This window comes from Helianthus annuus, chromosome 5 (assembly GCF_002127325.2).
Source record: "Helianthus annuus cultivar XRQ/B chromosome 5, HanXRQr2.0-SUNRISE, whole genome shotgun sequence".
Classification (NCBI taxonomy): Eukaryota; Viridiplantae; Streptophyta; class Magnoliopsida; order Asterales; family Asteraceae; genus Helianthus; species Helianthus annuus.
The window spans coordinates 121,948,543-122,020,631 of record NC_035437.2 but is presented as its reverse complement, the minus strand read 5'-3'; the positions used below and the strand labels follow the sequence as shown (position 1 = coordinate 122,020,631).

Below are 72,089 nucleotides of genomic sequence, written 5' to 3'. Positions count from 1 at the left end.
ACAGCTTGAATATCACTTTAAACACTCTTCTGATTGATATTATAACAATTACAATCAGGAAACACACTGGCAGCACCTCGGTATGATTTTTAGCCAAGTACATAACTGATTTCGCCTGAACCACACATCTCCTATATATACTATCTCTGATTCCGCTTGAATATGCCCAAGCGGAATCACCATTCAAGCGAAACCTCAACAATTTCATCTCGAGCGGAATAACAATTTCTGATTTCGCTTGAAAGTGCACAATCTACTTTCAAGCGGAATCACTCACTAAAACACCAAACTCTCCTAATTTCTCGTAAAACGTGCCCTGATCTATCTTATCTAGTCTAAGACTCGATACAAGACGAAGTCGACAGATGCATGCACTAACAGTACAGGAAGAGGATATTCCTAAGACCGCATTCAGAACAAGGTATGGCCATTATGAATTTACAGTCATGCTATTTGGTTTAACTAATGCCCCAGCTGCATTTATGGACATGATGAACTGAATATGTAAGCCATATTTGGATAAATTCATAATTGTCTTTATAGATGATATTCTCATTTACTCTAAAAGTAAAGAGGATCATGCAAAGCATTTGCACGCACTTCTAAGTTTATTAAGAAAGGAAAAGCTTTATGCTAGATTTTCAAAGTGCGAGTTTTGGTTAGAACAGGTACAATTTCTTGGACACTTAGTCAATCATGAAGGAATTCATGTGGATCCAACAAAAATCGAGGCGATTACCAAATGGAAAACCCCTGAGTCACCAACCGAAGTTAGAAGTTTCTTAGGATTGGCCGGTTATTATAGAAGATTTATGCGAGATTTCTCTAGAATAGCCATTCCTTTAACTAAGTTACCTGTAAATCCATTAAGTTTGAATGGGGACCAAAACAAGAAGAAGCATTAAAATCCTTAAACAAAGATTAACTAATACACCCATACTAGCATTACTAGAAGGAACTGAAGACTTTGTAGTCTATTCTGACGCTTCCAAATTAGGTTATGGATGTGTATTAATGCAACGCCAAAAGGTTATAGCTTATGCGTCTAGGCAACTTAAGAATCATGAAGAGAATTATTCAACCCACGACCTAGAACTAGGAGCTATAGTTTTTGCCCTCAAGATTTGGAGACATTACCTTTATGGTAGTAAGTTTACCATATACACAGATCATAAAAGTTTAAGGTGTGTTTTCAGACAAAAGGAGTTGAATATGAGACAAAGGCGTTGGATGGAGATGCTTAGTGATTATGATTGTGATATCCAGTATCATGAAGGAAAGGCAAATGTAGTGGCCGATGCTTTAAGTAGAAAGTATCATGAAAAGCCAAAAAGGGTACGTTCTCTTAAATTAAATCTACAAGTAGATTTAAATGATCAAATTAGAAAAGCACAAGAATCAGTAATCAAGGATGATACTGAAAAATTAAAAGGTATGATTAAGGAATTAGAACAAGGAACAGATGGAATTTGGAGATTCCATAAAAAGAGAATGTGGATACCTAAATTAGGGAACCTGCGTCAACGTATATTAGAAGAAGCCCATAAGTCTAAATACACGATGCGCCCAGGAAGTGATAAGATGTACCAGGATTTAAGGAAAAATTTCTGGTGGATAGGAATGAAAAAGGATATAGCAACCTATGTTTCTAAATGTTTAACCTGTTCACAAGTTAAAGCTGAACACCAAAAACCCTCAGGTCTGTTGCAACAACTAGAAATGCCAGTATGGAAATGGGAATTGATAACAATGGATTTTGTTGCCAAATTACCCAAAACAAGGAAAGGTAATGATACAATCTAGGTGATTGTAGATAGGCTAACTAAGTCAGCTCATTTCCTACCAATGAAAGAAACTTTCAGTATGGAACAGTTAGCTAAATTGTACGTAAATGAAATCATTTCTTTACATGGAATACCTTTATCAATTGTTTCTGACAGGGATAGCCGTTTTACCTCTCATTTTTGGTCAAGTTTCCAAAAGGCAATGGGAACCAAGTTAAATCTGAGCACAACTTATCATCCTCAAACGGACAGACAAAGCGAAAGAACAATTCAGACAATGGAGGACATGCTTAGAGCTTGTGTAATTGATTTCGGAGGTAATTAGGATGATTACGTACCTTTAATAGAATTTTCTTATAATAATAGTTACCACACAAGTATAAATGCTGCACCATTCGAAGCACTTTATGGACGAAAGTGCCGAACCCCAGTCTGTTGGGCAGAAATTGGGGAGAAGCAACTATCTGGACCTGAGATAGTACAAGAAACAACTGACAAGATCATTCAAGTCAAGGAACGACTGAAAGCAGCACGTGATCGACAGAAGAGCTATGCTGATAACCGACGCAAACCATTGGAATTTCAAGTAGTAGATAAAGTATTATTAAAAGTCTCTCCTTGGAAAGGAGTAGTAAGATTCATCAAAAGAGGAAAGCTAAGTCCCAGGTATGTTGGACCCTTTGAGATTATTAGAAGAATAAGACCTGTAGCCTATCAGCTACAACTGCCAGAGGAAATGGCAGGAATACATGATGTATTTCATGTATCAAATCTCAAGAAGTATTTAGCTGATGAATCACTAGTAGTGACTCTTAAAGATATAGAGGTAAATGAACAACTCAAATTTGTAGAAAGGCCTCTACAAATTGAAGACAGGAAGGTTAAGAACCTCAAGCACAAAAGATTAGTTCTGGTCAAAGTGAAGTGGGACTCCAAAAGAGGACCTGAGTACACATGGGAGCTTGAATCAGAAATGCAAAAGAAATATCCACACCTATTCCAGTAGATCTCGAGGACGAGCTCTAAAAACAAGGTGGGAGGATATAACAATCCTCAATTAAACCGACACCCTCATAAATGTTCTGGCACCCTAATATATTTTAAAATATCCCAATATGTCCCAAAATACACCCCATACGCGAAAACGGACCCCGAATACCCTAAATATTATTAAAAATAATTAAAAATAATGTTTTTCAGTTTGTCGCGAGCCGCGTAGACCTCTTAAAGGTATTACGCGGGCCGCTAGAGATCAGAAAGGTGGCGCAGCCCGGTGATGACACGTGTCATCATCGTGGCGAGTCTAGTTGGTGATCCGGACAAACTAGCCCGTTGACCAGAGTTGACGCGGGCCGCGTAGGCCCTTGTCTTCTCTTACGCGGGCCGCGTAGAACCCAAACTCAGAAGCTATATATAGAAGGCCTCAGATCTTCAGTCGACTCGCTCAAATCTTTCTTTCTAAACGTGAATCTCTGATAATAGGCATTATACTCGGGTCTAATGCCCCCTAAATAGCGAAGTTCTGCTCCGTTGTAAGTATCATAACCCCTGGATACTTATTAGATACTCTGCCCGATTGATCTAGGGTTCCGTAACCGCTGTCGTGATTCTGCCCGACGTAGTCGTTGGAATGTCGTCTCGGGGAGGGTGTTACTAATGTTAAAATGGGTTATTATACTAACACGTGTGCTTTTGTGCAAATTATAGATTGTCACCAGGAAACCCTAAAGAATAATCTAAGACAGCAATGTGAGTTGATCTGCTTTTTGTTAACTGTTTTTACAAAACCTCACTTAATTAATTATATATTAAACAGTTATTGAGTATTTGTAAGGATACAATTATCATGAGTATGTTTGGGTTTTGTGTACAAAATTTGTTACCACCTGGTCAAGGAGTAACATTTTCACAAGTGGGGTCTGACAGTACCATGGATGTTAATTGATATAACTTGGAAACAAATGTAATTGCAAGATCGCTCTCAATACTGTACAATGGTTTTTATTTAAACTTGATTAAACTAGGATTCACTCACCAGTATTTCCCACTGACAAATGTTTTTAAAACATCGTTTCAGGTAACAAACTGTGAAAGCCAAATAGAAGCCAGCTGGACAGCACTGAAGGCTTGGAAAAGTGGCAATAAAGTTACCTAAAATAAAATAGATGTTTTTATTAAATAAAATAGGATTTATTCCTATGACAATGCGTGTACTTAAAAACTTGGGTTTTGTCCCATGTGTTTAATATTATGAAAACGTGGTATTTTACTCTGATGCAATATTTCCTAACTACGGTCCTGATGAAAATTTCCGCTGCCAAATTAGACAATACGCGATACCACCGAAACTGGCTCGCGGACACCCGTTCCCGGGGATTAGGGATCGGGGGTTGTGACAGAAGTTGGTAACAGAGCTAAGCCACTGATTCAGCCACAGAAGTGTTCTGCTGACATCAAAATTCAATCTGTTAGGAAATAAATTACAGAACTACGTGCATAATTGTATTTTGTTGTTGTGTGTTATTTGACTTTTTGTTAGTTTATAGTATGAGCGACCAAGGACCATCTGACGTGTATCGTCAATTGTCTGGTTCGCCTAGAAGCGAAGGCACCTCCTCTTCTCAGCCTGCCCTCTCAGGGTACTCTGCTGATACGGAAGAAGGAATCTTTGTGTTTAAGGCTCGGTTCGAGGAGCCATTTCCTCAGAAAAAGAGGGGATGGTTCAGTCGAGGGGCACACGAACGTAGAAAGCATATGAAAAAGTTACAAGAACAGAAAGTACTAGCAGCAGCTAAAAGAGAAACTGATGCCTATGTCCAGGATATGATTAATAGGGGTATAGCCAACATCCACATTTTAGCAACCACTGCAGCTGACCCTATTGGAGCAAATAATAGCACCCCAACCACAACTACCAATCCCTGACCAACCCATGGAGATAGAAAACCCTGAAAATCAAGTAGAAATGCATCACTTCAATCCGGAAGAAATCCCTAGGGTACCAGCACCAAACCCCCTAGACCCAAATTACGACCCCTGGTGGGATGACAATAGGGACTATGTGCAACGTTACCTGATACATGAAGACATGCCCATGCCAAACATAGGAGCCTACCCAGGTTTGGATCCTTTAGATCCCTATTACCACGATGAATACATTAGGGAGATTTTAGAAGATCCTTACCGATTCCAGGCCCCTACACCCCCATACCAGGAACCCGCACCCCAGATTCCGAACCCAGTCCTAGAACCTGCACCCCCAATGAGTGCAGACAATGTACAAGAACTTAGGACATTTGGTGAGGAAATTCTAGAAAGTAGTGAAAGAATGCGACAGGTGGGAGAGCGACTCGTCTGGAAGTACGACGAGCGCAATATGGATTTCTGGATGAATCCATATCCGTGAATGTGATGGTGGAAATTGTAGTAGTAATAATAATAATAAAATAAAAATAAAATAAAATATGTGTGTACAGATGCCTACTACTATTAGTGTAATTTTATTTCAATTGGTATTGTAATTTTAATTTCAGTACTTGTGTGTAATAGATATGAATAGAGTAAGTCGCAATGATCGACGCTTTTGGCTAAATTGCGTGTCATGTGATTGACTATATTAAGTATTATTTTGTGATATTAATACGGGGTAACTGTTTAAAATTCAGATGGCCGATGAAGGAAATCAAGAAAATCTGAATAACGATAACCAGAGTAACATTAACTTGGTTAATGAGAATCCAAGCATCAATAACATTGGACACCAAGTGAATAATAGTGCTATCCAAGACATAGTGGCACAAGTAATTATAGATGTAATGCCATTTATTATCCAAACGGTTCAAGAAGCGAATAATAAAAGTAAACATAGCAGTAAGCGACCAATTGAACCAGAACACAGCGTGAACAATGGACCCGTACTTCAAGTTCCCATTCCCAAAAGAAGAAGAACCATGCCTTATGGTTGTTCTTACAAGTAATTCTGGTCCTGCAAACCAATAGAATTCTCGGGCAATGAAGGACCCATTGTAGTTCTACGCTAGATAGAAAAGACTGAGGCAGTTTTAAAAATAAGCAAGTGTGCTTTAGAAGACAAGATAATATTTGCTTCTAATTTGTTTAAGAACTCAGCTTTAGAATGGTGGAACATTGTCCTCCAATCAAAAGGAAGTGATAGGATATACAATATGGAATGGGAGGAATTTAAAAATATGGTAGAAAGAAAATTCTGCCCTCCCAATGAAAAGGAACAGATAGCAAATAAATTTATGAACCTTAGGATACCGGGGTAGATAGTAAGGGTTATACTACTACATTCTTTGAATATGCTAGAATAGTACCAACCCAAGCGACTTAAACATTACCATGTGGTGGGTTGTTCCTTGAGGTACCCCCGCTAGTTTCGGCGCGTGAGGCCTCGTAATCTGCTATTGCTCGGGAGATCCTTTCTTGTAACTCGGCCTTAGTAGTGGTCAAACGATTTTCCCTTCGTGGAGGCATCTTCTATAAGAAGGTTGTATAGGTCAGGTTTATGCATATAATTATGTAGTACGCGTATGTAATAACATTCATCAACACAAGTAAATACATAACATCCCATGTCATAACACAAACAAGTAATTCAACAACGTACGTAATGAGAATGTTGCGATTGAGCTATCATATATCAAGACCACGAGTACAGTTTTACATGTTTCATAATACATCATACATCAAGAGGAACTTAGGGTTACATCACCCTTGTCCGAATCGTCTATCAAACTACAGTAATCAAAAGTCAAAAGTCAAAGTTAACATGTGGTCTTCAAAAAGCTGTGCAATCTGGCTCAATAGCTGCACTCTCATCAAAACCTGCTATCTGCATCAAACCAAAAATCTCTAAGCTGATGGGGGAGGAGGAGGAGGAGGAGGTGGTGGAGGAATGAAAAGCAAACGGCGCATACGCGCTAACTCCTCCTCGAGAGCATGAACAAGATGTAACAAACAACTAATCTGCTGCTTCATAGTAAGAAATCGGATGTCGAAATCCGGGTAAGGCCATTGTTAGTGCATGCGTCTGTCGACTTCGTCTTGTATCGAGTCTTGCTTGCTCAAGGCACGAAGTTTGAGAAAATATCAAGTAAGCTAATTCCGCATGAAGTCTGTAATTCTGCTTGAAGAGTTCTTGTAATTCCGCACGGAATTACAAGGTAATTCCGTTTGAATGGAATATCGCTTGTAAGTGATTCCGTTTGAGTGATGTTCACACGGAATTAGGTCAGTCTATAAATAGGGTTAGTTTCGTATCAGTTCGTATGAAATTAGGTTGAGATTTTTCGATGGCGAAGCTCTGTCGAAGTGTCTACAAATTTGTAATTGTTACCAGATCAATAGAAAGACAGTTTAAAGTAATATTCTAGCTGAATCACACACAATATGACTGTTTCTGCCTTTCATATTGTGTAGAACACCTCTGATCAACTCGTTCGGGTCCGAAAACGATCCTACATGTGGTATCAGAGCACATGAGGAGGAGTTCTGCAGAGTTCAGCTTGATTTTATCGTGTTTTCTTACTTCTACACCTTCTTTTCTAAATTGAACAAGTTTTAACAGTCAAAATGATCTGAATTTCACATATCACAAGCGAAACAGTGTTTTAACAAAGCCTTGAGAGAATTGGACCGTAATTCGAATTAAAATTGAAAAAATTTGTAATTCCGTTTGTAAATCAGTTCGAACAATATGACATCATCATTAATTCCGCATGTAAGTGCACCTTAATTCCACACGGAATTACAGGTTACTCATAATTTCGCTTGAAGATACTTCTAATTCCGTACGGAATTGGAATTTCGATTGAGGAATTTCGTTTCAAACTTAATTTCGTGTGAAAACTGAGTAATTCCGCACGGAATTACTTGATTTCGTTTGAAAGTTACTAATTTCGTTTGAACTTGTGTGCAGGTAATCTCGCTTGAAGAGATTCCGTTTGGAAATTAATTCTGTGTGAACTGAACAGTTTTGTGAACTTTGAAAATCTGAAGCATGGAAGAGGAATTTTATAACGCTTTTGCTACCCCGATCACAGTTACTCAGCAGACAATGTTGGAAAACGAAACGGGCACTATGCAAAAACCGTCCAAACTCATGAACATCGAGGAGTATAAGGGTTGGGAAGAACGTTTTGAGAATTGGGTGTAAGCTAATTATTTGGATGCTTGGGAATGTATTGAAACGAAATACGTTAGACCAACGAATGATGACAAAGAGGTGATTGCTATCAAAGATCTTAGTGCCGAGAAAAAAAGAAATACAAAAACAAAAAGATGATGATCAGTTTACTGCAACAGGCAGTTAAAGAGGATATCTTGGTCTTACTGCAACACACTAAGAGTGCATATTCGATTTGGAAAGCATCACGATCTAAGTTTGTTGGAAGCCAAGAGATGATTAAAAACAAGAAATCACTTCTGAAAAAAGAGTTTGATTTATTCCGTGGTTTAAAAAATGAAAGCACAAAGCAGATAATTGAAAGATATTGCAATCTGTTGGTAAACATGAAGAGGGTTAGCATCAACAAAGATAATGAAGAGTTGATTGAGAAACTGGCTGATGCATTGCCACATGAGACTTGGGGCACATACTTGATGATGCTAAGAAACAAGAAAGGATTCAACAATCTAACACTGAGGAAGTTTATTGAGAAGCTTGAAGCACAGGAAATGGAACAAATAAAGATTTCAAGAATGAAAGTGTTTGATGGTGAACAAGATATTGGCTTGTATTACAAAGTAGGATTGAATGAAAAGACAAACATGTCACCGAAGGTTGAGACAGCATTCAATGTAAAAAGCTCATCGGGAGGTTCGTCTAAAGGATCAAGCAGCAAAACGAGTTTTTCATCATATCCATCATTTGATCCGAATTTGGTAACAACAAAGAATGGCAGGAAGTTACAGTGCAACATTGTTTTAAATCTTGAGGATGATCAAGATTATACAGAAGAAGTTGCAAAAAGCCACATGTCTTTGTTGGGGACTGTTTTAGAGTCATATGGGAGTTTTGTAGCCGGAAGGATCGGGAATCCAATGCTTACAAAAGAGGATTACGATCAAATAGATGCTGAAGAAATGGAATTGATGGATATAAAATGGTGTTTGGCGAGTGTGTTGAGGAGAGCTGAGAAATTCAAACAAATTACAGGAAGAGATGATCTACGTGAGGCAAATATTTCTACGTAAACCTAAAGTCACTTGTTTTCGTTGCAGGGAAAAAGGACACTTCAAGAGGGAGTGCACTAATCGCGAAGCAAGGGGAGCTCAAAATCCATTCAACAACAATGATTACTACCGGAAGGCCATTTACCATCAAGTTACTCAACAACCAAATCAACAACAGCCACAAACGGCACATGGAAGGAATGTGATTGAAGAATCTTCAAATAGAGCTTGTATGGTGAATCAAGATGAGAAGAAGTCATCAACAGGATTCAACTGGGACAAATATATATCAGCTGAGGGTAAAGCATGTGTGATAGACCAAGACGATGAAAAGTTACCTGAAGGGTTTAGTTGGGAAAACTTCAGTTGGGATGATTATGATCCTAATAAAACTCAAGTTCACACAGCCTTTCTTGCTCGAATTGAAGAAGATAGTGATGATGACACTGAGTATTATGCAAAAAGAATGAGAGATCATTTGAAAATGATGGCAGAAAGCGACAGTGAAGATGATAACGCTAAAAAGAAAAAGAAAAAGGTCAAAACACCAGTGAGCAGTGATGATGAGGAAGTTCCAGTGGTCAAAAGAAAAATTAAAGAAGTTCCAAAGTTCAAAATTAATGAAGATGTTGATGCCAGAGAGATTCCTGTGAATTGTGAAACTTGTGAGATCATGAAGAAGAAAAACAGTGAGTTGATCAACAACATGAACAGGTTGAAGGAATCTTATGATGTGTTGAACAAAGCAATGAATATGTACAATGAAACAAGCGATGAACAAGCAACAGCAATGAAGACACTTCAGGGAGCTTTCATGACGAAGCAGAAAGAATTGAAACTGAAAGAGTTAATCGTTTATTGAAAAGTTACTCATGTACTTCTTATGTCATTGACAGAATTTATCCAACTGTTGAAGGCATGAAGGTGTTTGAAGATGATAAAGTAAATAAAGAATAGAAGGCATCTGAGGAAAAGATTCCAGAAAAGAAGAATGACACAAAGAAAAAGACTGACAAAAAGAATTCTGGTAAGAAACAAGGTGTTAGTTATAACAAGTGTCCACCCCCGCTGGAAAATGGATATTTGCCCAGAAATCCAAATTCTGAAAGAGTAAAAAAGGCAACAAACTTACAGTGGGAGTCGGAGTCCTCAGTCAATTTGCAAGAAAATATTGATGTCACGTTTACATCGTCTGACACTGATCAACAATCTCAATTGATGAAGAAAGTGGTGGATCATGTGTTAGATAACGATGAAACCGAGGAGTCAAAGTCGGAGTCTATGTCGAAGTCAAAGTCTGAGTCCAGCACTCCGAGTCAAACAGAAAAACAGGGCAAAAGAGTTTATAATAAAGAATTCTTGTTATCAAAATCTAATTTGGATGACGAAACGTTTAAAGTTGCATATACTTTGAATGATTCTGACAAATTATATTCTGATGAGGAATTTCCAATAAGAGGTGTCAAACCTGAAATGATTAAAAAGGTTTTCAAACTAACAGAAATTAATATTTCTGAAATAAAAGATGTAAATCTTACTGATAAATCTAAAAAATACACCTCAAGAGTTCAACAAAGAGAAAACAAGAAAAAGGGTTACAGTTCTGGTTTTGGTTATCGAAAGAAACCAAACCATAACGGTAATTTCAAAAAGAAAGGATTAGGTTTTATTCCACCAGAAAATCATAAAAATGAAAAATATGTTAGAGATTTTAAATCAAAAATGTTTTTTTGTTTCAGGTACATCTTCAGAAGAAGAGAAAGAAAAGTTGTTTAGAAAGCAGTCAAACAAAGATTTCCTTGCGAAGAAGCAAGAGAGATGCAGACTATAGATCAGAAGAAGAAAACCCGAACCTGTTTCAAGTGTTGAAAATGTGGTCATATTGGCATGAATTGCTCACAGGAAATACAAACCAAATAGGGAGTTTCTAAACTGAAAGAGAAAGTTGTTGAGTTTGAACCACCAATTGAGAGAACTAAACTTTTCAAAAATTCAAAATTTGAAATTGGTGAAAGTTCGAACATGTTTTATAAGAGAAGAGAAAATTCTGACAACCAGAAATGGGTTGTTAAGAAATCTGGTGATAATTCTAGCAATGATTCTGATTCATCAAAATCAGAGGAGCTATTTTCTGGCGATGAATCTGATTCCAGAAAATCAGAGGAGCCACAGGTTGAGGAAAAAGGTGAAAAATCAGTTCCGACTATGGATGATGTGAATTTTCCACCACTTCGGGCTGAAAATTGGTAAAGTAGAAATTGCAAACCAATTTTATTCTGATAAAAAGGAATTTGATGTTGACAAGGCCTTTAACCCCAAAGTGAAACACATTTTTGGTAAAATGATTGACAGAAAAGTCAAAGGTGTTAAAGAGTTCTATGAAAAGAAGATGGGAGGTAAGAAACCGAGTGTTGGTAACTCGGTATCACCCAAGGCTGGTCAGGCTTGGGTGGATATTTTCTTTGATTAAAAACCTGACTTGCCGGAGCTTCCAGGTTGGTAAGAGTGGAGCAGGAATCGGCATCATTCTTTGTAAAAGATTTGATTGTGCATACCTACAAGTGGTAATTGATTTGATCTACAAATGGTAAATCAGGGACATTAATTTGTATCTGATTTTCTACAAGTGGTACAGAGGTTTGTTCTGACAAAGAGATTAATCAAGGTCATTAATTTGAACTTGATGTAATCCTCATACAAATGGTTGAAAACAAGGTGATGAATTGATCCCCTAACCTACAAGTGGTTTATGAAGTCAACAAAACTAATTTTCCGGAAAACCCATTTTGGTTAAAACAAACTTAAGTGTTTTGAAATCTTAATGGGAAAATAGTTTGTTGTAAGGGGGAGTTCTGATTGTTTATGCCGAGTGGATGGCGAATTGAAGCAATTCACAACAGTTGTTACTTTGCTTGTACAGTTTGATTTCAAATTTCTTTAAATGTTTCTGAATTTTAGGGGGAGTAAGAAATTTCGAAAAATCAAAAAACATCAGAAAATTTGAAAAAAGCCAAAAACATGATAAAATTTAAAAACGAGTTTTGTTGAGAAAAGAGGAAATGATAGTACATCAGTGGACTATCACAACATGCTAAAGAATTGGAAAGTCAAATGTGATAAACAATCTCACTGTGGATGTGCCAGTAGGTTTTTGCACATTTAGTACATTGTTTTCGAGATATAAACCTAAATTCAAACTTGCTTATCTCGTGGGGAACATTTCTTGGATATATGGGTAACCCCGAAATCTTGTTTGAAAGGTCCCTCTTTCTGAGATACTAGGTCTTTATACTTAGTGATATCTGGGGTATTATCCCGGGACTTCTGATTTTGCGGAAGCAATGGCCTAGTCCTCGTATAATACTTTGCATTTGCTTGAAATATAGCACAGCCCTCAGTACAAAAAAATGATGAAACATTGAAAAATGCTAATCATGTGCTATTGAAGAAAAGATTCTCTAAAGGGAACACAGCCCTCCGTTTCTTGGACTACAAAATGGTTGATAACAAGAATGTTATGAACCAAGTCCAAGAGTTACAAATTATACTTCACGACATCCATGCTGAGAGAATGGTACTTAGCGCGATATTTCAAGTGGCAGCCATGATCGAAAAATTACCTCCTTCTTGGTTGGACTTTAAGAATTATCTTAAACACAAGCGAAAGGGAATGACGATTGAGGAACCTGTCGTCCGTCTTCGTATAGAAGAGGACAACATGGTGGCCCAAAAAGGCACCATTTTGCAAGCTTCGGCTAAGGCAAACATGGTGGAAGTTGGGGAATCCTCAAAGGGCAAGAAATACAAGGGTAAAAACAACAACAAAAAAAGGAAAGCAAAGGTTAAAAACCTTGGACCGAAAAAGGGGGCTGTGAAAAAGAAGTCAGCGCCTTTCCAAGGTACTTGTTACAACAGTAACGAGACGGGGCACCGTGCTAACCAATGCAAGAAACCTAAGCGTGAGCGTGCGCACATGGTTGATGAGGATGGTATGCCTCTCATTGAAATGATAACCGAGGAAGTGCTATGATTGAAGAAGTCAACGCAATGGGTGAAAGCCCAAAAGGATGGTTCGTTGACACGGGTGCAACCTGCCATGTTTGTGGAGATAAGGCTCTTTTCTCTACATTCAAGGAAGCGTCGGGTGAAGAAAAGTTTTATATGGGGAATAAAGCTACCGCAAGCATCAAGGGGGAAGGCACTGTCATCCTGAAGATGACGTCTGGAAAGGAGCTTACTTTGACCAATGTGCTTTATGTCCCAGTGATACGGAAGAATCTCATGTCGGGATGGATGCTCAACAAGTTCGGATTTCGTCTAGTGTTTGAATCGGACAACTTTGTTCTTTCTAGACGTGGAGTGTTTGCTGGAAAGGGTTATGCCCTTAATGGAATGTTTAAAATGTCTGTAATGGTTGTGAAAAACAACAAAAATATGAATGAAAATGTTTCTTCTACTTACATGATTGAGTCTTCTAACGTTTGGCATGGTAGACTAGGACATGTAAATTTTAATTAATTAAGACGTTTAATTAAATTAAATTTGATTCCAACATTCCATATCGAGTCCGATTACAAATGCGAGACATGTGTCGAATCCAAACTTACGAGATCATCGTTTAAATCGGTTGAACGAATAACCGAACCCCTTGATTTAATTCATACCGATGTGTGTGATTTGAAAGGGGTTCCTTCACGTGGAGGAAATAAGTACTTCATCACGTTTATTGATGATTGTACTAAATATTGCTATGTGTATTTACTTAAAAGTAAAGACGAAGCAATAGAGAAGTTTATCTTGTACAAAAACGAAGTTGAGAATCAACTTAAAAAGAAGATAAAAGTTGTGAGAAGCGATCGAGGAGGTGAATATGTTGCACTTTTTGCGGATTTATGCGCAAAAAGTGGCATTGTACATGAGTGTACACCTCCTTATTCTCCATAATCTAATGGCGTGGCGGAACGAAAGAACCGCACATTGAAAGAGATGATGAACACCATGTTGATCAGCTCGGGAGTGAACCGAGAAATGTGGGGGGACGCCATTCTCTCAGCAAACTATCTTTTGAACAAGATACCTTTGAAAAATAGGGACGAAACTCCATATGAGTTATGGAGAAAAAGGAAGCCTTCATACAAATACTTGAAAGTGTGGGGGTGCCTAGCTAAGGTGATTGTACTACCTCCTAAGGCTCTTAGGATAGGACCCAAAACTGTTGATTGCATTTTCATAGGATATGCGCATCAAAGTAGTGCACATCGTTTTCTTGTATATGAGTCCAAGAATCCCGGTGTACACAAACACACTATCATAGAGGCAAACTCTAACATCGTCTCATATTTTGAGAATGTGTTTCCTATGTTAGGACAAACACATGTGACTTCATCAACAACGGCTGATGAAGCAGGTCCAAGTTCATCTACATGGTTAGATGAAGCAGGCCCTAGTTCATCTACGAGGATAGATGAAAGACATGAACGACCCGAGGTCGAGGAGGGTGAGCTTAGACGAAGTAAACGAAAAAGGGTTGAAAAATCCTTTGGTCCAGACTTCATGAGCTATATGGTTGACGGTGAGCCCAATACCTACCGCGAAGCGGTTACCTCCACAGAAGGACCTCAATGGCAAGAAACAATTAAGAATGAAATTGATTCTATATTGCAAAATCATACTTGGGAGTTAGTAGATCTTCCACCTGGTTGTAAACCACTTGGATATCGTTGGATATTCAAAAGGAAGATGAAAGCTGACGGAAGTATTGATAAATACAAGGCAAGGTTAGTGATCAAAGGATTTAGACAAAAGGAGGGTCTAGACTACTTTGATACTTACTCGCTTGTAACGCGAATAACCTCTATACGATTGGTTCTTGCAATTGCGGCCCTAAGAAATTTGGAAGTTCACCAAATGGCTGTAAAGACCGCATTTCTAAATGGCGATTTAGAAGAAGAAATTTACATGGAACAACCTGAGGGTTTTTCCGCCCCAGGAAACGAGGGCAAAGTTTGTAAATTGGTCAAGTCATTGTATGGCTTGAAGCAAGCTCCAAAACAATGGCACCAAAAGTTTGATCATGTCATGATTGACAATGGTTTCAAAATAAACGAGTGCGACAAGTGTGTTTATTTTAAAGACACACCAAGAGGTTATGTAATCTTGTGTCTTTATGTAGATGATATGCTTATCATTGGGAGTGATGATAACATGATCAACTCAACGAAAGACATGTTGAAAGCGAGGTTTGACATGAAAGACATGGGTCTCGCGGATGTGATTCTTGGAGTGAAAATCACTAGAACCCAAAATGGTCTTGTGTTTGTGTTAAGTCAATCTCACTACATGGATAACATCCTTGGGAAATTCAATTCGGACGATACGAGTATAGCTTGAACTCCAATTGATAATACCCAACGCCTAAGGAAGAATAGAGGCGAGAGTGTTGCTCAGTTAGAGTACTCAAGGATCATTGGTAGTCTCATGTATCTAATGACATGTACTAGACCCGACTTAGCATATGTTGTGAGCAGGCTAAGTAGATACACCAGTAATCCGTGCGCGGAACATTGGAAAGCTAATCACGAGGGTGCTTATATACATAAGATACACAAGAGACTATGGATTGCATTATACCTGTGATCCAGCAGTGATCGAAGGATACACTGACGCGAACTGGATATCGGATATAAAAGATCATAGATCGACAAGTGGATATGTGTTTACACTTGCGGGAGCAGCTATAGCTTGGAAGTCTTCCAAGCATAGCTAGATCCACGATGGAATCCGAATTCGTCGCTTTAGATAAAAGCGGGGAAGAAGCGGAGTGGCTACGTCAATTTGTGGAAGATATTCCAAGATGGCCAAAGCCGTTGACGGCGATTTGCATACATTCAAGTTAATAGTAAAGTTTTTATTTATTTTTACACGAACGGATTACTACACTATCTTATAATAATAATAATAATAATAACGAGATGCATGGTGGTTTGCAAGTTGTTATCAGAATTTAATGAAACGGTCTTTTGTGCAGTCTCGGTAGGAAACTCCTTGGACCACCCTTTTTATTCTTCAATTATCAAACTCATAATTCAACCGTTATGTTTGAGATTTTTAAATTCATGATAATATTTCTGATGGGTTCATCTTTTTTTAATTGTTAAATTTTTTACAACTAAGCATTAAAATTTTTGAATATGGTCGGGTCAAAGTTCTTACGATCAAACATTAAAATTTCATTCCACTAGCCTTAAATTCTAGTTTTAACAAAACTACAATCATAACCATACCCATAATTTACACAGACAACAAAATTGTAAAGACCCACAACTCTAAATAGATAAGGGCAGGCGGGGTGGTGCGTGATATCGTCCCATCACTCGTTATTCTATCACTCTACACCGTCGTCGCCCCTTTCTATCACTCGTTGAGTGTATAACGCGTTGCAAATCAAAAAATGGAACATGTGTCTTGTATATTGTACAATAATATTTGTACATTGGAATCCTTATCACTAGTGATACCACCCCCACTACATTTCTATCACTAGTGATAGAATATTGGGTGCTGACATGGCATGATTTAATTGGGTGCTCCCATCACTAAAATCTATCACTAATGAACCACCCCTCCTTCCCTAACAAAGAAACAAACCAAACTAAATAAATAGTTATAAAAAGCCACCTAACAAAAGGGGTAATAAAAGAGTAACATATTAAAAACATGGACATATATAATAGGAGAAAGTGAATACGGTGCTGTTACACGCCTAACCTTACACGTCTAACCCATCAAAACGACGTAGTTGAGTGTATCACGTATAAAAACATACACAATTCCTAATGTATCACGTATCCATTTTTAGAAAGATATTTTTAATGATCTCTTAATACATTGATATTATTTTAAAAGTTATATTAGAAAGTTCAAATCATATTTAACTTTTCCTTTTTTTTAATTACATATTTAAAATTTTATTCTAAACGATATTTTCTTTTCCAAACATAAACAAAATATGATGAGTTCCTTGTTCAAGATCGAAAATATTAGTATACGTATACATATGATAACAATAAATAAAGTATCACCAGATTACAAATATCTTAAGCAAATTCAAACATGTACTATAGAGTACTGCAACAACTTCGTGATGCATCATATGCTACTCCATTCCAGTATCTCATCTAAGAATCACTCGAATAAGTCTGTGAAGCAAAGAACTCTTGTGCCAATACCAAAGATTCTCTTGGACTGTTTAATGGAACTGAATGACCTTCGCCCTATAACACGAATGTCATTAAAACATGCTTTGTGGACAGTATTACTATAAGAAAAATTACAAGTTTTGTCCTTTATCTTAATACCACCTATCAGGCGGTGTCCTTTTTAACGAATTTTGACAAGTTTTGCCCTTTACAAGGAATTTTGTTGCACCTTTTGTCCTTTAGGCTTAACCCAGTTAGATTTTCTTGTTAAATCTTGTCACCCAAAGGTATTTTAGTCTTTTTACCCATTTATTTCAAGAGTCAACCCTAAAATATTTTGTTTTATTCTTTTAAATAATATTAAATAATTGGGTAAAAAGACTAAAACACTCTTGGGTGACAAGATTTAACAAGAAAATCTAACTGAGTTAAGCCTAAAGGACAAAACGCGTAACAAAATTTTTTGTAAAGGGCAAAATTTGTCAAAATTCGTTAAAAAGGAAACCGCCTGATAAGTGATATTAAGATAAATGACAAAACTTGTAATTGCTAGATAATGACTACGATAATTATGTCTCACCTTAACCGTAGCATATGTCAATGAATATTGGTTTTGTGCATATTTGGTTTCATATCTACACACCAAAAATAACATAATAAATAAATAAAATCCAACTCTAGAATTGTAGGAAGAATAACGGGCTTGAGAAATTTTATGTTAAACAAGTTTTAGTTTAAGATTTGTTAGTGAAAGAAGCCCTATCTCACCCTCCGACTTGATCATCAACGTAGAAAGGTTTCCATGGTACTTCAACTTGGAGATTGAGAGAAGCTATCCATTGCTCAACGCCAACATACGGAAATGTGAAATCATGATCGCCACTATAAATAAATAAATAAAAACACTTCATGTGCACGCACATTCTATTAGGTGGTGTTCGTTTCACATAATGAAATGAATTTTGGATGAAATTGGAATTGGAATGTAGATTCCATTTCTTATGTTGTTCGTTTTAACAGCGATTTGAATCTAAATCCCTTGAAATTATACTAACCAAACATATTATGGGATTTAAATGTAGTTATTTATTTTACATATTTTATATTCGTTATTAATAATTGTACCAACTAAACACATTATGGGGTTTCAAGGAATTCTTTAGAAATCCAATTCAAATTACATTTCCAATTCCATTATATTCCATGAAACCCATGAAACGAACATTATAGTTTAGGAGAGAAAAAAATGTAACATTACCTGAAGATCAAAGCTCTACACTTTTTACTCAAAAGCTTCTTATGATAGGAAAAACTACTAAAAATATCATAAGAATAACCAAATGTGTCATTTTTCCCTTGAGCGTAATGCAAGGTTTTGTTGATCATTTCAAAATTTTCAATTGTTCCCTAAAAATAGATTACGGATTGAGATACATTCAAGAATCTAGTTCAGGTATATCAACAAAAATTTAACTTGGTTACTTACTTCACGAACTTTTAGAGCTTGTTGTACAACTTCGGTTTTCGCCCATTTGTTTATGGCTTTATGAGTATCAGTCTAAATGGATCAAAATGAATGCTTTAGTTTAACAAGATTTACATGCTTATTCAAAACTTATTTTTTAATCCATTAATTAATAGTTAAATAAGAAGTTTGGATTAGCATTTTAAAAACCTTCAAAACTAATAATATTTATATAGCAATCCCAATATATGGGTGTCATGTTCCTAAATCCAAACACAAGCCTTGTGATCATAAAAATAAACTAAGAAAATAAAAGAGAGAGAGAGAGAGAGATTACATTACAATCTAAATTTGGATCATTTGCATCACAAAATGGTTTCAGAATGTTATTGGTATTAATATGGCTTGTGCACTGCAAGTTGAAATTTCTAGCATTAATTATATCATGTTCACCAAGTTCCGATGTTGTGTTCATAAAATCTTACCTCTTCGTAACGTTGAAGACTTTTTGCGCATACTGAATTGGCTGAATCAATGTCTACATAGTTACCATGACAACTGTCTACGGCGGACTGCAAATGGAGAGGAAGGAGTCAGTAATCTAAATTAAGCTTTTTAATATTACCAATTTAATAAAAAAGATCACCTTGTGAATATCATTTGATATGAGTGCCATACGATAGGCATATTCAAGCCTAGAATTGAAATCCATGAACTTATTAGTTAGAGGACTGCAAACAATGTAGCCCTGCATGCATGTTCAAGAACAAAAAGAAAATAATTACATACAGTTTTCCATCTTCTAATGTAAAATCAACGGACCGATACGGTTGAAGGTTTGATCGTGTTGATTGAAGAATTAAAAAGAAATCAAAGGATTGGTTTTTTGACGTGGTTGTTCGTGGAAACTTAAAAAACTTTGGCTTTATTTGCTACTTGAGAAGAAAATAAAAAAAAAGAATGTGAGATTCAAGTAAAAATTAAAGAAGGCAGTTGACAAAATCAGGGACTTTGTTAAATCAGGAAGTTTGAATCACACCGAGAGGATTAGCAATTCCAGATTATACGTTCTAATTCGAATCTGGAATTTGTTTTAATTTTTTCTATACCAACATGCAGATTGGGTTTAAATCAAGTTTTTGATTTTGCATTAGAAAGTTAGTTTGAACTTTGGAATCATAGTCTTTGGTTCTAGAAGAAAACCAAAGATACAAAAGTGAAGATCACTGGGAAAGAGATTATGTCGAGGGGGAAGTAAAAAAGAGATTGCAATACATATGGAAGTTGCTTTGTTTTCCCAATTTCAGTGTCCGATTCCAGAGTCCACAAACTCTATTATGTGGGAAATCCGTATAAATATTATACTTAGGGAAAACAAACTATAGGAAATGATAGAACCTAAGGATGATACGCAACTTGATGAAAAGAAGGATAGAACAACGATTGCACATTTACTTCAAGCACTAAAGACAAGACATATCGATGTAGATCGAGTGTAGAAGGCAAGTCTTCAAACACACATAACAAAGTTTGAGTTGTTGAAATAAAGGAGGAAGACACTATTGATTCATTCACCGCAAGGCAAAATGTCACTGTCACTAGGGCAAGTGGTCTTGGATCAACAATTGATCAACCATCTTTAGTACGAAAACTACTAAGTTTTGTACCTAGAAGGTTTGTTTAAATTGTTGTAACTTTTGAACAATTCGCTGATCTAGAAACAGTAACTCTAGATAGACAATTGGAAGATTTAAATCCTTTGAAGAAAGGACCAATCTAATGTATGAAGGCCTAGTGAACAACCAAGACAAACTCTTGTACACATGACACGACAAGAACTATGACCGTGGGAGACATTTAGAAACCATGGGCAAGGAAGGTTCAGATCATCACAAGGCAAGTGGGTGATGGAAAGTCCATACAAGAGGAAGGAGAAGAAGATCCTTCACATGATGACTTTAGACAATAAAGAAGGGAGGTAAATGCCTCACCTAATACGTACAAGGGTAGAAGCAATCAGAAGATGTTTGGGAAGAATTTAAGGAAGGTAAAATGCTATAACTGCCAAAAGTTTAGACATTATGCCTCAGATTGTCCCAAGCGAAAGTTAAGAGGAGAGGAATCAAATCCCGTGCAAGAAGACGATGAACCAACCCTCCTAGTGGCAATTAAAGAAGACTGCAAGGATCATCAAGAGATTTTCTTAGATGAGAAGGAAAAAAGAATATAGAAAGTTTTCATTGTCAAGATACTACAATCACAAAGAACTAGAATGGACTGGTCCAAATGAAGAAATGTTAGAAACAGAAAATGACACGATCAAAGATTAGAGTCTTGGAAGTTAGATTTGCTTCATGCCTTTGAAGTGAAGAAACAAGAACTCGAGACCGAGTTGAAAAACAAAGAAATAGAATTTGAAAAGCAGATGCATGAAAAGGATAAGTCATTTCCAAATAAGATAATTAGAGATATGGAAAAGTTAAAGTCTGGAAGAACACATTTAGAAAAAGGAAAACAAGAAGTTTTGGCAAAGCAAAAGCACCAAGAGAATAAGAAGTGTGATGTGTATATTCAAGAAGAAAAAAAGATGCAAGGGATGTTATCCAAGAATGTCTACTTAGTAGAAAGAAAGTATGTCAAAGATACTAATTCAAGTTGCAAGAAAACCAGACATGAAGTAGTTCGTGATTTACAATCCAAAGACGGACCGGTCAAAGTGAAAGAAGATGGTTTACAATTAAAGATGGTGATATTCAAGGAAGGTATGAACACATGAAAGAGACTGCTCATATTCAAGACAAAGTCCGTACTACACGTCATGAAGATTTGGATCAAGAAGTCAAGCAAGGGAAGGAAGCCGAAGTTAGAAAAAAACAAAGATCTTCTACAACATGCTTGTGATAAAGATGATGAAGCACATGGTGGCGATCAAGACACAGAAGAGGATCAAAGTGCAAGTGAAGAATTCATTCTCTTAGAGAATGAAGACGTATAAGCATGAAGATGTTCAAGACATGGATTAAGATATTAACGAGGAATACTGATTTATAACTCCTTGATCCATGTGCGCAAATTCAAAGGGTCTTAGCGTAAATAGTAAAAAAAAAAAAAAACAAACTATGTTTTTTATGTATTTAGAATGTATGTAAAGGTCTAGGGTATATTGTGTCAATCTACTGGTAACCTACAAAGTACACGGGTGTGTATATATGACAATCTTTAGAACATCGACTTCAACCATCGCTTCTATTCATGGCGCCAGTGCATGATGTATCGATGGGTATAAATAGGAAAAAAAAAACAATAGAGTCTGTAATCACGAGCGTTCATATCAATAATCAAGTGTTGATTGTTTGTTAGTTTATCATTGTGTTCATCAAGACTCTGGACAACAACTCTATAATATTTTATAAATTGTTTAATGGTTACGGTATAAAAAATTGATTATAGAAATTTTTTCACTATGTATACAATATTGAAGTTTAGAAAATAATGTTTTTAAAGTTTCCAAGGTTTAATGAGTTACTTGAATGTTGAATGGTTGATCTCCATGCTCATCACCTATACATGTGATCATGTACCAAAGATCAGAACTTCATACAATGAAAGAAAATAACTAAATATCAGTTACCAGAATTACCTTCATATTCATATAATTCTAGAGTGACTTTGGGAACAATAATGCCAGCATAAGAAGTTCCTGAAATGTATAATGGATTGCGCAAAAACTTGGGATGTTCGCTCAAAAACTGTTCATTAGAAATTAAAAAACAAATAAGCTCAGTAAAAACCACACTTGATATAAGTGTTTTCTAATGTAAACATAATATATATGTATCTATGTGGGTTACATGATCGAATGGGCGATTGAATATTTGAATCTATCCCTCCTTTTCTATACGTCCGTATACATTTGATAATACATGGTATAACAAGTCTATATTGATTTTACTAAACGCCTATCATACATGTTAATTAGTAAAAATAAGCCGCTATATTTGATCAAAGGACTATCATCTGTTTACCTAAGTTTTGGAACACCTTCAAGAACATCACTGTCTAATCTATTAAGAACCATTGGCTGCCCTCAATTCTACACCTAAATCACGACTATCATATGTTTACCAAGGATTTGGAACACCTTCTTCAAAACATCATTGTCTAATCCGTTAACAACCATTGACTAACATTTTAGACTTTTCTGCCATCAGTTACGTATCTAACATGAATAATTGAATGTTACTTTAACCTTTTTAATAAATTCATTAGCTTGGGTAGCTAGAATAGTATCGCTGCTAATCCACCCTTGTTCAGTTTCTGCGTAGGAAAAGCCCGCACCAACGGGCATATCCACGTATATCATATTAGCCATCTATAAATTTCAACGGAAAGAGTTAATTACATAAACTTGAGAATTGGTTTGATGTAATTAATAAAACAAGTTGAACGTTTGAACCTGTGTCCATGAGCTTGGATTCAATGTTAATGTGAGATTGTCCACATTTATGTTAAGTGGACCTACACCAAAGCAATGTAATATAATTAGCCATATATATTATTCAGGAAAAATCTTTTTTTTTTTTTTTTTTTTGAACAGCAAATTATTCAGGAAAAATCTAATATATTGTTTGGAAATACCTGTTTCACCTAGCAAGGGAAGTAAACCTGAACATCCGGGACCACCACTAATATGTAATATTAGAGGGTCTTCTTCTGGATTTCTCGTTGATTCAACAAAATAGTAAAACAACTGTACGTCCCCTATTCCCACATAACTTCCATAAAATATACATTAGTTAAATGTTTAGTTGGAAGTTGGAACAACATTAATTAACACTTGTTTTTTGTGAATTAATAGGGGAAGTTAATAATCAAAAATTCATATCCATCTACATAACATCTTTCTTTAATTCCAACCATATGGTAGGTAAAGGACAACAAGCTCCCTACGCGTAAGTAAACACAAATACATCTAGCCCATAGTGTAAAAGAAATCCAAATTTGAAATAAGTCGCTTAGGGGCTGTTTGGCAACTTCTGAATGGTTAAGTGCTGAATTAGTAAGATGTCTGAACCATTAAGAGTCAGTATAATGCTTAACCCTTCAGAGGCAAATGTCTAACCAATTCAAATTAGAGGTGTTAACCATTCAGACTCTGTATAATACTTAACCATTCAGAGGCAAATGCCTGAACCATTCAGACATCTCCTCACGAAACAAAACAGTCTGAACCATTAAGTGCTGAACCATGCATTAAGAGTCTCATTAAGAGGTAAACAAACAGCTCCTTGTTTTGACGAATCGGAAAGAGAGATACAAAACTGAAACTCTCATGTTTATGTTCTTAGTTTTTGTTATGTTATTAAAATTATTGTTCGTATTTTGAATTTGGGATTATAGAAAGAATTAAAAAAAAATACAGATATGATGATGTGTACCTGGTTTCTAGGTTGAAAGGAAGATGACCAGAATATCCAGGAAGCGTTGTGATGATTGATTTGGAATGAGATTTAGTTATCATGCATGGTTGAAGGATGAGAATGAAAACAAAGTATAGAATCATGTTTGCTTTTTGGCTTTAGCTATTGCGATAAGAATCCTACTTATAATGAATGCACTTTAAATACTATATTTGAGTGAGGCATGTGGATGGTTGAACGATGGGAATGAAAACATGTTGAAGGTATGGATATTTTAGCCATAAATTAAAGTTAATTGCTTGGGCTTCCAAATATGGTGGTCTGGCCCGACAGAAAGATGAATTGCTTGGGCTTCCAACCTATAATGCTTTACTCAAGAGTATTCATCATCTCCTTTGTTTTGTTAAGAGTTAATTACACAACCCTGTGATTTATAACTGATTTCATCTTTGTGTACTAACTTTTTATTAACATGTTTAGGTTTCATGGTTTTAATTTTTTAACACCTTTAGATATCAATACCAAACTTAGTTAATTTTTATGTTAAATTTTAATTAAATGACTAATATACCCTTCCATTTTAAAAGGACCATCTGTGTCTATTTAAAACAATTAAGAGGGGAAAAGATTTTGCATAAAACTGATCAATTCTGGAAATAAAACAACGTAAGATTTTTCATGTTGAAACGGCTTTTCACTTTTATAGTAATAACTGATTTTTTTACCTCACCGCACTGTCGTGCCTTCGAGCGAGTGTTCACGGGCTTCGGCCCTAGGTGAGGGTTTTCCCCGGTTCGGAAGGCAAGTGTATCCCGATGTGGTGAATTTCGCCAGTAGCCCATTTGGAGGGTTCGTTGGACGTTCAAAAAAAATAACTGATTTTTATATTACAGTATGTCTATTTTCGAAAACAATAAAAGTGAAAAGCATAAGGTAACTAAAAAATTAATGAAGGTATTTCGTAAATGATCTATTATCAATAAAATATAATTTCGTTATTAATTCTTAAGTTTTTTTTTTTTTTTTTTTTTTTGAAATTAGTTTTATTTTCCTTAATAATAAAAATGAAAATGGAAAATAAACAATAAAATTAATGAAAGTAAATCTTGCACTAATATGTTTGTCAATTTTAATTGTAAGAGAAGTTAATGGTTTCGTAAAATATTAGGTCTTCCTTATTTGCCTACAACCTAAAAACAGTGGTTAAAACTTGTCATGTGAATGATTATTTTTATTTGTTAGGTAGGGTGATTATAACTTTTTTCAAACTTATTGTTCAAACGAATTGAAGTTTATTAATTGCATCATCATTACCCTCTTTTTTAAATTGATTACCATGTAAAAAAAACTCAATACATTCTAGGTTTTGTGAAGTTTTGTATTTTTATGCCTGGGATTTTTGAAATTTTGTATTTTAATAACTGTGTGGTTTTGTTCAAAGATTCATATCCGATTTGGGTTTTGTGAAATTTTGTATATTTATACCTGGGTTTTGTTTAAAGATGGTTTAGATTTGCAGGTGACGAAGCTGTGGTGTCGCGGATGGTATTGATTTGAGGATTGCTAGAGAAAGAGATACTAGAGAGTGGTGGGTGGATTAGTCAGTTATCGATGGATTAGTCAGTTGGACGAAAATGGAAGAATGTGAAACCACAAGGATCCAAACGTAAAAAAAAAATATATATTTTGGACGAAACTCGTAAAAATAACCAAACCACAGGGGCGGAAATGTCATTATTCTCTTACTAAAAGTCTAAAACTATGTTTGTAGATGTAAGAGATTGAGAACAAATACATATTATGTAAATATTAAGTTAATAATTAAAATAAAGGGTGGAGATACAATAGGAAGTTTATTTGGCTAGGAATGATAGGAAGTGATCTTGACCATCCATTAAGTTAATCAAGGGCTAAGATTAAATCATGGAAATTGAAAGGAAGAAAAGAGGCGCGTGAGTTTGTTCAAGAGCATTCTAGTCAATCCAAGCCAATAGTTTCCCTCTCCTCCAATTCCCCCCCCCCCCATTTTTTAAACGTTAATAACTCTTTCATACGACATTATTTTTTTATAAAAATTGCACAAAAAAAACGAGCGTTTTTTTATCTTTAAAACGAGTATACTATTGCTATATTTAAAAAAAAATTTAAACCCAGTTGCGTAAAACGCAATAGAAAAACCACGTAAAACGAAATGAAAAAAAACCTAAAAAATGACATTTTTCTAAAACGCAATGCACCAAAAACACAAAGAAATGACTTATTTGTAAAACGCAATGGCCAGAAAACACATAGAAATGTCTTATTTGTAAAACGCAATGGTCAGAAAACACATAAAAAAGTGTTTTACCTAAAACGCAATGCACCAAAAAACACAAAGAAATGACTTATTTGTAAAACGCAATGGCCAGAATACACTTAAAATGTCTGTTTTCTAAAATTGTTTTACCTAAAACGCAATGCAACAAAAACACAAAGAAATGTTTTATATGTAAAACGCAATGGCCAGAAAACACTTAAAAATGACTCATTCTAAAACGCAATGGACTGAAAACATCTAAAAAATGTGTTTTACCTAAAACGCAATGACTAAAAACACTTAAAAATGTGTTTTTTTCTAAAACGCAATAGCCAGAAACACATAAAACTCTCTCATTTCTAAAAAGCAGTGGACACATAAAACTGTCTGTCACTGTAAACTGTCTGAATTGTCTACGAATTACTGCCCCTTGGACCCCGCCAGGGGCTGCCGCCCCTGGGACCCCGCTACCGGGGGCTACCGCCCCCGGACCCCCCCAAAGATCGTAAAACGCAATGACTAAATAAAAAACCCAGATCATGAAAATGAAATTAAAGAATTTCTTACATGGATTGAAGCCGATTTTCTTCATCAATTGACGAAATTTGAATGATAGAAACACTTATCAACGCTCGAATCGAACGAATCGAGTGATTATCTCCAAAATCACCGGAAAAACGAGATTTTTTTTATGAAATTAAACTGGGTTTTCTTCAAAAAAAAGCTGAAGAACACCTTGATCGGGTTCTGAATCATTGATTGGTGATGAAAATCGCACTATAATGTAGTGATTATTGAGATAGAAAGTGAAGAAATAGTTGAAGATGGTGGGTTTTGAAAATGGTGGGTTTTTGAATTTACTGGGTTTTGAAAAAGAAAGAAGAAGGAGTTGGATTGACTAAAATACTCTTTCTCTTTATTTTAAAATTTGCCACATGTCATAATCCTATGGCTTCCTATCATTCCCAGCGAAAATTAACTTCCTATTTGATCTTTTCCCTTAAAATAAAATAACTCAAGCTAACAGCTAGGCCAGCCTCGAGCTCAGCTTGTTTACAAACCAAGACAAGCCGGCTCAGCTCGTTTATAGTCGAGCCAATTTCAACGGGTGAAAAGAAGTAATAAATTTTAAACTTATTGCTTACCCAACTTAGCCAAAAAGAACATCAAACGCATGGTTCAATTTTCATAAGCAGGCATACTTCTCTATTTATAATGGTTTGTTCTATAATTATCAATTATCAATGTGGAACAAAGTAAAAAACTAAAAAAGTCAAAAAAATAACTTGAGGAGAAACTAGAAACTATTGCATAGAACACTTGTATCCTAGTTGTATGTGCTTTGTAGTTAACCTGTTTAAATAATGGAATGGAAATTATGATATGTTTACCAGATCTAAGGAACGAAAAGCCTATTTAAGTATTTAGCATATTTTTTTTCTTTTAACTTATAGCAATGGAGGAGTGGCATTACGTATTCAAATTGTCAATTAGTTGTACCAATGCCCAAATTAAAAACGGCTCGGTCTGATTATAATTTATAAAAATACATTGTCAAAATTCTTTTTATAAAAATATTTATATCGTTTTAAGCATGTTACTTTATTTGAAATTTCATATTATTTTGACTTTCTACTTTCTAATTTTTTGCTATAAAAAGCTTTTGACTTGCAAAATAATAATCTTTCTATACTAATAAACACGTGTCATTCTCTGGTAATTTCTCACCCTTTAATTTTTATTTATCTCTTTTATAAAATAATAATAATAATAATAATAATAATAATAATAATAATAGTACTAATAATAATAATAATAATAATAAACATCAATTTAACTAAATCTGTATTTATCTCTTTTGTTTTCATAATTTGAAATTGATTTCTTTTTTAACTCTAAAGTTTCAATCTTTGCAAATTTAAATCTAAAGTTTCAATCTTTGGTATTTTAACCCCTTTGATTAATTTGGTTTTTCACTTCTAATTTCAAAAGTTTTCATCTTTTGCAATTTAACACCTTTAATTTTTTTTACTTTCAACCCAAAGCTTTTCATCTTTTGCAATTTAATCTCAAAATTTTTTACTTTCAACTTTAGTCTCTTATATACTTTTCATCTTTCATAAGTTCTCCGTTTAACGTGTCGTTCTAAATTTCCGAGTTAACACGCCGCAACGTGCGTGTGAGGTTCAATGGTTTTTCATCTATTTTTTTCCTGTTTGAAATGTCCGTCGCAGCGCGTCTATTTTTCCCCGTTTGATAGGTCTGTCGCAACGTGCGAGCCAGAGATCGACTTAGTTATTTTTTTCTCGGTTTTACACACAGACTCGTGATCATGTGAGAAACATTTGTCTTTCATCTAACATGATATATAACTAATGAATCCCACCGCCGCAAAAGAAACCACTTTGGAGACACATGTCGCTTTATGAGGTGTTCTCAATTAAAATTTATAGAAGAGATTTTGATGATAAAGATAAAGATAACCGATAACTATATATTAATTATTAAAATTAAAAGATTTTGATGATAATAATAAGGATAAATGATAACCATATATTAATTAATAAAATTAAAAACTATATATTAACGTTTTTATTATTTATAAAGATAAAGATAGTTTTAATTGTTTATATAAAAGTTTACAATCTTTATCTTTATTTACTATCTAATAACCGATGGGTAATGAAACTGATGACGAACCGGACTCAGTTAAGAATTATTTCCAAATTTTAATCAATCACAGGTAGTTCAAAAGGAGCAAAAAAATATTTGGTGTTAATTCCTCTGCTACTACTATACTAGCCTAATCAAATATGAAAGTAAAACTATAAAATCATATTAGGGTTATCTTCTAATCAATCACAAGTAGTTCAAAAGGAGCAAAAAAAATATTTGTTGTTAATTCCTCTGCTACTACTATATTAACCTAATCAAATATGAAAGTAAAACTATAACATCATACATAAAAATTAAAAAAATAACTTTTTTTTTCTTTTAACGTTTTCTTTTACTTTTTCCGCTTATTAATAACTATTTAATTGAAAATTTAATCGATTTAACCATGCGTAATACTTAAGTTTCTAACCTTTAATAAATTATCCAAAGTTTTTCATCTTTTGCAATTTAATCCCAACTTTTTTTTGTATTTTCAATTTTGGTCCACCATACTTAGTATTTTTCCCAAGTTTTTCGTTTCGTTTTAAATTTTGTGAGTTAATGCACTGCAACGTGCGTGTGGGGTTCAACATTTTTTTCGTATATTTTTCCCGTTTGATTGGCCTGTCGCAACACATCTATTTTTCTCCATTTAACAAGTTCGACCAACGCGAGCACACCCCGCGTTGCGGCGGGGCGTAAAACGGTGTCAAATAGTACTAATGTCACACAACCGTCATCGGCCACCAACATTGACTCGACCTAGGATCTGCGTGTTGCGACAAACCTGTCAAACATGAAAAAATAGAGGTAAAAACGTTGAACCATTTATTCAACCCGTGTAATACACGGGGTTCTAACCTAGTCTATTTAAAAAATATAAATTAGCAACGTTGGTTTACATTATGGATTAGGTGTTTTCAAAAAAAAAAAAATTGTATTTTTCATTTTTAACCTAAAGGTCCTTATTTTTTGCATTTAACCTCTTTAATTTTTTTACTGTTAACCCACAGCTTTTTATATTTTACAATTTAACCCCCACACTTTTTATTTTTAACTTTCGTCCCCCCATACTTTTCATGTTTTACAAGTTTTTCGTTTTATGTTTCGTTCTAAATTTTGCGAGTCAACACGCCGCAACGTGCGTGTGAGGTTCAACCGTTTTTCGTCTACTTTTTCCTGTTTGACAGACCAGTCACAACACGCCTATTTTTTTCGTTTAACAAGTTCGTCGTAACGTAAAGGTTCTAGATCGACTTAGTTATTATTTTCAACGTTTAACGTTTATGGCTAATTTCTTCGCATTAACACGTCGCAACGGACGTGCGTGGTTGAACGATTTTACGTCTGTTTTTCGTTCGGTGTTATTTTTTTTTTACTTTTTCTATTTTAGTTTTACGAGCTCTTCTAATGTTGGTGGTCGTTGTCAGTGGTGTGACATTAGTGTTACTTGTCACAATTTTAAGAACGTATTTAACCTATTAAGTTATTACTAATAATTTGTTTCGAGTTTGCCACCGTACCCCCCTTTACTTAAGAAAAAACTATTTTTTACGTGTATATTTTTGTGTACGTGTCAGTATAAATTCGATTTGCTCTAAATTTCGACTTAAACTTTTCCTGGAAACGATTCAGGTTAAATATAATACGTTTTCATTTAAAAAAAGCACTTTTTTCGTGCACATTTTTTATGTACGTTTCAGTATAAATTCGAGTTGGGGTGTGTTTCGACGTAAACTTTTTTGGAGAACGAGTCAGGTGAAATATAATATGTTTTCGTGATTATTTTATAAATGTTTTGTAAATTTTGTTTCGATTGAAGTGGAGTCAAATTTTGGTTTCTTTTCCCCATTTTTTAAACGCTCTAATTAATCTCTTTTGATTATACGTGTCAACTTTTCCGTTATACCCATTATATTTTCTATGTATGACTAGGGTCACATGTAATATGTTATGATTGTACGGTATAAATTTGATTTACTTTATGTTTTGATCCAATCACATTGTTTATATAGGTTACATTGAGTTCAATCGATTACGTCGAAACGTGTGTTTTCATACAGTTAACGTATCACATAACGTTTGGACTAATTTATTTGATGTTTGCGATGTAACCGTGCCGCAACGCATGCAGGTATTAATGCTGGTTATAAACAAATGTAATAATAATAATAATACATAAATAAATAATAAAAATAGCAGGGCACATGAAAAAGAAGGTTCAGAAGGTCAAAGGGGATTTGGAGATGGCCCCATATGCAAGTAAATAGAGAGTGGCATGCTATTATTGCTTAGTTTATGGATCTGATTCACATGTATTTGATCCAATTTCGAAAATGAATTATAGTCCATCATATGTCTGCTAACCCAGGTTGTTTTATGGGATGCTGGGGGTAGGGTACCCCCCCCCCCCCCATGCCTAACAGTCCATGAGGGTCAATCAAAAACTGAGACCATCATACACAAGTTCATCTAAATATCTTCGTTTGCTATTCATCACCATTTTAACTATTTATACTGCATTTGTTTTTTCATCCATATGCTTCTCTATTAATCAACTTCACCTCAAGGGCATAGTTGTAATTTTACAGACTTTCTCTCTCTTTCTATATATAGGATTATATAGAGATATAGATATAGACACACACACTTCAAAGTCTGTCCAAAAGAGTCCATACTCTTTTAAGTTATGGCTGTCTAATAATCTGAACTTATGTAAAATGTCATACCAAAACCTTTATCATCTGCAAATGCATATGCACATGCACATGCATGTCTCCGACATCACATACCTCCTTGTAAAAACTCTATTTATAATACCTAAAATACCCTTTGATGAAAATAGCATGACTAGATAACTTTAAAATTGTTAATTTTCTTGAGAAAGGTGAAAGTTGAAGTTTTTATAATACAAATGGAGTGAACTGTTCTTGCATAACAAGGAAAGAAGAAGGGTAGAATGGTCTTTTTAATTAACAATCTCTCTCAAATGTGTGTCTCTCTCTCTCTCTTTCGCAAACACTAGCAAACTCATGTCGATTTTCTGTCTAATACCCAAAAATGACGTTTTATGGATACGACGAATTCAGTAGCATCAACGCGTTTGTAAACATGAAAACATGTCCACAAAGGCAATTGTAGCAGTTTCTATGGGACAAAGGTAATGCATTGTCTGTTGAGAGCGCGGATATTGTGAGAAGGGTAGAATAGTCTTTTTACACAGACCAATCTATCTCTGTTACAAACACTCATATACTCACACATGTTATGATGAATCACTAAGCAAATAAGAAACAAATCTGAATCTTGTAATTGAACTCAACTAATTTACATATAAATCAGATCTTGATCATTGTTGACTACAATACAGCATTACAGCTCATTAAACTTATTATTTAAAGAAAAAAAAAACAAACATATGAGCTCATTAAAATCCAGCTAAATTGCCGATTTCTCATGCGTATATACAAGAAAAAAAATACTAATCTAACAGCACGATTGAATTACGTACTAGAACTATCCTCTATCATTCCGCTACAGTAATTTTCGGCCAGCAGAACCCGAGCCCGTGACCTTTTCAAATAAACTGCAAAATTCCAATATAACGGGCCATTAGATTTTTTTTTAATTAAAAAGATTCTCATTAGAAAGAATATGTTTAAAAATATATTTATTAAATTTTCTTACTTTGAAGATTTAGAATGGGGCAGAATCGAATCACTTGCAGATGGATTGAGTTGCTCCTGTATGAATACTAAACCGTTTTCGTTTGTCTGAGCCGTCTGAGGGGATGTAGCAGCTGGACTCTTATATGATGTTCCTATAAAATATAATGTAATGATTTAGAAAATACCAAAAATAAACTAAAAACAGTAACACGCGTCGTTAAAATTGTTGGTTTTGTACATACTCTTTTTTTCTACTTGTTTTAGTGTAAATTGAAACAAAATGTTCACATAAATGTAGAAAAAGATCTAATTTTAAAATCTATAATAAGAAATTATTAAATCTTAAAATGCAAATCAAACTTTAACAAATTAACAACTTATTACCTTGCATAAATATCATCAGGATAAAGATGACAGTAAAGAGCATAGCGAATAAGCTGCCACTAATTGATGAAGACGACGATGAAGCCTTCAAAGCTTTCTTCTGTTTGAGTGCTTTCATGCGTGTGATTCTTGCCCGTTTGATCATCGCAAGTTCAGCAAGCTCTTTGATAAGCTTCTGATCAGCAGCATCCAGTGAAAAGCCTCTAGGAGGTCGAGGCGGTTTTGGTGGCTTTTTCGCACTTGAAGCCTTCTTCCGTTTCTCTTTCCCCACTTTCTTCACAGTAAAATCTTCGGTTTTCTCTCCCGCAACTTGTGAATCAACCACCACCTTCAAAACATCCTCCGAATAACCATTGTTGACCGTTGGTCGATCAACGATACTCAGTTTGACAAAATTATCATCTATACTCATAAACTGATCACATAACTTTCTGAAATCTTTCTTCTCAAAGCTCCCGTCTTCAGTACCACTCTCGAGATCAATCACAAACTCTTCGTCTTTACGATCCATTTAAACTTCAAATTCCGAGCAATTTTAGCTAAAACTAATGATCCATATGACCATCCTAAGCTCTAATTTTTGAAAAAAAAAAACCTGAACACAACATAGATCAAGCCAGTTAGATCATTGATCCTCATCAATTTCAGTTAAAAATCACAACTTGAGCTTAACTGGCCACCTTAACTACACAATATCCACTAAAATATTCAAAAAGGTGAAGTTGTTCATCTAATTTAAACCTAAAAGTCAAAATTGAGCTCAAATTGCTAGCTGTTAATCACCAAGCAAAGCAACTAATGTCAAACAACCAGTGTACACAAAGTAAACAAGAATCAAACAAAAATTGTAAACATTTAACAACACAATGAGTAAAACTGAATCTAAATCTGATCATAGGATAAATTGTGAATTAAAGGATGAGGTTATTACCTTTAGTGGTGAAAATTGGAGCCCTAGATCCAAAAAGAGTGTGGGATGAAAGGATCTCTCTCATCAATTATACGGAGAAAATCAATGGGAGGGTGACGGTACATAAATTTGAAGTGTGGAGACATTTTATATATATATAGAGACGCAGGGAGGCAGGCTGGCACCACACGGAGGTATGTTAGAGGATTTTGGGGGCCAGCGGGGAAACTGCCGAATTTTTTATTTGTTTTATTTTAATTCGAACTTTTTCAAAGAGATAAAAAGCTGGCTAATTGAAATTTGAAATTAGACTATTGGGTATCGTTCTCTTTCCATCTCACCATCTTCTTTTCCATCCTCTTTCCTCTATCTTCTAAATGGTCTCTTCATCCATCCTTTCCAATAATATTAAGAGAGATTCAAAAGAGAGAGAAGCAGTTTCTGGATGAACGGGGAGAATCACCCGATTGCACCGATGTTGGGGTGGGGGAGAGGGGTTTTCAAGTGACGGACCTAGAGTTTTTTTTTTCAATGGTGTCCTTTTTTTTCGGTGTTCAAATTTTAATAACAAAAAGTTAGAATTTTCGACTTGAACCCATATACCATCAGAAGTGCCTTAATGATTCAAATAAGTTGGAATTTTAAAATTTATTTATCACGACTTTGTTGTTGATTGGGTTTATTTTTGTTAATGAATTCAGAAGATTTGATTTGGAGTAACGTCAACACCCGTTTTCATACACAAGGTAAGTCTTCCTATCGCTTGACCGATTAGATTCGATCGCTGTTGTCACACCCCGATTTCCACACGTTTCACCGGTGGGCCCGGTGGGGGATTACCGTGACGTAGTTGGCAACAATATAGTCAAACCACACAATATTTAATTGCACAGCGGAAGCATAAAAATAGATATATTTCAACCATTCAATGTAATATCCAAGTATCACAAATAGTCGAAATAATCCACAGGGGATCAAAATAAAAATAAAAATATTGTTCAACAGATAGTGGCATCCCAAGCTTGCGAGACTCTAACGATGCTAAGGAGTGGCCAGCCTATTTCGTGTAGGACCTGCATTTAATCTTTTTGAGGAAAATACGTCAGTTTACACTGGTAAATACATTCAACCGACACTTTTGTAAAAGGTTTAATAAAATTGATTTGAATGCACAAGGCACAAACTCTTTATAACTTGGGATAATTTATCAATTAAATCTTGTAAAAGCATTACATGTTCACTATGCGTTCAGTCGCCCGGGTTGTGCCGGGTTGAAGGTTAATAGACACGCCACAAAGCATAAAGCCGCGGCGGAAAACCAACGGTTATGCCTTTATAAATATAGACACATTGTCGGGTGTATGCCTACACCCGCGTGTCGAGGTCGTGGCCATTTCGTAAAATGATGCCAAGGATATCCGGGACATGGTCATTAAGCTCCCAAAGGCGTAAAGCCAACAAAACCAATTTTTAAACGGGTCATATTGAAAACACCCAACTACTAATGAGTTGGGGTCAATTGCCCGACCAAGCGGTATTTTTATATACCGTAACCCAAGCCCGTATAACGGAAAATAAGTTAAAAGTATTTACCTGAGCAAGTAATAACCTCAATAAACAAATGCAAGTATCTTTTACTGGTCTCCTATTCTAAAACAAAGGTTTATAACAACCTATTAGAATCCTAACGGGTCTTTAATTTAGCCTTAGCTTAGACCGGTCAGTTTCAAAGGATAAATACGGTTTAATCGCGTGAAAGGAGAAAACCGGGAATGGAATGTGGTTTGGACCCAACAAGTTTGAAGACTTGTTTTATATGGGTAATATAACCACACTCTGGATTTTGAAGTAAAAACGATAAGGTTTGACCCGTTTCGGCTAGTTTATGTAAACTAGTTACATAAACCGAACCGTGCGCGCAAAAGGCGTAACGGGTAACCGTAAGAGTCCTACACAGGTTTCGTAAGTTAATATGCTTTAAAGAGGTTGTGGTATCAGTAGGATACTGTAACAACTGCCACTAAAATCAATAATTAGGACGATAATTAGTCAATAAGGAAACCCTAATTGAGACACCCAATTAATTCTGCACTAACCCTAAAATTTTCAGAATGATCGGAATTAGGATCAGGGCCCCTAAAACTCAAGGGGGGCAAACCCTAGTTGATAATTATCTAAATTAAAACGTTGCTTGGTTCTAATTGGCTGAATTCTTGAGTCACCAAGGCTAGTCCCGAGCTTGGCAGCCTATGAATTAGACTGCTTAGCTTACGGACCGTAAGGGGTCAGGCATACGGTCCGTAAGGGAGTCCCAAAAATTACTATAAATAGCCGACCTTGGGACTTGCACAGGGGAGTTAAAACGACGTAAATAGCTTCTGTGTACGTCGACTTATTTCGAAAACAGTACAATAAACACACACACACGATCACGAGGTGCTGCCACAATCAGGGTAATAACTCGATCGCTATTACGATTCAACGTCCGATCGATTATAACTATCCAACGATTGTCCGAGTGCTGCTCAAATTGAGCTTGTACTTTATTATTCATTGTGATTTCAACTTGAATGTTTGAGTGCTGTTCGAATTCGGACTATGCTCCGTCATTCGTTGTGAATTCATTGAATTGTTAAGTATCGCACTTGATAATGGTTGTGAGGGTTTAATCTCGTGAATTGACGTAACTGCTGAATTAGTTACTAATCCCATTTGTGTGTGCATTGTTATTTAAATTAGGTTAGAAGGTTAATCAGTAAAGCTTATACTCTGCTCGTAAATCTGCAATGTGAGTCATTCCTCTTTTATAAACTCTTTTCTCACAGTTTGTGAGTCATTCTCTTTTTATCAAACTGTTTTACAAAACTCCAAGTTATTTTTAAAGTTATAGTTACAGTGATTAAGTCTATGTAATCACCAAGTTACAGCCGGTATGTGGGGTTTTGTATACATTACTTGTTTCCCGTCACACTTGGACAAACGGGTGGCCAAGGGGTGATCTGACCACAGTCACAGACACCATTGGACAAATGGGCTAGCCAATGGATGGTCGAGTGACAAATACTGTGGATAGTTGGTTTGATATCAGAAACATTGTAATTCCCCTTAATACTGTAGATTATAACAAATGTGTCGTTTTCAGTAAACTGAATGATTCACTCAGTATTTCCCCGCTGACAAAACCTTTTTCAAACATGTTTCAGGTGATCTGGTATGAGCAAAGAAAAGTGCCGTAGAGCACTCCCAGCTTAGAAAAGTGGCTCAATGTAAATAAATAAATGAACATGTTTTGAAAATAAAGATTTCCCTGAGAAATCACATTATTGTAAATTTCGGGAATTTACCCCTAAGTTATGAAACGAGCAGTTTAAATTATTAAAAGATCCTGTTTTAAAAAAACTTCCGCTGTCGCTTAAATTAAATACCACGGGATTCCTGTCCCGCGGCTCCTGAAACGGGTCAAACCGGGTCGGGGGCCGTGACAGGAAAAGGTGGTATCAGAGCCACTGTTTTAAGCTTACTGATTAAGCTCACTGTTCTAATTAATTTAAGTTTATTGAAAATTTTATTTGACATTCTGTGAATATATGCTTATTAACCGATTAATTGTTAAAATTACAGTATGGGTAAACAAAAGATTTCTGCTATCTACCGCAAATTAGATAGTACACCTAAAGAACAGGGAACCTCTTCCTCCAAAACTTCCGTCAAGTTAGAGGAAGGAATCTTTGTCCGTAAGGCAAATTATGAAAACCCACTTACACCAGAGAAAAGGAATTTGATTATTAGGAAGGGTCAAGAGAAAAAGAAACCCCAAACCAAGAGAGTGAGGTTTAACCCGGAAATTCAGGTAATTAACAGTAATCCACCAGGGGAAAATAACATAGATGAAAAATGGGCAAATCTGTATCTGCTCGCTACTGTAGCAGAAAATGCAAATCTTTAAGCTCTAAATCTAGAAATAAGTACTTCCCAGTAAATAAATAAATAGATCTGAGTGTGTTCTGCTTGCTGTTATGTTGTACAAGTTGGTGTGCAATAAAAATGTTTATTTGTTAAGCTTTGTTCCAAAGTTTTAACTTAGCATTTTGTGCATTTTGCATATATGCCGTACAGCATGAATGAGATGTCGGAAGCATTTCAGAATCTCAACCTCTATCCTGTGCCAATTGAAGTCTCCCACAACTTCACTGGTTACATTGCTAGCATAGAGGAACCTCTGGAATTCCAAGCTCCACCGCTGGAAAAAGCAAAACCTAAAAAGAAGAGAAGATATGTAGGGTGGCGAAAAGTGCGCAAAAGGAAACCTAGAAGAATCCCTAAAATAGAAAACCTTGTGAGTGTGAGCAAGGGAAAAGAAATAGAAACCGGAGAAAGTTCCAAGCCAACAGAAATAGGGGTAGACCTGAAGAAAAAGGGAATAGAGATCGGAGAAAGCTCTAAACAGTCTGAGGAAATCACATTCCAGGACGAAATAGACCGCCTACTGGATAATTGTGATGTTCTAGAGCCTATCAACGATAATCTCTTCTCTTATCCTGCTACAGCCCAATTCCCAATAAACCTAGGACCAGCTATTCCAGACCCACTAGTTCACACCCGACCATTAGGCCAAATGGAGGAATGGTGGACCAATGACTGGCAATTCCAAAATATAGTTAATAGTCCCTATAGTTTTCTCCCACAGTTTGATCCAGAACCTATCCCTAATCCGCCAATGAGCTATGAAAATTTAGCTGAACTACGTCAGTTTGGTGAAGAACTGATAGGCACCGGGAATAGGATCCGGGAAATGGGGGAGCAGATCTCTTGGAAGTACGACGAGAGGGAGCGTCGTTACTGAAACTGCCAGTAAACCAAAAGATAGGAGGGGTTTGGAGAAGTTTGTTTGTATTATAACTAATATAGTAAAAAACTGACTTTGTAAAATGGGCAATAAAACACTGTAAGATAAAAAGTGTGTATTGAAGCAGGTATAATATATAAAACAAAACAGAAGTCGAGGCATCGACAATTTTGGCTATGCTTGCATGTTATACTGATCTATGTGTTTATCTATGATTTGGTTATCAATAATTAAACACTAATAATTTCTATTAATACTAATTAGCAGATGGAAAACGCTAATAGTGAACCAGTTAATGAAGTAAATCAGTCCGAGCAAAATCAGGAAGATCAATATATAACTAGACAAGATATTGAGCACTTTATTGCTCAAGGGATAGCCAATGCTATTCCAGAAATTGTGGCTGCTGTTCAGAAACCTGTCGAACCACAATTAATTTCTTGTAAACGTACTTCGGAAGATAACGGCAATAACAGTATAAATGGAGGCGGCAATCATGACGATCATGATCCGCAACAGGCCCCACTCCCTAAGAGAATGAAAGCTGCAACACCTGGTTGCACTTACAAAGAATTTCTTGCCTATAAACCCGCAGAATTTGCAGGTAATGAAGGGGAAACTGCAACACTGCGTTGGTTAGAGAAAACCGAGGCAGTAATTGCAATAAGTAAATGTGCTAAAGAAGATCAAGTGATGTATGCATCAAACTTGTTCAAAGAAAGGGCGCTAGAATGGTGGAACACGGTGCTACAAGCAAAAGGAAGAAGAGTGGCCTATGCAATGAATTTGGAAGAATTTAAGAGTCTTGTCGAAAGAAAATTCTGTCCCGAATACGAGAAGGAACAAATGGCAAACAAGTTCCTGAGTCATCGTATGATAGGTGTAGACTGTCAAGGATATACTTCGACATTCTTCGAATATGCGAGAGTGGTACCTTCCCTGGCTTTGCCAGAACCGGTACTTATTTCCCGTTATATTTGGGGATTAATCGGAGAAATTCGTAACATCGTTAAAGCTGCGAGACCACGCACGATTGACGATGCTGTGGAATTAGCTAATACCTTAACCGATGAACTAGTCCGCACCAGAGAGGAAGATCGCAAGAAGGAATTGGCTCAGAAGATTACCCAAGGATTTCGCGTGGGTAATAGTAACAATAAGTTCAAAAAGAGGGGAACAGGGCAATCCTCATCACCTCCTTTCTGCATAAATTGCAAAAAGAAACACTATGGACAGTGCAATATATTATGCAACTTTTGCAAGGCAAGAGGACATCGGGAAGAAGACTGCAGAAGGAAAACAAGAATTTGTTATAACTGCAGAGAAACAGGACATTTCCAGTCTGAATGTCCTAAGTTAGCTAAACCAGCAGACAGTAGAGCTAAAACGACTGAGGGAACTACTAAGAAAAATGCACGAGCATTCCAGCTGACCACTCAAGAAGCCGAACTCATTCCAGACGTGATAGCGGGTACGTTCTTAGTGCATAACGTCTATGCAAAAGTATTATTTGATTCTGGTGCAAACCAAAGTTTCATTAATACTGCATTCTGCCAAGCTCTTAACTTACCTCTAACTACCCTTAGGCAGATCTTTACTGTTGAAACGGCAGATGGAAATTCTGTTAACATAGACAAGGTTTTGCAAGAAGGAAAGATAGAATTGTTAGGTCATAAGTTTTTTACAAACCTGTTACCTATGAAATTAGCCGGATTCGATGTAGTGTTAGGAATGGATTGGTTAATAGCCAACCATGCTCGAATCCTGTGCGATAAGAATTCCGTAGAAATCCGTACCCCCACAGGAGAAGTAATATTAATTTCAGGAGATAGACCTCGGAAGCCACTGAAATTCATTTCAGTAATGAAATTGGCTAGTTATTCAAGGAAACAAGAAATGGTGTATATGATTTCTGTAATCATTAACACTAAAAGTAAGGAACTCCAGGACATCCCTATAGTTTCAGAATACCCAGCTGTTTTTCCTGAAGAATTACCTGGTTTACCACCTGATAGGGAAGTAGAGTTTAGAATTCATTAAATTCCAGGTACTACACCAATAGCTAAGACACCTTATAGATTAGCACCTACCGAAATGCTAGAATTAAAAAAGCAATTAGATGAATTACTAAGCAAAGGATTCATACAACCTAGTTCATCCCCTTGGGGTGCACCAGTGTTGTTTGTGAAAAAGAAAGATGGATCAATGAGAATGTGTATCGATTATAGGGAATTGAATAAAGTCACAATTAAGAACCGATACCCATTACCTAGGATTGATGATCTTTTTGATCAGTTGCAAGGAGCTAGGTATTTCTCTAAGATAGACTTAAGATCTGGATATCACCAGCTGAAAGTGCAAGAGGAGGACATACCTAAAACTGCTTTCAGAACTAGGTATGGTCATTATGAGTTTACAGTCATGCCCTTTGGATTAACAAATGCTCCAGCCGCATTTATGGACATGATGAATAGGATCTGTAAACCATACTTGGATAAATTTGTAATCGTGTTCATTGATGATATACTCATTTATTCCAAAAGTCAGGAGGAACATTGTGAGCACTTACATGCACTCTTAACTTTGTTAAGAAAGGAAAAGCTTTATGCCAAATTCTCAAAGTGTGAATTCTGGCTACAAGAAGTGCAATTTTTAGGTCATATGGTGAATCACGAAGGAATTCACGTAGATCCTGCTAAAATAGAAGCAATCACAAATTGGAAAGCTCCACGAACGGCTATGGAAGTTAGAAGTTTTCTAGGCTTAGCTGGATACTATAGAAGATTTATTAAAGATTTCTCTAGGATAGTTGTACCTTTAACTAAGCTAACCTGTAAAGCCGTTAAGTTTGAATGGGGATCTAGACAAGAGGAAGCTTTTAGGATTCTAAAGCACAAATTGACAAATGCTCCAATTTTAGCTTTACCCGAAGGAACTGAGGATTTTGAAGTATACTGTGATGCTTCAAAATTAGGATATGGATGTGTGTTGATGCAACGCAAAAAGGTAATTGCGTATGCCTCTAGGCAATTGAAAAAGCACGAAGAAAATTACACGACTCATGACCTAGAATTAGGAGCCATAATTTTTGCCCTTAAAATTTGGAGATATTATCTGTATGGAAGTAAGTTTACTATCTATACGGACCATAAGAGTTTAAGGTATATATTTGGGCAAAAAGAGTTAAATATGAGGCAAAGAAGGTGGATGGAAATCCTAAGTGATTACGACTGTGATATTCAATATCACGAAGGAAAGGCAAACGTAGTCGCAGACGCCTTAAGTCGTAAGTATCATGAAAAGCAAAAGCGAGTCCGTGCTCTTAGGTTAAATCTACAATTAGATTTAATGGAACAATTGAAGAAAATTCAGGGAACGGCAATCAAGGACGAGGCCGAAGGAATGAAAGGTTACCTAAAAGAATTAGAACAAGGAAAAGATGGAATTTGGAGATTCCACGAGAAACGAATTTGGGTACCTAAGCAAGGAGAATTAAGAAATAAGATTTTAGAAGAATCTCATAAATCTAGGTATACTATACATCCAGGAAATAATAAGATGTACCAAGATTTAAGAAATAATTTTTAGTGGATAAGAATGAAAAAAGATATAGCCGAATACGTATCTAAGTGTCTAACCTGTTCACAAGTTAAAGCCGAACATCAGAAACCTTCAGGACTACTACAACAGTTAGAAATGCCTGTATGGAAATGGGAACTCATAACAATGGATTTTGTTACTAAGTTACCCAAAACCAGAAAAGGTAATGATGCTATTTGGGTAATTGTGGATCGATTAACCAAATCAGCTCATTTTCTACCAATGAAGGAAACCTTTAGCATGGAAAGGTTAGCCAAGTTGTATGTAGATGAAGTAGTATCCTTACATGGAGTCCCACTCTCCATTGTATCGGATAGAGATAGTCGTTTTACTTCCCGTTTCTGGACAAGTTTCCAAGAAGCAATGGGAACTCGACTTAATTTGAGTACTGCATATCATCCTCAAACGGACGGACAAAGTGAAAGGACGATACAAACCCTGGAAGACATGCTCCGAGCATGTGTAATTGAATTTGGTGGTAATTGGGATAGCCATTTGCCATTAATTGAATTCTCCTATAACAATAGTTATCATTCGAGCATCGAAGCTGCTCCATTCGAAGCACTGTATGGACGCAAGTGCAGAACTCCCGTTTGTTGGGCAGAAGTAGGAGAAAGTCAATTATCAGGTCCAGAGATTGTGCAAGAAACTACTGACAAGATATCACAAATCAAGGAAAGACTGAAGACTGCTAGAGATCGTCAGAAGAGCTATGCAGACAATCGCCGTAAGCCATTAGAATTTCAAGTTGGAGACAAAGTACTATTAAAAGTATCTCCTTGGAAAGGAGTAGTACGATTTGGTAAGAAAGGAAAACTGAGTCCAAAATATGTTGGACCATTCCCAGTGATCCAACGAATAGGACCAATAGCTTATCGTTTACAACTACCAGAAGAGTTAGCTGGAGTACATGATGTGTTTCATGTATCCAATCTCAAGAAATGTTTATCAGACGAATCCTTGGTAGTACCTCTTCAAGATATAGAGGTAAATGAAAAGCTGAAATTCGTAGAGAAACCCTTACAAATAGAAGACCGGAAGATCAAGTTTCTCAAACACAAACGACTAGTACTAGTAAAAGTCAAATGGGAATCCAAGAGAGGACCAGAATATACTTGGGAACTGGAATCAGAGATGAAGCGAAAGTACCCTCATCTATTTCAGTAAATCTCGAGGACGAGATTTTTCTCAAGGTGGGGAGGATGTAACAACTGCCACTAAAATCAATAATTAGGACGATAATTAGTCAATAAGGAAACCCTAATTGAGACACCCAATTAATTCTGCACTAACCCTAAAATTTTCAGAATGATCGGAATTAGGATCAGGGCCCCTAAAACTCAAGGGGGGCAAACCCTAGTTGATAATTATCTAAATTAAAACGTTGCTTGGTTCTAATTGGCTGAATTCTTGAGTCACCAAGGCTAGTCCCGAGCTTGGCAGCCTATGAATTAGACTGCTTAGCTTACGGACCGTAAGGGGTCAGGCATACGGTCCGTAAGGGAGTCCCAAAAATTACTATAAATAGCCGACCTTGGGACTTGCACAGGGGAGTTAAAACGACGTAAATAGCTTCTGTGTACGTCGACTTATTTCGAAAACAGTACAATAAACACACACACACGATCACGAGGTGCTGCCACAATCAGGGTAATAACTCGATCGCTATTACGATTCAACGTCCGATCGATTATAACTATCCAACGATTGTCCGAGTGCTGCTCAAATTGAGCTTGTACTTTATTATTCATTGTGATTTCAACTTGAATGTTTGAGTGCTGTTCGAATTCGGACTATGCTCTGTCATTCGTTGTGAATTCATTGAATTGTTAAGTATCGCACTTGATAATGGTTGTGAGGGTTTAATCTCGTGAATTGACGTAACTGCTGAATTAGTTACTAATCCCGTTTGTGTATGCATTGTTATTTAAATTAGGTTAGAAGGTTAATCAGTAAAGCTTATACTCTGCTTGTAAATCTGCAATGTGAGTCATTCCTCTTTTATAAACTCTTTTCTCACAGTTTGTGAGTCATTCTCTTTTTATCAAACTGTTTTACAAAACTCCAAGTTATTTTTAAAGTTATAGTTACAGTGATTAAGTCTATGTAATCACCAAGTTACAGCCGGTATGTGGGGTTTTGTATACATTACTTGTTTCCCGTCACACTTGGACAAACGGGTGGCCAAGGGGTGATCTGACCACAGTCACAGACACCATTGGACAAATGGGCTAGCCACTGGATGGTCGAGTGACAAATACTGTGGGTAGTTGGTTTGATATCAGAAACATTGTAATTCCCCTTAATACTGTAGATTATAACAAATGTGTCATTTTCAGTAAACGGAATGATTCACAAAGTATTTCCCCGCTGACAAAACCTTTTTCAAACATGTTTCAGGTGATCTGGTATGAGCAAAGAAAAGTGCCGTGGAGCACTCCCAGCTTAGAAAAGTGGCTCAATGTAAATAAATAAATGAACATGTTTTGAAAATAAAGATTTCCCTGAGAAATCACATTATTGTAAATTTCGGGAATTTACCCCTAAGTTATGAAACGAAGTTTAAATTATTAAAAGATCCTGTTTTAAAAAGACTTCCGCTGTCGCTTAAATTAAATACCACGGGATTCCTGTCCCGCGGCTCCTGAAACGGGTCAAACCGGGTCGGGGGCCGTGACAGATACCTTCCATTATGCCCATAATGAGTTTAATCCCAAAATACGCCCCGTAGGGGTATTTTTGGTCATTTTAAAGATTATAAAAGAGATTTCCGAGTTCTACAGGAAATCTAAGTTTTCCGAACATTTTATAAAGTCCAAAATTATTATTTAAAATCAGTAGCAACTGGATTCGGGTCAAAATACCTTGTAGAACTCATTTTATGTTCGAAAAGGGTATATTCGGTATTTACCGAATCAGTGCCATAACCGCAGGTTACGAGCAGGTTAAAAATAATTAAAAATATTTAAAAATATTTAAAAATCCCAAAATATTATTTTACATCAGTGTGTAAAAGGTTTGGTGTCGAAATTTGGGTTTAGATAGGCTTTATGCTAATTGCGCCGTTTAATTACTAAAGTTTCCGTAATTGCACTATTTAGCATAACTCCTATTCTAGACCTCGGATTAACGTGAAATTTTAGGGACATGCTTAGAAGTTAGTAACTAAGGTTATTGTCCTTTCACATATCCAAAATTCTCGTTTTAAAGTAAAAAGGGCGTTATGGTCAACTTTTAAGCATTTAACGGAAATGTGCAAAAGACTCGGACAAACAATGAACCGGTCACAGAGGGTTATACCATCATGTAACCTGGTCCTAAGAGAGTCCTAAGGCATATCTAAATCATACCATAACGGATCAGAACTGAAGTCAAAGCAAAAGTCAAAGTTTTGCGACTCTCGGTTCCGAATCGGGTCAAAACAGTAAAAGGTCGGATCAAACAAGCTTAGACCACTTATAATACTTATTATCATGTTGTATAAGTGTTAAAACAGGTTACACGCCATCTACATTACTGATTATCAATAAAATCGAAAGTTAGCATTCTGTTGACTTTTTCTAAGCAAGTTTGACTCGACATTTGGACTAGTTAGAGTGGGAATCAGAGGGTGCCCTTTTAGGGGTTTAATGCCCGCATAATTACCAACATATAACTACCTTTGATTCGACAAATCAATGGACCATTAGTGATTAATTGTCAAGTCAATCGTTAATTACGACGGATTGACTTTTAAGCTAAACTAAGCAAAAGCTAAACCAAGAAAGGGTGGAGCATACTTACAAGAGTCCTATGCACGACCAGGGATGAGTAGTGAGAGTTCTTGAGCTCCAGAAGTGATCAAGAAAGCAGTTGAAGGTGTGAAGAACAATGTTGCTACTTATGGTCCTTTTATACTAGTTTAGGATGCATAAGATCATCACAACAAGGCCTACAAGTGTTCTTGGATGATCAACAATTGTCCCTGAGTGCTAGGGGACGTTTAGGGGGCGCCCATGCTCTCATTATTGCTCAATAAGTCGGTTAAAACAGCAAATAGTGCTTTTGTCCGACTTTTCTGCATCTGGGAGGCTGACGCGGCCCGCGTCCAAGACCATGCTACCTTTACGCGACCCGCTTCAATCTCACTGTCAGAGCCCATATCTTCTACTGTCAAAGCGGCCCGCGTAAAGCCCTTTGATACTTTCACGCGGCCCGCCTGAGACCAAAAAGTAAGATTTTTCAAATCTTTTCAATTATTACTGTTGGCCTTTGGCAATTCGAAGGGGTAACTTTGCGTTTTGGGCCTCGATAATTTACGTATAAGGGCCCCGTAACTTTTACCCGCGCTGTTAAGTCCTCGGTTAATTTATTACTACCCGAAAAGTCCTAACTTTCAAAGTTGACGCTTTTAACCCCTCGCATACGAATTCGATCATAACTTTCTCGTTTTAAAACGGAACCTTGCAAAATTTATATCGTACATTCTAGTGAGCGTAATTTACTGTTACAAAGTCTCGGGTTCGTTAAAGGGTCACTCAGAGGTATAATTTAAACATGTTGACACATTTAACCCCTGTAGTTTGTAATCTCTCACTTTCTTCCGCATTTCGTCCCCTACGATCCATGATTCATTCGTTTGAAGGTACGAGCATCATTTAGGGTTACTGTACAGTATATTTATCCCTCGTTGACATTTTTAAACTCTCGGTTTCACATACTTTCTATGTTTGTCAACTTTAGTCCTTTTTTAGCATTTATTACCACGTGTAAACTTATGACACGTGTCAATATATTATAGGACGCAAAATTTCGAGGTGTTACATCCTCACCCCCTTAAAAGAAATCTCGACCTCGAGATTTATTGAAACAAATGAGGGTACTTTTCTTTCATCGTGGACTCTACCTCCCACGTATACTCAGGACCTCTACGGGCATCCCATTTTACCTTCACAGTCGGTATATACTTCCAGCGAAGCTTCTTAACCTGTCGATCCTCGATCAACACAGGTTTTTCAACGAACTTTAAGCTTTCATCAATGTGTACATCTGTGTGCGGTATCACCAGTGATTCGTCAGCGAAACACTTCTTCAGGTTACAGATGTGGAACACATTGTGGATACCACTGAGCTCTTCTGGTAAGTTTAATTTGTAGGCAACCGATCCGACATGTTCGATTACCTCGAAAGGTCCAATATATCTCGGGCTTAACTTGTCTTTCTTACCGAATCGCATCACCCCCTTCCAGGGTGATACCTTAAGCAATACCTTATCGCCTACTTCGAAATTGAAAGGCTTACGCTTCATATCTGCGTAGCTTTTCTGCCTGTCTCCGGCAGCTTTCAATCGATCGCGAATTTGGACAATCTTGTCCGTTGTTTCAAAAATTATATCAGGTCCTGTCATCTGGACATCTCCAACTTCTGCCCAACAAACGGGCGTTCTACACTTTCTACCATATAGGGCTTCAAAAGGTACAGCCTTAATGCTTGTATGGTAGCTGTTGTTATAGGAGAACTCGACCAATGGTAGGTGGTTATCCCAACTACCACCTAAGTCGATCGCACATGCGCGAAGCATGTCTTCCAACGTTTGGATTGTACGCTCACTTTGTCCATCTGTCTGAGGGTGGTAAGCCGTACTAAAGTTCAAACATGTGCCCAACGATTGTTGGAAACTTTTCCAAAAGTGTGACGTGTATCTGGTATCTCTATCAGAGATAATAGACACAGGCACGCCATGAAGGGCTACAATCTTATCTACAAACAACTGGGCTAATATATCGGAGCTATGAGTCTCCTTTATGGGGTAGGAAATGTGCTGACTTGGTCAGTCTATCAACTATTACCCATATCATATCGTTTCCCTTCTTTTTCTTTGGCAACTTGGTGATGAAATCCATCGTCACCATTTCCCATTTCCACTCGGGAAGTTCAGGCTGTTGTAGCAAGCCTGACGGCTTTTGATATTCAGCTTTTACTTGCGCACAAGTCAAACACTTTGCTACGTAGGTGGCTATAGACTTCTTCAAGCCTATCCACCAAAAGTTTGCCTTCAAGTCCTGGTACATTTTATCAGCTCCAGGATGAACGGAATATCGTGAACTGTGGGCCTCCTGAAGGATAACGTCTCGAAGACCTCCATAAACAGGAATCCATATCCTTCCATTTAATCTCAGAATTCCGTCTTTGCCATAGGATAACTGCTCTTCAGTTACTCCTAGCTTTTCGTTAGGATAGTTAGCTTCTAACACAGCTTCCTTCTGTGCAGCTAACAATCTCTCATTCAGACTGTTCTTGATTTCAATGCTCTTGGCATTGATCCTTATTGGTTTCACTCTTTCTTTTCTACTTAAAGCATATGCGACTACGTTGGCCTTGCCTGGATGGTATCTTATTTCGCAGTCATAATCGTTCAGAGTTTCCATCCAACGTTGCTGCCTCATATTCAAATCTTTCTGATTGAACAGGTGCTAAAGGCTTTTGTGATCAGAATAGATCACAAATTTAATGCCATACAAGTAATGCCTCCAAAGCTTTAGTGCAAATACAATGGCACCCAACTCCAAGTCATGGGTGGTGTAATTCTTTTCATGCACCTTTAATTGTCGTGAAGCATAGGCAATCACCTTGCCCTTCTGCATAAGCACACAACCCATCCCGGTGTGCGATGCGTCACAATACACTACAAATTCTTCCATTCATTCCGGCAATGTCAACACAGGAGCATTGCTTAGCTTCTGTTTGAGGATATCAAAAGCTTCTTGCTGCTTAGGGCCCCAATTAAACTTTATATTCTTTCTAGTTAAAGAAGTTAGGGGTGCAGCAATTCTTGAAAAGTTTTCGATGAAGCGTCTGTAGTATCCTGCTAGACCTAGGAAACTGCGAATCTCCGTAGGCGTCTTTGGCTCCTGCAATTCATGACGGCTTCAACCTTGGCGGGATCCACTTGGATGCCACGCTCACTCACCACATGTCCAAGGAACTGGACTTCTCGTAGCCAAAATTCACATTTAGAGAATTTGGCATAAAGCTTTTCTTGATGAAGCAGTTTAAGAATACATCGAAGATGTTTCTCATGGTCAGCTTGACTTTTTGAGTAGATGAGGATGTCATCGATGAAGACAATGACAAATTTATCCAAATACGGCTTACAAACGCGATTCATGAGATCCATGAATGCGGAAGGTGCATTAGTGAGCCCAAAAGGCATCACTAGGAACTCGAAATGACCATAACGAGTCCTGAATGCAGTCTTGTGCACATCTGTGTCCTTGACCTTCAATTGATGGTACCCTGACCTTAGGTCAATCTTGGAAAAGTAGCTCGCTCCTTGCAACTGATCGAACAGATCGTCGATCCTGGGCAAAGGATACCTATTCTTGATTGTAACTTTATTCAGCTCACGGTAATCGATGCATAGACGCATCGAACCATCTTTCTTCTTGACGAACAGGATTGGTGCTCCCCAAGGAGATGAACTTGGTCTAACAAAACCTTTGGTTAGCAGATCCTCTAGCTGCGTCCTCAATTCTTTCATTTTCGTGGGTGCCAACCTATAAGGTGCTCTTGCAATAGGCGCGGCTCCTGGAATGATGTCGATACTGAATTCCACTTGCCTATCCGGTGGCAAACCAGTCAGTTTTTCCGGGAAAACTTCAGGATAGTCAGAGATGACTGGGATGTCTTCAATCTTGGGTTTCTCCTCACCGATAGTCACCTGTGCCATATAAATGACACATCCCTTCTTCAAACATCTGGATGCCTTTAGCATAGACATTTGCGCAGGCAATCCATGCCGAGTATCTCCCCGAATGGTAGGTGGTTCTCCAGACAGAGTCTTGATTACCACTTGCTTCTTGTTGCACACAATTTTGGCTTGGTTATGCGATAACCAATCCATACCCAACACTATGTCGAAACCAGCGAGTTTAAAGGGTAACAGGGATAAAGGAAATGAGTGGTTCCTAATGGATATAACACATCCATCTAAGACAGTTGAGACTGTTTCCATAGTCCCATCAGCTAACTCTACCTCAAAATTCACATTCAAGGCTTTAACATGCAATTTTAATAGCTCACAAAACTTATTATCCATGAAGGATTTATCTGCTCCAAAATCAAATAATACTCTTGCGAATACATCATTGATAAGAAACGTACCGGTTATAACGTTGTCGTTCTGGATAGCCTCTTGAACATCCATCTGAAAGACCCTGGCATTGGTCTTTTTCCCTTCTTCAGCCTTCTTCACTATCTTCGGGCAGTTAGTCTTGATGTGCCCTTTTTCGTTGCAACTATAACAAGTTGCATCCTTGAGTTTCTTGCACTCAAGAGTCCTATGCTCGGAGGACTTGCAAATCCCACATGCTTTCGGCTGGGATTTCTGCTCATACCTGCACCTTCCGAAGTGGTGCTTTTTGCAAACATTGCACTTGGGCCTATCGCCCTACTGTCGGTCATTCTTCTTGTTCTCCGATCCCTTCTTGTGGTCACGATTCCCCCGGTGCTTCTTGCTTGACCTACGTGAATCATCATCTTCACGTTTCCTCTTCTCACTGTCAGCATTTCTCAGAGATCTCTGCCTCACTGCATCCAGTGTGAGAGACAGAGATATATCCGCCACGGATCTAAATGTAGCAGGCCTAGAAGCCTTCACGCTAGCTTTTATCTCTGGGGCCAAACCCCCAATGAAACGCGCGATCCGTTTGGGTTCCGGGGTCACAAGGTACGGAACCATTCTTGACAGGGTGTTGAAACTAGTGAGATATGCCTGGCAATCCAGGTTCTTCATGACCAATGATAAGAAGTCAGATTCTATCTTCTCAACCTCGTGCTGAGGGCAGTAGTTTTCTTTGATAAGGGCAATAAATTGCTCCCATGTCATGCTATACAAAGCAACCTTACCAGAGGCTTGAACCAATGATCTCCACCATGCTAGGGCTTCACCCTTAAATGATTGGGATATAAACTTCACCACATCCCTCTCAACACAACCACTAATGTCCACCACTGTGTCCATTTCGTCTAGCCAGGTCATGTAATCCACCGCGCCCTTTTCCCCAGTAAAATCTCGGGGCTTGCAGGAAACGAAATACTTATACGTGCAACCCCTGGCACAAGGTGCATCATCGACCACTATCTTCTTAGGACGGACACTATTCTCATTTGATGAGTGTCGATCGTCATCCTTCTTAGGTTTAGACTGGGTCGAGGGTGGTTTGCTGTGATGTTCAGAATGGGTTCTTGGTTTAGAGTGTGGTGCAGATCGGGTCCTGCTTCGAGACTCACTATATTCTTCATACTGCCGATCCAAGGCCATCTTAACAGCGTCGTCTACCAAAGCTTTTAATTCCGCGCCCGTTATATTAATTTGGGCGTTATCATTGTCATCCTCCTTTGATTGACTATTAACCCCATTTGGGTCAGCCATTGAGATCTTGATCTGCTACAAGGAATATGATAGAATTTTATTTAGGAGTTTATTATGGAATTGTCTTTTATGGCAATTCATTAACCATGGTAAACATAGACCATATGTGGTTAATTTGTTACTCACTTTAATTTAGGATTTGAATATAACTTATCCTAGTTACAAACAATATTGTTAGTGGCACAAAAGCCTAGTCATATGGACGTTTTAGATATTATTAGCCAGGATTTCAGAGAATCAAGGCATGAAGGTTTGAACCATAGTTCTTTTACCTTTTCTGACAGAGAGTCATAGACTACAACTGTCTGTTGTCTTATATGACAATAAGTATGGCCCGTAGGCACTACATCACTAATGGATGATTTAACCCATGATTTATAAATTATTAACTTAGGTTTTGGAATCCTTTGAAGGATTCTTATATAAGAATGACGCGTGTGATTTTTAACGAATCACATCTGCCAAGAATGTTAACATGTTTACAGAGGTTATCAGGAATCTGAACCTTTTACTCAGGTCTCACCATCTTGGCCGGGTCTTATAATGACACCAGGCTAGGTCTCACCATTAAGATTCTTTATTTAGGCAGACTTAATTAAAAGGAATGATTTTTTTTAGTTTATTTCATATAATAATGTATTAAAATGACAAAAATGAAATTTATAAACTTAACATTCTATTAATCATAATAATGATTACACACTGCCCTAAACGGGACTTTTAATAGACAAATACCTACGCAGAGGTTTACAGAAAACAAGTCCACGCAGGGACCAAATACAAGGATAGATGTCCGCACAGGGACAAAAGATAAGTCCACGCAGGGACTGAAAGGCAATTGTCCACACAGGGACTAAACACAATAAATGTCCATGCAGGGACTACAACAAATAGATGTCCACACAGGGACTCGATTGAAATAGGAAATACAATAGAACATATAAAGACTAATGATCTCGCTTCTTCTTCCCCTTTAGCAGGTTTGCTAGGCCTTTAAGGAATCCACGATTGTTCTTACGTTCTTGCTCAAAGTCTCGTTCTACCCTATTTAAACGGTGAAGAATTTCTTCCTGCTCCGGTGGGGAAAAACGTGGCTGCTGCGACGGTTGTCGAACCGGAGGTCTAGTAGGTGCTGGATACCCATGAGCTGCGTATCCTAATCCCCAAGGGTTTCCATAAGGTCCTTCGGGATGGAGGGCGTTGTAATTGGCCGCTACCAAATATGGGTCGGCGTCGGCATAATTATAGTGAGTGTGAGTCGGCAACTCAAACGGGTTGTACGCGGTTGAACCGGCGTACGTAGGTATCGGGTTATCATAGCCGAATGGTGGTGGAGATGGTGCAACTGGTGCAGAATTCACCTCTGCTGGGTGGTTCGAGGGTTCACCCATTTGTGGTTCTTCAGGCAATGGTGGAAAATGACTTGCACTCGAGTGGCGAGGGGTGCTAATGTGAAATTACCCTCCTCGGGTGGACATCCGCGCGCCTGATCTCCTACGCCTTGGCGGATCTGGAGGTGCTTGATGAACTGGTGGCGGTGGAGGCGGTGGCGTAACTGCCACGAAACGCGAATCCTCGGAAGGATCTTGTTGCTGCTGCTGCTGGTGGTGAGGTGATGAATGGTGAGAGTGTGTAAAGTACCACTCGCACTGGTTAAACCTCGCCTGGTAACTATCGGGACCTTGATAGGGTGTTCCATGAAAGGATGACCCGTCCGAGATCTCGATAGGATGGTTGGGAGTACCTCTTGCAGGTTCGATGGGATCCGTGTCCTCGTCCATATCTACCGCATTATCTTCGGAGAAATGGTCTTCGGGTCCTAAAGGGTTATAACCTATTGGTTCTTGGACATAATCAGCCGGGTTGAACTGGCCTTGGAAGAAAGGAGTGGGATCGCCATAGGAACGGTGCGAAACAGAACGCTGGAGAGGTATAAACGAAGGTTGAGGGTTACTGGGCTCGTTCTCCGAATTTGGTCCAAAAGAGTGACGGTTTGAAGGTGTCGAACTGTGTGAGTTAGACCGTCTTGCGGGCTCAAAGAGGTTCCTCCTACGCCTCTGAGGTTCTTCACTTCTTGTGTGCTGGAAGGAGCTCGCATATGGGAAGGTCCGGCCTCGTGATCATTGTGAGTAGTGATCGGCCCTTTGCCTCTTCCTCCTCTTCTAATTGTTGGTGGCATATTTCCTGCTTAACAAATTCTTAAATCACAATAAACAATAAAAGAAAAACTAGAATGACAATTCGAATTTGTCCTATATTCTTGTCTAGACTCGAGTATGTGCAATTGTGTCATTGAGACTAAACACATAAGGATAGTGTTTAATTCACTCAACGTTGGCTCTGATACCAACCTGTCACACCCCGATTTCCACACGTTTCACCGGTGGGCCCGGTGGGGGATTACCGTGACGTAGTTGGCAACAATATAGTCAAACCACACAATATTTAATTGCACAGCGGAAGCATAAAAATAGATATATTTCAACCATTCAATGTAATATCCAAGTATCACAAATAGTCGAAATAATCCACAGGGGATCAAAATAAAAATAGAAATATTGTTCAACAGATAGTGGCATCCCAAGCTTGCGAGACTCTAACGATGCTAAGGAGTGGCCAGCCTATTTCGTGTAGGACCTGCATTTAATCTTTTTGAGGAAAATACGTCAGTTTACACTGGTAAATTCATTCAACCGACACTTTTGTAAAAGGTTTAATAAAATTGATTTGAATGCACAAGGCACAAACTCTTTATAACTTGGGATAATTTATCAATTAAATCTTGTAAAAGAATTACATGTTCACTATGCGTTCAGTCACCCGGGTCGTGCCGGGTTTAAGGTTAATAGACACGCCACAAAGCATAAAGCCGTGGCGGGAAAACCAACGGTTATGCCTTTATAAATATAGACACATTGCCGGGTGTACGCCTACACCCGCGTGTCGAGGTCGTGGCCATTTCGTAAAATGATGCCTAGGATATCCGGGACATGGTCATTAAGCTCCCAAAGGCGTAAAGCCAACAAAACCAATTTTTAAACGGGTCACATTGAAAACACCCAACTACTAATGAGTTGGGGTCAATTGCCCGACCAAGCAGTATTTTTATATACCGTAACCCAAGCCCGTATAACGTAAGATAAGTTAAAAGTATTTACCTGAGCAAGTAATAACCTCAATAAACAAATGCAAGTATCTTTTACTGGTCTCCTATTCTAGAACGAAGGTTTATAACAACCTATTAGAATCCAAACGGGTCTTTAATTTAGCCTTAGCTTAGACCGGTCAGTTTCAAAGGATAAATACGGTTTAATCGCGTGAAAGGCGAAAACTGGGAATTGAATGTGGTTTGGACCCAACAAGTTTGAAGACTTGTTTTATATGGGTAATATAACCACACTCTGGATTTTGATGTAAAAACGATAAGGTTTGACCCGTTTCGGCTAGTTTATGTAAACTAGTTACATAAACCGAACCGTGCGCGCAAAAGGCGTAACGGGTAACCGTAAGAGTCCTACACAGGTTTCCTAAGTTAATATGCTTTAAAGAGGTTGTGGTATCAGTAGGATACCTTCCATTATGCCCATAATGAGTTTAATCCCAAAATACGCCCCGTAGGGGTATTTTTGGTCATTTTAAAGATTATAAAATAGATTTCCGAGTTCTACAGGAAATCTGAGTTTTCCAAACAGTTTATAAAGTCCAAAATACTATATTTATTATTTAAAATCAGTAGCAACTGGATTCGGGTCAAAATACCTTGTAGAACTCATTTTATGTTCGAAAAGGGTATATTCGGTATTTACCGAATCAGTGCCATAACCGCAGGTTACGAGCAGGTTAAAAATAATTAAAAATATTTAAAAATCTCAAAATATTATTTTACATCAGTGTGTAAAAGTTTTGGTGTCGAAATTTGGGTTTAGATAGGCTTTATGCTAATTGCGGCGTTTAATTACTAAAGTTTCCGTAATTGCGCTATTAAACATAACTCCTATTCTAGACCTCGGATTAAGGTGAAATTTTAGGGACATGCTTAGAAATCAGTAACTAAGGTTATTGTCCTTTCACATATCCAAAATTCTCGTTTTAAAGTAAAAAGGGCGTTATGGTCAACTTTTAAGCATTTAGCGTAAATGTGCAAAAGACTCGGACAAACAATGAACCGGTCACAGAGGGTTATACCATCATGTAACCTGGTCCTAAGAGAGTCTTAAGGCATATCTAAATCATACCATAACGGGTCAGAACTGAAGTCAGAGAAAAAGTCAAAGTTTTGCGACTTTCGGTTCCGAACCGGGTCAAAACAGTAAAACGTCGGATCAAACAAGCTTAGACCACTTATAATACTTATTATCATGTTGTATGAGTGTTAAAACAGGTTACACGCCATCTACATTACTGATTATGCATAAGATCGAAAGTTAGCATTCTGTTGACTTTTTCTAAGCAAGTTTGACTCGACATTTGGACTAGTTAGAGTGGGAATCAGAGGGTGCCCTTTTAGGGGTTTAATGCCCACATAATTACCAACATATAACTACCTTTGATTCGACAAATCACTGGACCATTAGTGATTAATTGTCAAGTCAATCGTTAATTACGACAGATTGACTTTTAAGCTAAACTAAGCAAAAGCTAAACCAAGAAATGGTGGAGCATACTTACAAGAGTCCTATGCACGACCAGGGATGATTAGTAAGAGTTCTTGAGCTCCAGAAGTGATCAAGAAAGCAGTTGAAGGTGTGAAGAACAATGTTGCTACTTATGGTCCTTTATACTAGTTTAGGATGCATAAGATCATCACAACAAGGCCTACAAGTGTTCTTGGATGATCAACAACTGTCCCTGAGTGCTAGGGGACGTTTAGGGGGCGCCCACGCTCTCATTATTGCTCAATAAGTCGGTTAAAACAGCAAATAGTGCTTCTGTCCGACTTTTCTGCATCTGGGAGGCTGACGTGGCCCGCGTCCAAGACCATGCTACCTTTATGCGGCCCGCTTCAATCTCACTGTCAGAGCCCATATCTTCTACTGTCAAAGCGGCCCGCGTAAAGCCCTTTGATACTTTCACGCGGCCCGCCTGAGACCAAAAAGTAAGATTTTTCAAATCTTTTCAATTATTACTGTTGGCCTTTGGCGATTCGAAGGGGTAACTTTGCGTTTTGGGCCTCGATAATTTACGTATAAGGGCCCCGTAACTTTTACCCGCGCCGTTAAGTCCTCGGTTACTTTATTACTACCCGAAAAGTCCTAACTTTCAAAGTTGACGCTTTTAACCCCTCGCATACGAATTCGATCATAACTTTCTCGTTTTAAAACGGAACCTTGCGAAATTTATATCGTACATTCTAGTGAGCGTAATTTACTGTTAGAAAGTCTCGGGTTCGTTAAAGGGTCAATCAGAGGTATAATTTAAACATGTTGACACATTTAACCCCTGTAGTTTGTAATCTCTCACTTTCTTCCGCATTTCGTCCCCTACGATCCATGATTCATTCGTTTGAAGGTACGAGCATCATTTAGGGTTACTGTACAGTATATTTATCCCTCGTTGACATTTTTAAACTCTCGGTTTCACATACTTTCTATGTTTGTCAACTTTAGTCCTTGTTTAGCATTTATTACCACGTGTAAACTTATGACACGTGTCAATACATTATAGGACACAAAATTTCGAGGTGTTACAGCTGTGTTCGCGCGTGCTGGCATGGACACATATAAGTTCTTGCCGGTGGGGGTTTTTTGATAAGGGTAATGGTCACTCGCGGCCCTGGTGGTGCGAGATCTGGGACCATACCCCTTCAGTTGTGTTCACATTGGTTCTCGTGGTTCTTGCAATAAAGGGTGATTCCTAACAGATCCTTCCCTATATATATATACATATAAGCAAAATCTTGATCGGTCAGATGAGTCATGTCAAGTAACAAATAAAAAATGTAGAAAAATATAATAAAAACAAACACAAATTGACATAAACATATATAAGTCGACCAGGGCCGGCCCTGAGAATTCGTGTACCATGTTCGAGCTCGAAAAAACGTGCCCTCAGGCCTTAACGAATTTGGGTATTTGGCTCATTAAATGTCTAAACCTAAAGCCAATGGGCTAATAACTAATCTAAACCGTAAAAATAGTTTTGTAAGTGGGCCTATGTTGGTGCTAGTATGAGTATACCTTATTAATTTATTTTTGAGTAAACTGCAATTTTACCCTCTGAGGTTAGGGGTCATTGGCACCCTTACCCCCCTAACGAAATAATTGCAATTTTACCCCCCACTGTTTGCTGTTATGTTGCAACCTTACCCCCCAGCCTCAAATTTGTTGACTAATCTGTTGACTATAACTTGAAATGACTATAATGCCCTTTCATATTATCCCCTGTGTTTTGTGCACTCTGTAATATTACTCCCTGCCACCACTGCCACCGCCATTCACCACCACAACCACCACTGCCACCTCCAGCCACCACCACACTGTGTATTAAAAATTTGCAAGTCATCACTCTAAACCCACATACATGCTCTGTTTTATTCCACCACCAAAAAACCCTTAATTCAATCACAAATTTCTTCATAAACTCAAACCCATCATCAACACTTGATGCATTTGGTCCCTAAAACCCAACAACGAGGGTGCTTCATCTTTTTTAGAAACTACCTTGTGTCCCAATAGTGTTGTAAATGGAAACCATATGGTTATAGCATGGTTCAGATAAAATTAAATGCCCAGGAACCAAAATTAAATGCCCAGTAATCTAAAATTAAATGCCCAGGAACCATTTTTGTAACGCTCTGCGTTTTCATAACTTTCCATATTTAGAAACCATTGTTCATGTTCCTATTTTTGGAAACTTTGTATCCTCGTATTCGTCGTTTCGTTATAATCGTCAAAAAAAATCTTTATCTTTAATCTAATTCGTTATAAAAAAAAAGGTTATTTTACTCATGGTTCAATTAATTAAATTAATTGATTATACTATTTAAAAGCTTATTTTTATAATAATATAGTTAGCCTCGTTAAACTTTAAGGTTAGATAAGGATACAAACTAGCCCAGTTAATTTAATGGTAAGGATAGTTTCTTTTAAAACATAACATAGCTTGGTTAATTGATGTCAAGGGGTTGCTAATGAAAATTTACTATATTTAATTAACTCTTAAGTTGAGGGACTATTTGTGATAATAATTGAAAGTATAAAAAAAATAGCTAACCCTAACTCTTTTTATCAGCCACACATAATGTTCCCTCTATTTCCTTTTGATGTCTGCTAACCCAAGAACACAAATACACACAAAATCTCATCTACAGCACCCTCTCGATCACTCACTCCCTCTCGATGACTGATCGGTGGACTCACCGGCCGGCACCGCCGGTAAACTGGCCGTACCCTTTGTCGACAACCCGCACCCCCTTCCTCCTCTCCTCCTTCTCAGCCTCCCCTGTTGATCGAAGAGGAACGACCACCACCACCGTCTGGTGGCGGCGGCGATGGCGTACGATGGCAGAACGCGAAGGCAGAGAGAGAATAGTCAGAGAGAAGAGAGAGAGACCGGAGAAGATAGACGTCGACAGTGGCGTCGTCTGTGGCGGCGACGGAGCTATTTTGCTTCGGGTCGGTGACGGGGCAGCGCCGGTGGTGAAGTGATGGTGGTTACATGATGGTGGTGTTGGCTGCAACGGTGGTGGTGCTCGACAACACTGTCGGCGACGACGCCGGTGGCGTTTGGACTCCGGTGAGTACAACCAGTAAACCCCACATCTTGTTCTTTCATTTCAGTTTTCTTTTTTCTTTTTATTGTATTTTATATTTTTTTTATTTATTTTTTTTATTTGATATAAAGTGATATTGACAATGTTCCGTTTGCTCGGGTTCGGGTTCGGCTCAAGAATTGATCTCGGCTCAGATTCTCGTGTTCGGTGCGCACGGATTCGGGTTCGGTCCAAGAGGCGTATCGGGTCAGATTGTAGCTCGGGTTACGGCTTGATGATCGGGCTTCGGTTCGGTCAAACGTGGTCAAAGCCAATCAATTGGTCAAACCCGGTCAACTGTCGGGTCATCGGGTTAAACACGAACACGAATAAAAGGGGCGAAATATAAATTTTATTGCTTGTATTAATTAATATCTTATCTTATCGTGAAACCAAACTTTAAATAACTTGTAGTTATAAACATACGTAGAATCATATTATGAATATATTGTTTCGTTGATTGTTTGTTGAATTTTGAGCATATAAATCGATAACCTTAGTTGTCGGGATCGTCCAAAAACAGAGGAAACTCTGCCCGTTTTTCATAAAATCCGCAAAACAAAACATGTATTCTTTTAAACAAAACGTGTTTATATGTAAACTAAAGTTTGTTATACATTATGTTTTTTTTTTACATGTTTATATAAACCAAAATTTATTATCTTAAACCAATTTTTAGAATTAGTAAGTATAATTCAAATCCAAAAGTTTTATTGATTACCTCCTTTCTTTAAAATAAAACCTTTAATACAAATTAACATAATCACTCAACATATTATTATAATTCTTTTATAACCCTAATGTTAATTTTTACGATAAGATAAAATATTTAAATATTTAATCTATAAATAATAAATATTAGGATTCCTTGTTTTCTTTACCTATAAATAATAGCGAGTTCGTGATATTTTAAATATCTAGGTCAAACACTCTCGTTCGTTCTCTTGAATTGTTCCAATCTTTACTCGTGCGTTATTTCACTAGGAGTCGCAATCGCAACCACTCTTAAACTCGAGACTTCGGTGTTCCTCCCTTCTAACCTCTTACGCTCGTCAACACTTGGATAATCGGAAAACTTAGCAATTCTGTGAGTATACTCGTACTTTTCCCCTTTTTACTTTTACCACTTTTGGGGTGTAACATGTTTACCTATTGAAACTTACACATGAACTTTTGTCTAAACACATGAACATTCCTATAACATGCTTGTATATGTGATGGCTTGATACTTTAAATTTGGGTGATTCTTATGTGTTGAACTTATCATTAACTTCGTACGAGCCAAACCTTGACATATGTAGCGCTATAGGATTAACGACCCGCCTCTACTGAAACTTTGGTTATGTCATGAGCAAGTTGCGTTTTCTTGGTTTGATATGTTAGACACATGCCATATTTAATGTTTATCTTGAATCGCATGCTTGCTATGAGGAATTGTTCACACTTTTATCTTATGCTATGTATGTACAAAACTTGTATACTCGCCTTTGCTTTTGCATTGAATTGTATTTTAAACATGTTACAGGTTGATGAGGATGAAATGAAAGAGGTAGCACGATGCCTAGATACACACTTTAGACGTTAGGTTTAATATGTTGTATCGAATTTTGGTTATGTTGGTTTGTTATTTTGATTAAACTTGTTGTTATTTGGGATTTTGTATTGATGACTACTTGAAGTTTGGAAATGAAATTTGGATTATTAAATTATTGTCACAAATAGCGTTATGATGTCTCGAGCAATCTTCACAGTTCGTCTCATCCCGATGTTTCCGCCATTGGTTGGGGTGTGACAGATTGGTATCAGAGCCATAACTATAGGGAATTAGGAAAAGTAGGAATGCTTTAACCTAGTCTATAGTTTTAGAGCTTTATTCGTATGTTTTACTTGAAACAACTTGCATGCCACTTTATGTGTTTCTTATTTATTCTCTTTGAGCCTTTTAAACATATATGTCGTTTTATCCTTGTGTACCATACTTGACATGCTATTCCTATGTGTTAATACTAGTTTTATTATGTGTTAATATTTGTTTTAATATTTCATCCTTTATGTGCCATTCTCGTCAAGTTTATACTTGTCTATTTAATGTTCAACGTACGCTCTTCCTCATACATTTTACTCAACTATTCTAATCAGCAAAACGCTCGTATTATACAAAACGAGACAACTTCAACAAAATAGGCGTGAAACCCACAATTTGGTGAACGACTCTCAATCTACCTATTCTTTTTTTTACACGAGATTCGTCATCAAGTTAGGAGTGAAGTCCTCACCTTGATGAAGAATTTCGATTTCAAATTCTAGTGGACCCTCGTCAATGTGTTGAAATCACATTTTGACCCGACGAGTACCAACCACACTTAGGATACGAAATCGCCAAGTTAGGGGTGAAACCCGCACCTTGTCGACTAGTTCCACTCCTTGATATTTTTTTTAAGAATCCCGCCAAGTCTCGAAATTTCGATTGATTTGGGACATGTAGTAACCGGAAGGGTAAATACCGTTAACCGACTTGTCGGCGAGAGTATTCCACCTATTAGGCCAAAGCATGCTCCCCAAACTCGAAAGATTTTTTCGACCACTTTGGTTAGTCAACGTTCCGTTTTGGAACCATCCAAGCTTTTATCGAACTTACGCTTTATTATTTTCAACCTTTTATGATGAAAATCTCTCTTGTCAATTTTGAACCATTTTTGATAATTTCCATTTTGCGCATAGATAGTACTATTACTTTTCATACAATTATACATTATTAGCATGCGAAATTTCACGTAATTTTATTTACGCTTTTGTAACAACGAGTGGAGACATATCATCAAAATAGGGGTGATTTCCTTACCTTGACGATTAACTTCGCTTCTTTTCTCATCTTACGACGACATCACCAACGGATTTGGGGTGATTCCCTTACCTAGGTGATCGTTACCAATACTTTCTTTTAATAGACTATATTATGTAACACGGTCATGTTTATATCTAAATTGTTTATCATTAGTCAAATCTCTAATTATTTCAAAACACCGTTTATATAAACAAACTTCTTATCCTACAACCTATTTTCATATAGCTCACACACATGGAATTTTTAACTTTTCCGTAGACTCTTGTTCTTCAACATTCAAAATTTCACGAAATGCTACTCGTTAGCTTAGTCGGTCTAACGAATCCATTGCCCACGAAATTTTGTATTCAACGTAACTATTGAAACAAGCTCATCACATATCATTAAACTAAAGATTTTCTATTTTAATTGGGAATCAAACCAACTTTTGCACACACCTATAAAAAAAATATTACAACCATTATTAAACATTTACTAAAACTTCTCTCGAAAGCAATAAAACATTTTATTAAATGACGCTTTTCAGCAATCACTAAGTTCATATACCAAATTTCTTTTTCTAAGGATCAAATTTTTTCACAAGAATCTGCAAGTTTCAAAATTTTCCAATACAATGTTACTTAAAACGATGCAAACTTATTATGTAACACCCCGTGTTTTCCCAAAAGTCAAAGTCAAAGTCAAGAGTTGACTGTTATTGGAATTAAAGATCAATAAAGATTAATTTCATTTTAGTTTCATTTTGATTTTCATATTATTTGGAGTAAGTGTTGTATAATCAAACTAATCGGCCGATAATCGAACTGTGAATCAACGACCGACTGTGAATGATAGGAAGTAACAATGCAATAAAGCTAGTCAATCAATAATCAAGCTAATCAAACCAATCATCGAACTCAAGTGTGGATAATTTTAATGCTTTTATACGTGTGTGTGTGCCTTACGTGTTACTTGTGCATGCTTACTTTATGTTAAAGTGTGTGGTGAATCAATCGAAATCAAGAATCGAAGGATAATCAAACTCAATCGAAACCGACTTTGAAAATAGGTTGTAAGGATGCTTGTATGTTAGATATAGTAGTTGGGACGGAAAGTAATTTGAATAGAAACTCTATCCTACTCTACTCCTCAACTATCGAACTCGAAATATCAAAAATCGTCGCGAAACACTCAAAACCAGGCAAGCCGATCGAACAGGGCAACCTGATCGAACAGGCAAGCCGATCGAACAGGGCAACCTGATCGAACAGGCTAGCCGATCGAACAGGCTGTTCGATCGGGCAGCCGCTCGATCAGGGATGCTGTTCGATCAGCCAACCCTTTCCACTTTTGGAAGCCTATAAATAGGGCTGTCCTTGTCAAGCTTTCCACTTTTGGAAAAGCTCTGACCGACCAGCCTTCTATTCTCGCCATTTCTCAGATTTCTCTCAAACCTGTAAGTATTTCACTCCAATCTTTGTACAATCTTGTTCATTAATCGATTCTCCATCTTTCTATCTTTCAAAACTTGGATTTCAACCGCGAAATCACCAAGATCTATGTGTTCTTGGATGATGTCATCATGGTGTTCTTCAAAAACACTAAGTTTTGACATCATTCCACCATGAATAGCTTAGATCTAACCGATTTCCACATAAATAACCTAAAATCTACCAAAGATCTTAACATTTCACGGTGGAAAAGGATTTGAAAATGGGTTTTCATCTATCTTTCAACTCTTTTACACTCAAAAAGGGTGAAAACGAGACTTGAACCGATTTACAAATCAATCTAAACAAACACATGGTTCAAGACTCGGGTTCTACCGAGAGATATACCGATTTCGGGTTAAACGTTAAACTTAGGTTCCAAACCGTCTCTGACCGAGCTTGGGTGATTCCTGCTCGAGTCAGTAGACTAAGTAGGGACTTCAGCTTTGTGGTTCAACTCGTAGTCAAAATATCTCTAAAACATCAACAATTAACGGGAATAACCAAGTGTTAAGTGATAGATTAACCGAATCGAGAAGCTGGCCGAACGGCTAGGCTGTTCGATCGAACAGCCCAACCGAACGACTACGCCAGCCGATCGGCTAGGCTAACCGATCGACTAGCACCTGGACCCACCAACTCACAAAAGTGTAGTATTGACGAGGTACTGTTCGATCGACTACGCCACTCGATTGAACATTACTGCTCGAATCATGAGATACTATACTTCAACACTTAACCTTTTCGAAACATTGGAATGTCACCCGATCGAGCATGCCACCCGATCGAGTGACACTTTGCCAACCCTCAGCTGCTAACCGATCGGTTGGGCTAACCGATCGAACAGCCCGTTCGATCGGCCAACTTGAAAGGTAATGCTGCAAGAACTTCAAAAGTTCAAACCATCATACACAAACACATCTTTCTCATCCAAGGAAGAAACAATCCACTTGAAGGAACCAGCCGATCGAGCCAGCCGGCCGATCGAATGGATGTTCGAACGGACTTTCAAACCAATCGAACAGCCCACTCGATCGAACTGCCGTCCGATCGAATGGCCTACTCGATCCAAGTACATTGTTTACTTTTTTCCGCGTTACTCATCGTTGTGTTATCGAACTATTCAGGCTAACCTATTCTCAGTGCTCCTCTCAATCCACAACCAACCACTGTGAGTATACTCGATCCCTTTTTGCTTTCAGCACTTTTGGGTGTTACATACGTAATCTATCAAATTCACAAACAACACAAACTATTTGAACGCTAACCTACTTGCATGTATTACTTGTCTAAATGATTGCTGTTTATTATGTTTACACGTGGAGTGCTATCTGCCTGCTTTAGCAACGTAGTACTATAGTTTGGACTCAGCACCCGTTCACACGGGGGTTGCTAAGGACAATTACTTGCATGGATTACGGTGGTAATCATGTATTGCGAACTGTCTCGGACAGTCAACTCGAAGTCATTGGTATCGATGGTTCCATGTTGATAATTTACATGCATCGTTTGCCCTTGTGTACGTGCTTGGTTATGCGTAAACTTTTCGAACTTTATATGCTATATCAAACTTGTGTACTCACCCTTACATTATGTGTATTGACTTTTATTTTAACGTATGTGACAGGTGTTTAAGCTACTAGCGTGCTAGGGAAGCGAGGCAATAATAAGCTTCTAGGAACCTGTGACCTTAGGACAGTGTCCACATACCTGCTCCAGGGCCATAATTATCTGTAGATCTTGTACTGGCACCTGTAGTCAGTAAGATCTACAGTTAGCCGTCTAGAAGTCTTAAAACAATATTTAATTCGGTCTGTAATAATTAAGAATCTGAGTTGTCGGAACAGTTCCCATATTGTTTAGTTGATTTCTATGATAACTTGTTATTATTTGGGACACGGTATGGGACGTGTTATATAACTGAATTGTATGATAGTTGTTGTGGGAACTTCTGAACAATCTGTTTCGCTCAGTGCCGCGCCCCGATGATTCCGCCGTCGGTTGGGGTGTGACAGATTGGTATCAGAGCCATGACTATAGGGAATTAGGTTAGACACGATCTAGTCCGGATCGCTGTCTTAGAGACCAAGACTATAGCTAGGAACCAAGAGACCAAGTTTATGTGCTTATTTTATGTTGTTTCCTTCTATTCTATCATTACATCCGAACTCCGAGCCAAATTTTGTAGTTTGGACGGGATTAGGAGTGAAACCCGCGAATTCCTGCCTAAATTACAAATTTTGCCAATTATTTTGTGCAAATTTCTATCAACAAACGGGGGAGAATTATACCAAATTAGGGCTGAAACCCGTAATTTGATGAAAACTTTCCTCTAAATTTTTCTTAAAACAAGGAAGAAATTGCTGAGCTAGGGGTGAAACCCTAACCTTGGCAGCTATTCCGACTTTATTTTATCTCGCCAAGGCAATTGACGGACTCCAATGACCTGAACTCACGAGTATGGCCTAGAATGCGCATGCATAATGCCCAAGAATCGAGGCAGAAACATGTCCCCTAGAGTCGAAAGTGACGACAAGTCAACTGTGAATAGTTAAATTGCCATGGTTAGTCAAAGTCTAGTAGCCGCAGACAATCCATTTTCCGATTTTGAGTGTTGCTTTGTTGATTTTATATGATTTACCTGTTTACGTGTTTTAAGATTTGTTGATTACTCCATTTGTTATCGATCTGCGTGACTTTTGTTGCTATCCTATCTCGATTCAAACCCCTGTTGATGTGATCTAAACGAAACCAGTGTGCTATGCTACGCTATACGACTAAGTTAGACGATACCATGTGATACTATTCGATATGCAAAACGAACGACACTCGACTTGTGGTTATAGGTTTCTGTTTTCTGACAGCCTCTGTGATAAAATTGCGTACGTGTTTAGGAAATTAAGTGCTCTATTTGCTTAATTGCTTATGTGCTCTAATTGCTTCTGTGCTTATGTGCCTCTATGATTATGTGCTTATGTGTTTATGTGTGTTACGTGACGTGAGATGCGACGTGATTCTAAGCTTTAGTAAGCTAAGACGTGCGAGATTCGAATTCGTTGTGTTGAGCCCTATGGAGATGTCTATTGCAGACCATGTCGTCATCATCAAGAACTCGCCAAAACCTTTCCCGTCAGGAAAAGAGAGACCGACGTCTCGCCAAGCTCATCTCAAGGTCCGTAGCGAAAGCTGTCAGCGAGGTGTACGAAAACACCAGCAAGTCGTCGGAAGAATCCCGAACCCTCACTGAATCCAGCAAAGCTCCGTTCAGTTTCAAGCAATTTAAGGCGTGTGGACCGAAGGAGTTCACCGGTGAAGAGGGCCCTACAGGCTTATTTCACTGGTTTGACTCTGTGGAAGTTACCCTTCGTCAAAGCGGATGCCCGGATCATCTTCGAACTCTCAATGCTACCGGTGTCTTCCAGTCACGGGCATTGGACTGGTGGACAGCCGAAAGGAATAAGCGCGGGAACGACGCTGCCTACGAGCTGACGTGGGAGGAACTGAAGGCTATCATGCTGGACGAGTTCTGTCCTCCCCACGAACGCCAAAAGTTGGAGGATGAGTTCTGGACCATCAAGCAGAAAGAGGGCGACAACGCTGGTCTCACCGCCCGTTTCAAACAACTGAGCATTATCTGTCCAGACCAGGTCAAGACTCCCGAGATGACCATCAAGAAATACATCCGTGCTCTTCCGGATTGTGTTGCAGATTTCGTGTTCGCCGCCAAACCCGCATCAATCGAGGAAACCTACCTACTCGCTGCCGAGATTAACGACAAGCGAGTTAAGGCTGGTGTCTGGGATAAGCCATCCAAGTCGTTGCATCAAGTTACTGCCGCATCAACCGACAACCCTACTGCTCAAGCCTCCAAGTCCTCGAGAAGAAGAAAGAAGAACAAGAGTTGCGCCGCCGCAACCAATGCTGCTCCTCTTCAGTCAGTACCGCCACAACAGCAACAACCACAGCGCACTGCGCCAGTGATCAATGCGCCGCCGGCTAAGCGTGCGTACACCGGTCCCCACCCACTCTGTGCTACATGTTCTTATCATCACCCGGTGGGTGTGGCCTGCCGTTACTGTGCCCACTGCAACGTTTACGGGCATTTCACTGCGAATTGCCGCTATGGTCCTCGTCAAACGCAAGCTCAAGCCGCTGTTAACCAAGCCCTGCTACCTGCTCCTCAAGCTCCTCAAGCTGCACAGGCCCCGGCAAACAATGTTCGGACCTGCTTTGCATGTGGTGACCCTAACCACTTCGCAAACCGGTGCCCGAACAGAGTGGTGAAACAAGAAGCTCAACAACCCCAGCAACAACAACAACAGCCTCAACAACAAGCCGCTCACGCCAGAACTTTCAACATCAACGCACGCCAAGCTCAAGCTGATAACAACGTGGTCAATGGTACGTTCCTTGTGAATGGTATATATGCATCATGTTTGTTTGATACTGGAGCCGATAACTGCTTTGTGTCATTTGAATTTGAGAAGCTTCTTAGACGTAAGCGCTCTTATCTTTCGTCACCCTTCGAAGTAGAAGTCGCTACCGGAAGAACCATTGCTGTCAATTCTGTGCTCCGTGATTGTACTCTCGAGCTCAACAATCATATATTCCCGATTAATCTTATTCCAATGCAGCTCGGAAGTTTCGATGTCATAGTAGGCATGGACTTTCTTCGTGAAAACCATGCTGAAGTTGTGTGTTCCGATAAGATGATTCGTTTTGTGCTAGCTAGTGGTGATATTCTATGTGTTTATGGTGAAACTACTGCAAAAGATCTCAAGCTCATGTCATGTCTTCAAGCTCGCAAATATCTCCGCAAGGAATACCGAGCCTTCTTGGCCAACATTGTTGTAGCAGAGACGGACAAGAAAAGGAAAGTTGAAGTCAAGGATGTTCCTGTTGTCCGAGAATTTCCTCAGGTGTTCCCTGATGATCTTCCTGGATTACCTCCAAGTCGTGATATCGACTTTCGAATCGACCTTATTCCAGGAGCCAACCCAGTGGCCAAAGCTCCGTATCGACTCGCTCCATCTGAAATGCGAGAACTCTCAAACCAACTCCAAGAGTTACTTGAAAAAGGCTTCATTCGCCCGAGCACTTCTCCATGGGGCGCACCAGTCCTTTTCGTCAAAAAGAAGGACGGGTCGTTCCGAATGTGCATCGATTACCGGGAATTGAACAAGCTGACTATCAAGAACCGATACCCCTTACCAAGAATCGATGATCTGTTTGACCAATTACAAGGTGCTCAGTGTTTCTCCAAGATTGATCTACGTTCAGGCTACCATCAGTTGCGGATTCAAGAGGAAGACATACCCAAAACCGCTTTTCGAACCCGATACGGCCACTACGAATTTGTTGTCATGCCTTTTGGTTTGACCAACGCACCCGCGGTCTTCATGGATCTGATGAATCGCGTGTGTAAACCGTTCTTAGACCGTTTCGTCATTGTATTTATCGACGATGTCCTGATCTATTCCAGATCGAGAGCCGAACATGCGCAGCATTTGCGATTGGTTCTCGAGTTGCTTCAGGGAAACCAACTCTACGCCAAGTTCTCCAAGTGTGAGTTCTGGTTGGAGGAGGTTCAATTTCTGGGTCATGTTGTGAATAGTCGGGGTATACACGTTGATCCTGCAAAGATTGAGGCAGTCAAGGGATGGGTTACGCCAAAGAATCCGTCAGAAGTTCGCTCTTTTCTCGGATTAGCCGGTTACTACCGGCGATTCATCGAAGGGTTCTCAAAGATTGCTGTACCGCTTACCTCCCTTACTCATAAAGACAAGCCTTTTGTGTGGGGAACCGCGCAGGAGACTGCTTTCCAAACCCTCAAACACATGCTGTGCCATGCACCAGTTCTTACACTGCCGGACGGAAGCGATGACTTCGTTGTCTATTGTGATGCTTCAAACCTTGGACTTGGCTGTGTTCTCATGCAACGAGACAAGGTTATAGCTTACGCATCTCGACAGCTCAAAATCCACGAGAAGAACTATACAACCCATGACCTTGAGCTAGGCGCAGTTGTCTTTGCCTTAAAGATTTGGCGACACTACCTGTATGGTACAAAGTGTACGATCTTCACCGATCACAAGAGCCTACAACATATCTTTAACCAGAAAGAACTCAATATGCGTCAACGCCGATGGGTAGAACTTCTCAACGATTACGACTGTGAGATCCGTTATCACCCAGGCAAGGCGAATGTAGTTGCAGACGCCCTCAGCAGAAAGAATTACGTGATAGGTGTTCGAAACATCCAGGCTCAGTATAACCTCGAAGCTCTCATCCGCGAAGCACAACACGCTTGCTTTAACGAGCGTACGTTGAAGAGAGAACGAATCTATCACGATGGAACTCAGCTCGTGAGCAAAGCCAACGGGATATTCTATTATCTGGACCGAATCTGGGTTCCGAGGAGGACAGATTTGCGAAAGATCATCATGAACGAAGCCCACAAATCCCGATATTCCATTCATCCCGGTGCGGACAAAATGTACCAGGACCTTCGCTACAAGTACTGGTGGCCTGGGATGAAAAGGGATATTGCTCTATATGTTGGTAGCTGTTTAACTTGTGCAAGAGTCAAGGCTGAACACCAAAGACCTTCAGGCTTACTCGAACAACCGCCGATACCCGTATGGAAGTGGGAAAGCATAGCTATGGATTTCATAACTAAGCTTCCGACCACGCCATCAGGTCACGACAGTATTTGGGTTATAGTCGACCGTCTAACCAAATCAGCCCACTTTCTGCCAATACGAGAAGACTATCAGGTGGCCAAGCTAGCCCAAATCTACACCGACGAGATCATTAAGAATCATGGTACGCCTCGAGACATCATTTCTGATCGCGACGCTCGGTTTACATCGAGATTGTGGGAAACTTTTCAAGCAGCTCTTGGTACGACGCTGAATTTGAGTACCGCATTCCACCCGCAAACCGACGGGCAGACTGAAAGAACGATTCGTACTATTGAAGACATGCTCCGTGCGTGTGTTATCGATTTTGGTGGTAGTTGGAGCAAACACCTACCGTTGGTCGAATTTTCGTACAATAATAGCTATCACTCCAGCATCGAAATGGCACCTTTCGAAGCCTTGTATGGTAGGAGATGTCGCTCGCCTATTGTATGGCACGAGGTCGGTCATTCACAGTTGACTGGGCCCGAGATTCTGCAAGAAACGACTGACAAGATCCACCAGATAAGGGAAAACTTGGTGAAGGCCCGGGACAGACAAAAGATGTACGCCGATAAACGACGCAAGCCCCGCGAATTTGCAGTTGGCGACTACGTACTCCTAAAGGTGTCACCTTGGAAGGGAGTAGTCCGATTCGGCAAGAGAGGGAAACTTGCGCCTCGATTTGTTGGACCTTTTAAGATTCTGGAAAGGATCGGTAAAGTTGCCTACAAACTCGAATTACCGGAGGAACTCAGCAATGTCCACCCGACCTTCCATATTTCAAACCTTCGAAAATGCGTAGCCGACCACGACGCAATAATACCACTCGACGATCTTCAGGTCAATGAGACGCTACACTTCGTGGAAAAGCCTGTCGAAATCATGGACCGACAGACCAAGCAACTCAGACGCTCTCGCATTCCTATTGTAAAAGTACGATGGGAAGGCAAACGAGGCGCGGAGTTCACTTGGGAACTCGAAAGTGACATGAAGGCCAAGTACCCGCAGTTGTTCAAATAGATCTGAAGCATCAAATTGGTAAAATCACACGGCGATGTACGGTTCTCGGCCTAATTTCGGGACGAAATTCCCTAAAGGAGGGGAGACTGTAACACCCCGTGTTTTCCCAAAAGTCAAAGTCAAAGTCAAGAGTTGACTGTTATTGGAATTAAAGATCAATAAAGATTAATTTCATTTTAGTTTCATTTTGATTTTCATATTATTTGGAGTAAGTGTTGTATAATCAAACTAATCGGCCGATAATCGAACTGTGAATCAACGACCGACTGTGAATGATAGGAAGTAACAATGCAATAAAGCTAGTCAATCAATAATCAAGCTAATCAAACCAATCATCGAACTCAAGTGTGGATAATTTTAATGCTTTTATACGTGTGTGTGTGCCTTACGTGTTACTTGTGCATGCTTACTTTATGTTAAAGTGTGTGGTGAATCAATCGAAATCAAGAATCGAAGGATAATCAAACTCAATCGAAACCGACTTTGA

General features: G+C 38.1%; 2 protein-coding genes across 2 annotated transcripts; both read right to left on the bottom strand.

The window, feature by feature from the left end:
• Positions 1–16,979: 16,979 nt before the first annotated feature.
• LOC110886317 (serine carboxypeptidase-like 13) lies at positions 16,980–24,308 on the bottom strand. The gene is made up of 14 exons (XM_022134102.2): positions 24,083–24,308; positions 23,283–23,419; positions 23,101–23,162; positions 22,894–23,016; positions 22,285–22,393; positions 22,171–22,205; positions 19,291–19,392; positions 19,130–19,216; positions 18,982–19,056; positions 18,666–18,737; positions 18,438–18,586; positions 17,948–18,061; positions 17,760–17,814; positions 16,980–17,254 (listed from the first exon to the last, which is right to left on the bottom strand). Exons 1-14 carry the CDS (start codon positions 24,205–24,207, stop codon positions 17,159–17,161), a joined length of 1,341 nt encoding a protein of 446 aa, XP_021989794.1. The 5' UTR covers positions 24,208–24,308; the 3' UTR covers positions 16,980–17,158.
• Positions 24,309–32,319: 8,011 nt separating this feature from the next.
• On the bottom strand, positions 32,320–34,145 carry LOC110886318. The gene is made up of 4 exons (XM_022134103.2): positions 33,999–34,145; positions 33,068–33,662; positions 32,703–32,835; positions 32,320–32,601 (listed from the first exon to the last, which is right to left on the bottom strand). The coding sequence occupies exons 2-4, from the start codon at positions 33,576–33,578 to the stop codon at positions 32,550–32,552; spliced, it is 696 nt and encodes a 231-aa protein (XP_021989795.1). The 5' UTR covers positions 33,579–33,662; positions 33,999–34,145; the 3' UTR covers positions 32,320–32,549.
• Positions 34,146–72,089: the final 37,944 nt, after the last annotated feature.

Coding starts and splice junctions, on each gene's coding strand:
- LOC110886317 (XM_022134102.2), bottom strand. CDS start 24,207: ATGATTCTATACTTTGTTTTCATTCTCATCCTTCAACCATGCATGATA. Junction 23,017..23,100: donor ATCCAAGCTCATGGACACAG/GTTCAAACGTTC, acceptor TGAAATTTATAG/ATGGCTAATATGATATACGT. Junction 18,587..18,665: donor AAGCTCTAAAAGTTCGTGAA/GTAAGTAACCAA, acceptor ATCTATTTTTAG/GGAACAATTGAAAATTTTGA.
- LOC110886318 (XM_022134103.2), bottom strand. CDS start 33,578: ATGGATCGTAAAGACGAAGAGTTTGTGATTGATCTCGAGAGTGGTACT. Junction 32,836..33,067: donor CCTGATGATATTTATGCAAG/GTAATAAGTTGT, acceptor TATATTTTATAG/GAACATCATATAAGAGTCCA. Junction 32,602..32,702: donor CCCCATTCTAAATCTTCAAA/GTAAGAAAATTT, acceptor GGAATTTTGCAG/TTTATTTGAAAAGGTCACGG.